The 72,089-nt window shown below is 40.0% G+C and overlaps 3 protein-coding genes across 3 annotated transcripts in view; 1 reads left to right on the forward strand and 2 right to left on the reverse strand.

The window, feature by feature from the left end:
• Nucleotides 1–11,223: 11,223 nt before the first annotated feature.
• Nucleotides 11,224–29,977, reverse strand: Bhmt (betaine--homocysteine S-methyltransferase). Its single transcript, XM_027927784.2, has 8 exons — nucleotides 29,945–29,977; nucleotides 25,625–25,757; nucleotides 20,296–20,414; nucleotides 18,680–18,871; nucleotides 18,187–18,334; nucleotides 13,801–13,983; nucleotides 13,269–13,497; nucleotides 11,224–11,410 (listed from the first exon to the last, which is right to left on the reverse strand). The coding sequence occupies exons 1-8, from the start codon at nucleotides 29,975–29,977 to the stop codon at nucleotides 11,224–11,226; spliced, it is 1,224 nt and encodes a 407-aa protein (XP_027783585.1).
• A 24,143-nt stretch (nucleotides 29,978–54,120) lies between these two features.
• Nucleotides 54,121–68,015, reverse strand: Bhmt2 (betaine--homocysteine S-methyltransferase 2). The gene is made up of 8 exons (XM_027927858.2): nucleotides 67,983–68,015; nucleotides 64,536–64,668; nucleotides 62,891–62,982; nucleotides 61,783–61,974; nucleotides 59,829–59,976; nucleotides 59,415–59,597; nucleotides 58,740–58,968; nucleotides 54,121–54,202 (listed from the first exon to the last, which is right to left on the reverse strand). The coding sequence occupies exons 1-8, from the start codon at nucleotides 68,013–68,015 to the stop codon at nucleotides 54,121–54,123; spliced, it is 1,092 nt and encodes a 363-aa protein (XP_027783659.2).
• Nucleotides 68,016–68,178: 163 nt separating this feature from the next.
• The window catches only part of Dmgdh (dimethylglycine dehydrogenase), a 60,307-nt gene continuing 56,396 nt past the window's right edge, over nucleotides 68,179–72,089 (forward strand). The window contains exons 1-2 of the mRNA XM_027927830.2: nucleotides 68,179–68,279; nucleotides 71,527–71,701. Coding sequence (XP_027783631.2) covers nucleotides 68,179–68,279; nucleotides 71,527–71,701 — 276 coding nt within the window. The remainder of the gene's footprint in view (nucleotides 68,280–71,526; nucleotides 71,702–72,089) is intronic.

Below are 72,089 nucleotides of genomic sequence, written 5' to 3' on the forward strand. Positions count from 1 at the left end.
GAACCTGTGGCATGTGAATTATTGTAGGCTCTTTTTAAATTATACAAAATAGTTCCTGGAAATCCAAAGGTTTCCTAGAAACAATGGATTTTGTAGGAAAACCATTTCACATCTTTGAGATTATCCAAGTGGAAATGGGAAACCATCGCCTGAGTGTCATGTTGAGATGAGAGCTTCAAGGACCACTGAGGATGTATTATCATCAGAGCAGTGTTCTTGCATCATCTTGCAGTGTGACAATTGAAGGTGGATACCACCTACAGAATGGGGCTGGGAGTGGTGGAAGTTAGAGAAGTGACATTTGAGTCTGTGTGACTTATTATAAAACATCATTATTGGAGTCCCACATCCTGTTCCCAGGTATTGCCGAAGCTCAGGTTATTTGAATACATGCTTTACACTGACCTGGATCCTATTCCTTGCTGTTAATCATTAAATAGAGTATTGGTCATTAAAATTTAGAAACTTAAACAAAGCCTAGGAACTGGAGAGCAGGCTTGTTAATCACTACCTGCTTACATTAATGCGATCTTGAGTATGCTTGAAGAAATAGTGTATATGCTTAAATTTCCTTCAAAATAAATGTCATTATTCTTAATTATATTTCCTTCCATATGCAAAAAATAAATAATAAAAATCAAACAAAACCCCCAAACATTCAAGCTATCCTTTATCATTAGTGCTTTATGTGATGTTGTTGCTGCCCATCTTTTATCCTGTTTGAAAACTCAAGCCCGTCTCCTGAATTGCACAAGCAGTGGAAGAGAAGAATTAGAAATTTGTTTTGTTCTTGTTGCTAGCTCTGTTTTTCATTCTCTGCACGCCCACTCCTGCCCACAAATCCAAGGCTACCGTGTCTCTCTACAACATATTTCTGCCTACAATGTACTCGCTCGTTAATTTACACAGCTCTGATTCATGTTGACAGTCATATGCTTACGACAGGTGAATACCTCTGGGCAGTCACCTGGAGACACTTTTCTGTAATAATACCTATGTTTCATGATGGTGCTATGTGTCACCTTTGTTTTCCAGGCATAAGATGTGACAGATATAATTCCAGTTTCTTGTCCTACACTTTTAAGATGTTGGTACGCCCCCCTCCCCATTTTTCTTCTTAGCAATTATTAGTTTTTCTAACCACCTCCGTGTTCCTGCAGCTATATTATTTTCCCTGTGTTGTTTACTCTTCTAGCTGGTAATCCAGTAATATGTTGCTCTGGTAATATATTAGTCAGAGATGATTTCTGGGGGGCCCTATAAACTGCAGACAAAAAAAATATTGTTAAAGTGATGAACCATGGGGTCCAGGGTGCAGGCCCCCCCCGCCGCTATACTTCAGAATCACCTGGAGGAGGCTTGAAAGTACTTGTGGCTGAGTCCCTCCCCCACCAGCCTCTTATGTAACTTAGGTTAGGATGGCCTAGTCATCCTGAGTTGCCATAGTGCCCCAGGGATTCTAATATTTAGCTAAGAGTGCAAACCAAAATGTAGATAAGGAAAAGAAGTGAAATTAGACCCACTGAAAAGGGAAGGGATGAACAAGGTATTAGAGACCCCAGATGTTTTAGGACTCACTGAGACCCAGATGCAGAAGGCAGGCAGCCTCTGTGAGTGGGTTATCAGAAGTGAAGGGAATCTTCAGTGAATTGGAGGGAGGTCAAGTGGCTGTTAAGCCTAGGCCTCAGCCTGAGTCCTCTTCATGGATGCTCTTAGCTCTCCTGGATGATGGTGAAACTCGTGCTGATGGTGGTAGAAGGACCTGGAGGTAGAAGATGGAAAGAACAAAGAGAGGAAGAAGGAGGGCCGTGGCAGGAAGTGAGCCTTGAAGGAGAGGGGTGGGGAGAGGAAGGTTGGCAGCTAAAGTGGGAGTTTGGAATTTTCCCTTGTGGTGAGTCTAGGAGAAGGCAGGAAAATGAGCAATCTGTCACAAAACAGAGCCGCTGCAGAGGTGGGGTTCAGGAAAAAGAAAGAGTCCTCACTGTTATTGAGATTTGGTTTCCAGAGGGCTGAGGATTTCTGTGTAAAAGTTGTTCAGAATGGAGTGCTTATTATTTGGGATCCATGATTTAGTCTGTGCTGTGCAGAGGTCACAGATTGGCTGAATTCAGGTTCATTTTGTTCATCTCACACTAGAGTTTGGAAAAAAAATTAAATCTGACCATTTCTGCATAGAGTCTACTGTCTCCAGTTTACCCTAGGTCCCACGTTTGAGCTTAAAACTGAGACATTTCATATATTTGTACTTCTTATGAGACCCCAAGATTTGTTCCCTTAATACTTCTATTATGAAAATTTTCAAAATATTAAAGTTGAGAAAATAATATAATAAATTCCCATCATTATACCATCACTTAGACCTGAAGACTTTTGACACTGGGACCCCTGGAGAGGTAGAAGAGTGGCCCAATCTATTTCTTTGCAGAAGATTTCCTCCTGTTGTGGAATGCCCTGCTCTCCCTCCCTCCCTGACTTACTACCTACCATTTTTTTATGTCTCTATAAAAGCATCATCATTTTATTAACTCTTCCAAATAAGTATTCAATTAATATTTATTGAGTCCCTTGTGTGCACTAGGCCTTCTTGTAAGTTCTGAAGCTAGAACATTGAACAAGATAAACAAGGTCCCTGTCCTCATAAGACTTAAGGTACAGGCCAGAAGAGACAGACAGCACACAATACTCAATAAGCAGATCATACGAAAGACAAAGACAAGGCTGTTTGGCAGAGTGATCAATCAAGGTATAAGGATTAGGGGGAAAGAGGTGGGTGGGCCATTTTAGATATTTGTGAGGGCCTCCCTGAATGGGTGACATTTGATCTGAGACATGAATGACAAGAAGTTACCACCATGTGAAAATCGGGGATGGGGTACCACAGTCCAGGCAGAGGGAGCAGCTAATACAAAGACCCTGAGGTAGAAGTGAGCTCAGGGGTGTTTGAAAGAGGTAAGCAGGTTGGAGATGTTTCTCTGGACTTCCTCAGGATACCCCGCCCTCCTTAAGGCTGGGTTACTCAGCTTTTCTCTGTGCCTCCACAGCATCATCTGAGATATCTATTAAAACACTTAATTACTTTAGTGAGAATTGGTCTGTCTCCCTGACAGGTCCAGGGACTGACTGAAGTCAGGGACAGTGCTTTTTTTCAACTTTGTCTCCCCCAGCCCTTGGCTCAGTGTCTGGCATATAGACGGTGCTCCACAACTATATGAAGCATACAAATGCACATAGAGGAATGAAAAGGATGGGCATGGGTTCATATTTGGAAGTTATAAGCAAATCACAAATATTCTCAGCTGTTAAAATTTTTTCTTTACATATATGAGAAAACATAATGAAGTATTTCTGTAGCTTTCAATTTTCCTTCTTTCTAACAGGGGTCTTCCCAAGTATGCATTCATTTTTTTTTCATTCATTAAGTATTTATTGAGCTTTTACTCTACCCAAGGCACAATTCTAGGCACTTGAATATAGAAGTGAGTGAAGCCAAGTTCCAACCTTTGAGGACATTATATTCTACTGTATATGTAGACAATGCTGGGTGTATGTATCTTTGAGTGAATGAATAGAAAAAATAATATATAGCAGGTAGTAGCAATGGAGAAGAATAATCAGGGGTGTGGTGGAGGGATATGCTGCTCTTTTACATGGGGTGGTGAGGGAAAATGAGTCATTCTTGGCTTCTCTGAGAATCAGAAGCTAAGGATTCAGAAGAACAAGATTTTGGAGAAGGGACACAGAAACACTAGTGAAAATTAAAGGGGAAAGGATGCAGTAGTAGGTAGAGACCCTTCAGACTACAATAGAGGTTTGACACCCAGAAAAGAGGGCGAGGAGATGGGATTGGGCTGAGTTTGAAGTTAACTGTGATGCATGTATCAAAATGCTTTGGCCAGGCTGGTAATGAATTCTGAAGAAAATATCATCTGTCAGAATTGTAGCTCATTGGGCCCAAATCCCAGGCTTTCATACCATTACTTTGCTCAGGGATCACATGCAGGCTGACCTGGGCAGGGTGTGACCTTGAAAAAAAAGAGGCTCTCTGCAACTTTGACCTTGAAGGAGCTGCCAGCTGGTGGCTGTAATCTCTTAACCCACAGCAGGGCAGCTTATTCTTCCCTGAAGGGTATCTGGACACATAACTCTCTATCTATCACAGAAAGCAACCAGAAGATTTTGAATTATGGAGTAATATGATCTGACTTAGTTTTCAAAAAAAAAAATTATTCAGGATCCTCAATGAAGATTAGATCCAGGGGAGGCTAGAGAGGAAACCAGGAGATTGGCTGAAAAACTTGTGCAGTATTTTAGGTGAGAGATGGTGGTGGAGAGATAATGGAGAGAAGGAACAGAAGACCAGTCAGATTTGGATGTATTTTGAAGGTAAATCTGACAGCCTTTGGGAAAAGATTGAATTTGGGTGTGAGAAAAAGAGGAGTCAAGGATGGCTCTAAGATTCTGGTTTGAGCAACTGGAAGGTTGGGGTTGCCAATTTCCAAAACAGAAGCTCCTGTGGGAAAAGCAAGTCTACACAGACCAAGGAAGGACAGGACTTTTTTTGTTTTTTTCAGAGTCAAGCTGGTCTGCTCGAAATATGTGGAGGATTCTGAGATTTTTTTTTTTTTTTTTTTTTTGTGATGCACTTGTTTGTATATATGTGCAGATGTCTGTGATTTTAAAGTGTGCTTCAGGCTTGGTGTGTAGCTGGGTGGTAGAGCATTTGCTGAACATGTGCAAGGCCCTGGGTTCAAGGAAGGAGGGAAAAGGAAGGAAAAGAAAAGAAGGAAGGAAGAAAGAGAGAGAAAGAAAGGTCCAAAGTGTACTTGATTTTAAAAATATGTTTTTAAATTCCTGGGCCTCTCCGAGGTGTAGTGACCTGTCAATGACGATTTAGAATAATGCATTGAGCAGAGGACTTTATATACTAGTTTGAAGCACAAAGAATAAAGAAATCTTTTTCTATGGAGCCTCTTCATAGCAGGCAGACACCATCTGTCTCTATTAAGGAACAGGAACCACCTCTTGTTATTTCTTATCAAATGCGCTACTTTTGTGTACCCCATTGTGAGAAAAGGTAGAAGTGCTAGCGTTATCCACAATGGCATGGTTCTTTGGAAGGTGTTTGTGTGGAAACAATATAGGATCTTGCTTCTGCAGCTCCCTGGTACCATCTGTTTAATGCTGGTTACATTATGACAATGATACCGCATCACCCACAGAGCCACTGCTGCCTGCTGGCATCTGGTGGCTCCATCACAGGTGGTTACTGTGCTTTGTTGATCGCGACCACAAGTGCACATCTTACCAGGATCCCATGGGTACAAGCCAGGAATTCATTTTACTATACATTTCTGTTAAATTTATTGTTAGGAATTTTATAGTATAAGTACAGAGGAACACGTTTTTCTAGGCTTCTCTTGGAGTTCTTCAGGCCATTACAGCAATGGGACCTCCTTGGATGTCCACCACGCCCCTGCCTGCCACTTACCTCCACTGGGAGAGAGGAGCCCTGGCTGGAGCTAGGGGAGGAGAGGTACCATTCACTCAAGGAACATTCATCCCTCATCTCCTGTGGTTTATTACCCATCTGGGAGACCACAGCGGCACCACATCCATAAGGGCCAGGGACATTGACAGGAGTAGTCTTTTGACATTGAAACCCCAAAGGATGAGGCGCAGCCCTCCACAGAGGATGGCCTGACATGTGAAGTGGAGCCTGTGAAGGGGTGTGATGACCACCCTGGGTGGCAGTGATGGTGGGAACAGGAAAGTAGTGGAGTGCCCAAAGGAAGAAGGCAGGCCACTCCCCTACCATACAATGCTCAGGCAAAACACAGCAAGGAACTTTTGTGTCCCAGACCCCTGAATTTGTCCGGTGTCTGATGTGAGTCACTCCAAAGAAGAGTGTCAGCACCACACAAGGCAGCCCATTCTCACCCCATCTTGGGACAGAAACACTGGCCTGTCAGTGGGAGTCATCCTGTTACCAGGAAGGGTCCTAGAACCAGGGTACACAGAAATCCCAGGGCTTCTTGGGGAACTAGGTTACTCCAGGAGTGAGGTGGAGGCGAGCCACATGAGAACAGGTTGTAGAGGGTCCCTGAACACCCAGAAGGAAGAAACCAGGACTTGGTCCCATGCTGTCCAGTCTAGGCTTGTGGTGCCCCTCCTGGATGGCACCGCTGACTGGACCAGGCCCAGACACAGGAGAGGGCTTAGACATTTTGAGGAAGGTGACTCTGACCACCAGAACTCACATGGGATCTGGTCCAGATTTGGGGCTCCCTGCAGGGCCCAGGGAAGGGACCACTGACTTGGGTCTATAGGCCAAGCCAACATCATGTGCCAATGTTCTTGGGAGTGGCTCAGGCTGAAGGTGCACATCTGGGAGTCATCAAGCTGCTGAGAATAGCTTTATGGGAAGAAAAGATTCTGAGGCTTCTCATTCCCAAACTCTTACCTTCTCAAAATGTGAGAAGTCAGTTCTCTCCATTTCTAGGCAAAGGACCAAGAATTACCCACTTGACAGTTTCTAGAACTTCTTTGTAGCTTATATAAACCTACAAAGAACTCCTCACCCTGAAAATAGAAACAGTTCATACTATGAAAAACCAGACCTAAATCTCCTTAGGGAACATACCTGGGGAGGCTGACATTTTCATTTTTCAATGCCAGGCTGAGCCTAACATTTCCCCTGCCCTCTGAACACTATTATTTGTGTTAGCCTGCAGTCTGTTTACCTAGGGGAATTATTAATGAACAATTAAGTCTGCTGAAAACATACCACCAAGTGGCACTCAGTAAACATTTCTTGACAATCATCAGGCCATTATTCATCTATGCCATCAAGGCAGAAACAAAATTGTGGAGTTTTTCAGCAAAGTATGAGAAGTTTGTCATCCTACAGATGAGAAAAGTGAGGGCCAGAGAAGCAAAGTTGATTTACCCAACCTATCAAAGTGAGGAAGGGGTCAAACCAAGACTTGGGCCCCAAATTCTTGATTTTAAATGTATTCATTGCTTTTTCTGCTACACTGCACTAGCGTTTTTGAGAAATGGCTGAATTCCACTAAGCCAGTTCAGATGTTTGAGACGTTAACCTTTCCAAAGAACAGTAAAATCTCATTAAGTCAAAGTAATTGGAAGAATAGCCAGGCTAACTTGGAGAAAAGTTTGAACTATTTTAAAAGATATTCAACTTTTTCCTTTCAAGGCCATGTAGTAAATTAGAACAAATAAGCACAGAATGGGGCCAAGTAGAGGTCTTACAGAACCTGCCTAAAGGGACAAACATTTGTACAATTTATAAATGGTACATTAACTATTGTTTGCGTGTAACTACGCAAACTTACGACTGCTAAAGTTATTTTAGGTATTCAAGAAAATGCATTTTTATTAAAAATAAACAAAATGTTTCCCTTGAAAATTCATTTTCATGTGAAAACACACATAGGAAATCCACAAATTTAAAACTAAACATCAGTACAACCACATTAAAATTATCATATGTTTGCCTGTGTACAGCCAGAAAATTGAAATGTTGCGCTCCATTTGTGTACGATGAATTGAAATGCATCCTGCTGTCATGGACAACTAAATAGAACAAATAATAATAACAATAATAATGATAATAAAATTGTCATGTGTTTGAACGGCACACAAATCAACTAAATTTAACAACACATCATAGAACTCAAATAAGAATCAAATATAACCAAGACAGTCTTATTGCTCTTCTTCTTTAATAGCTGAAAAAAATTTACAATTTCAATCAGAATAGCTCAACCAATTCAAGAACGTTTAGAAAGCAGCGTGTACTCTTTCCCCTTACAGTCAGGGCAGGGGTAGCCATGTTTGTCCTAGTCGTCTCGCATCTTCTGGGTGAGCTCTCACAGGAGAGCAGATTTTGACTTATCAGGCAAAAACATGATTCTCAGCCTGGGAGTCCTGGCTAGCGTTTGGAGAATCTTATTTTACAGTTTTGTTCTTCATGACTTGTTTGGCATTATTTCTGCAGCTCACAGCAGCACAAATGATGACATCTGTCTCTCTTGCTTTCCATCCCCTTGATTTTCCATCCCCTGGATTTTTTCATCTCTCTGACTCCAGCTGCTTGAACACGGGATGCATCTTCAGGCTGTTACTTGCTCTCAGCTCACTCCCACCAGATTCTCGCCCAATGATCCCGAGCTCCCAGCCACCTAGTGTGAGAAGTCTTTGCATTTGGCTGTCCTCGGTCATTTTGTTTTGTTGTTGTTGTTCACACACTAAACATTCATTGTGACGTTTACATACATTGGGCCTTATTATCTCTAGTTCTTTGTTTAACACACATCAAGCATATTCTGAAACAGTCCACGGGTTTCTCTATTTTTTTTCCTCTTCGAATTGACTTCCTCCTCCTTTGCTGGCTAAGACTTAGGGTTGTTGACGCAGCAAGTAGCATGTGGGGGGGTCCTGACTGGCCAAGGGATGCCCTTGACTAATGGGAGGCTTTTTGGGGAAGGAGTCTGTAAAGCTCTCAAAGGCATCAGTGTGGTCACTGCTGGGGGAGAAGATTTGGTTGGAGACATATAAGGCCTTCCTTGCTGGGTGAGTTGTCCTGGAAGTGATTCAAAGATCCACATATCTTAGGGGGTAAAAAAAACTCGACCAAAACAAAAAGGAGGCTGCAAATATTTCTGCCATGTAATGTTAGAATAGCCTGATGAAACAGCTCAAGTTCAAAGCAACAGCATGGCTCTCAGGCATTCCTGCTGGTGACATGCTGCCCCCCTCTGGAGACAGAGGGAACTGAAGCTCTTGATCCATTCTAGTCCAGTTCTCAAGTCCATTCTGGGTCTGCATTGGTTGGACTGTTTTATCCAAAAAGTTATTTTGCTACAGTGTGAAGAAATGTCAGCTCATAAACTGAAAACAGTTTATTCAGTGAGTTTATGTTGATTTTAAGTAATGCCAAGGACTTTTATTTCCTGGCTGAGGATGACTCCTTAGTTTGGTGAACCATGGGTCCTTGTTCCACCCTCCTCTTCAAGAGGCTAAACTAAAGCCATCTTTCTTGGCAGCCTTGGACTAGCAAGGAGTTCTTCCTGACCTGGCATCCTGCCTTAGTAATCTTATCCTTAAAAGGAAGAGTTGGACTTTTGATTTTTAAGGTCCCTCAGGCTCTGATTCCACAATAATAATAAAAACCCCACAAGACTTTGTGAGACGTATTTAGCATAAATAAACTCTTAGGTATTAAGTGAGCTTTGTTTTTTAATGAACAAGATTTCTGGAAATAAATGTGCTTGGGGGAGGGGCTGGATTTCAGCTTTTCAAAATATGAAAGCTACCACCAGAAGGCAGTGTTGACATATAGTTTGATTCAAGAAGAGCTTCAATAGAGTTCCTTCTGATGAAAGCATTTTTAAAATCAAAGGATATAAGAATGATTAAAGGTTACATTTTTTTGTGGTAATAAGTTCTGAAAAGAATATAAAGGAACAGGCACCTTACACAGTAATAGAATAGTAAGTCTAATGAAGTTTCTATCATCTATGAAGGATAGTTATTAATTATTGAACTTAGATTGAGAATATAAGAGAAACAGAAGATGGCAACTTCACAAAAAAAAAAGGTGGGAGGAGTTCATTCCTATTTCATCTCAGTCCTAGGCTACCACTGGCCGAAGACTTGCTTTGCCTCCTTCTGTGCACAGATAAAAGGTAGATTATTAATTCTCTTAGTAAGAAAGTTCTGGAAATTTCCTCTCCCTTTAAATACTACAGACTCCTTTAAAATTCCAATAGATAGTGTTAATATTTTTAATAGATGGAGAAATTGAGGTATAGAGATTTTATATAGGACTTAGCAAATTGTAGAACTAAAATAAGAACCAAATACAACCAAGAGAGTCTTCTTTTTTTAATGGCCCCAAATTTACAATTACAGAACAGTTCAATCAATCCAAGAAGGTTTACAAAGCAGCATGAACTCTTTCCTCGTAGGGTAAGGGTAGTGATTTTTATGTGAATTGTCCTGTGTCTTCAGACTTGTGACATCACAGTTCTCAACCTAGGAATCCTGGCTAGCATTTGGAAGATCTCTGTTTTCTTATTGTACTTTAAAAAAATTAACTAATTAGTTAATTATACTTTTTTTAAGCTATCAAAGTAACAAAAGTTCACTGCTCCTCAACCTGACCGGAGGCATTTGGGTAGGCAGTTTTAAGTGAGATAGAGGTAGCCTATGTGCCAACTCCTCTCCCTCTTCCCATCTGTCTTAATGGTAGACATGATCTGGGAAATAGAGAAAACCCTATAACTCTCAGGGAAGGATTGTGGGCTTTAGATACTAAATAATCAGCTCAATAGGATTGACTTATAAGAATAAACTTACTTTGGATGGTCTCCCATAATCAAAGAGTCCATAGCAATGTTTTTCAAACTGGGTCAAAACCCATTAGTGGGCCATAAAAATCAATTAGAATGGTCACAACCAGCATGTTTTATTAAGTAGGATGGAAAGGAAAAGAATATAAAGTATCAGAGTGGATCACACACATTTTACTCCCTGGTTTATTTTATATATTTTACTGGATCATTAAATAAATGGTGTTTCTTATGGGGTGTCACGTTCAGAGAGGTTGGAAGCCATTTTTCATAGCACTGTATCTGTCCCTGGCTGATTGCTGTGTCATATATGACAGTTCATATTTCATCCTCCTCGGAAGCCTATCATTTCTTAATTAAAGTTTGAATTACTTTTCCTGTTTTTTTTCCCCCCATGGTGCTGGGTTTTGAATTCCAGGGGCACTCTACCATTGAGTTACATCCCCAGGCCTTCTTGTTTTTTTTATTTTGAGATAGGGTCTCATGAAGGTGTTAAGGTTGGCCTCAAACTCGAAATCCTCCTGCCTCAGCCTCCTGAGTCAGGATCACAGGTGTGGGCAACCAAGCCTAACTGAATTACCTTTCTTCGCTGCAAAGATTTTCATAATACCTTAAACACAGTGGGTGCTTAGGAAACCTGTTTGAAATTTCTTTTTTGCTTCTAACTAAACTTCTAAAACATACTTTTAGAACTGTCAAGTGCTATTTGTAATTCTACTTTGTTTAGCTGATACCAATTATACGTGTAGGCTGGCGTTAACACAAGCATTGCCTTCTAACCATCTTTTCCTTATTCGTACGCACTGGGGCCCAAACATAGAAGAATTCACCAAAAATAATTGCATTGTGACTACTGTGCCGATTTGAATTTTTGTTTTTCAAAGAGCTCTCTCAGCTGCTGCTCCGTGGTGGCTTCCTTCTGCTGCATCAACTCGGCAGTTCCTTTGGTCACGCCCCAGGCATCCGGCTTTGACAAGGAAGGGTTGTAGGGCCTGCCGGAGGCTATCCGAAGATTCTGCCAGTATTCCTTCCTGGCCCTGCAAGAACAAAACACATATCAGACTCCTCCCCCAGCATGGGGCTCTAGGTCACCAGAGCCTGAAGCCATCTTTGACTCTGAGAGTATGTCCATTAAAGCCATTTATTAATTCAGACTAAGACCTTTAACCCTCCAAAGAATATATAGGTCTACATAGGGATCAAAAACTTAGAGTGGGGATATTTTCCTTCCAGTTGATGCAACCTCTCTGTCCCCACATTGTGACACTCTACCTCATGGACTGGCTCCGTCCACTGGTTTTGCTCATCTCCAAACCCAGGATGGCTTTGGCATCTATAACCTGTAGATTCATTTCAGTTCTTCTTTCAATTCCCATTTTCTCCTTCTATTTCAAACCTCACAATGTCTGGTAGCACTTCTAGAAGCCTTCTGCGCAAGAGTTCGACAGCTTGCTCATCTACCCCTACCCTGAGCTGTGTGAGACTCTACAGGCTCCTCATTACCTCTGGGATGAGGTCATGTGTCCTCATGGTCATGAATAATAAAAACACCTCTTCCTCCTGCTCCTCCTAGAGTGATGTCTTCTATCAAATTCTGTCTCTACTGTTCTTAGAATTCTAGTTTCTCCAGGCACCATCTTCTTTCCACCTCTCAGTACCTTCCTGCAGGCTGTTCCTTTGTCTGGCTGGGAATCCATCCCTCAAAATTCAGCTCAGGCATCAGCTTTCATAGACATCCTTCATTAATTCCCTTCTGTCTTTCGCTCGTGAAGGCCAACACTCAGCCCCTGTACTATACTGTGCAAGTCTCCATTGTTGAAATTGCTATCCATTTGAATGTCTGCCCACTAGGTTGCTCACTCACTGGGGTCAGGCCTGTGCCTTGGGCTAGCTTAGCATCCACAATGGTGCCTGACAGATTACTGTGTCCAATTAATGTCTGCTGAATGGAGCAGACCTGGTCCCTCTGCTTGGAGTGCCATTCTCTGCTCCCTTCCTTTTCTACCTAAGAATCTTACTTAGCCTTCAAAACTTGGCCCAAAATACCACTTCTAAAATATCTATTAGGTAGAGATACTTATTTTTTTCTCTTGTAACTTTTTTTTTTTTAATCCATGCCTCTACTGAAGCAGTTGCCACATTTTTCACCAGCAAACAAGTCTATAGACCAGAGATTACATATTTCTGTTTTTATAGTATCCCTAGTACCTAGCAAAGTCTGATGTTTTCTTTTGTTGTTGTTGTTTTAGTACCAGGGATTGAACTCAGGGGCGCTTAACCACTGAACCACATCCCCAGCCCTTTTTAAATTTTTATTTAGAGACAGGGTCTCCCTGAGTTGCCCACTAAGTTACTAAATTTGGCTTTGAACTTGCGATCCTCCAGCCTTAGTCTTCCCAGCCTCTGGGATTACAGGGGTGTACCATTATGTCTGGTGCAAAGTTTGATATGAAATTTATTTCCTTGTTTATTTATCTCCCCCACTGGAATGTAAACTCTGAGGGCAAAGACCTTGCCTATTTTAGTCACCATTGCATTCCCAGCTCTGAGTTTCTTGACACCGATAGACTTAATTAGTATTGTTACATTTCGGTTATATTTAACTCTTAAAAAAATCAATGTGATTCAATGTTAGTGTCCACCACATGGATGGTATTTTACTGGAGCACAAAATCACATTTCACTGCCACTTAGATTTTTCACATTTTATATTCTTAAGGCTTTCTCTAGAAATCACTCCATAAGGATGTTCTATAAACATCTCTCTGAGAAAATGTAAGGAAGATGACTAATTCTTCATCCTCACATGCAAATTAGTTGCACTCTTTTAGTGACCTCACGTGGACATAATCATAATCTAGATGTATTTGGGTTAGCAAATTGGGAGGTTCTTACCTTGCTCTAATCCAGGGTTTGGTGTGCATGTCCAAACCACTTCCCCAGCTGCCATGTTTTTCAGATGCTGGTGGCAAAAATCCCCTTTCTGGGGCCAGCTCCTCTGCAATTGCCCGGATGTGGTAGGGCTCAAATCCACAGCACCCACCGATGTACCTGACCCCCAGGTTGTAGGCCTCTCTGGCATATTTTTGAATATCCCATCTGGTTGCAACTCTGGGCTCCAATCCTGTAATAAATGACATTATGTCTGAATTCTTTTTATTAAAAAAATCAAGATAAATAGTCTTAAGTAAATTGTAAGTTTTTTAAAAAAGTTCAGAGTTTTGCTTTGGTTTTGATAGCTGGTTCCATTTTCCCTTCTTCTGCCATCTAAAATGAAGGGAGCTTTGGCAGTGGACAGAAACTTGGGGCAAGAGAAGAGGAGCTATGCAGCCATTTCTTTACTATGATAGAAGCTCTCTGACCATAGATTTCTTTGAAATTTACCAAGCAAAGCTATTGAGATAATTTAGAAAAATGTCTGTCTTACCAAACGGGAATTCTGGGAGATCAATAAATCCCTGTTTGCCGCAGTCGGGAGTGTGGTAGGCCAAGGGCTGGCTCATCAGGTAAGCTTTCAACCCTGCGGCCTCCAAGCCCTCTTTCATGAGCTTCACCGTCTGTAAACTAATTGTGGGGTCAAAGTGGCAGTTCACACCGACGATGGAGGCTCCTGCAAATGGGGAGAACATCTTAACTTTAGACTGTGCCGATACCAGTAGGCCCGATTCTCTCCTCTTCAGGAAGGTTGTATTTGGAATGATGGATTGGAAATGTAGCATTTGGTCCTCACTCCCCACAAACCTATCTCACCTGTGAGCAAGAATGATTACTAGCAGGCAGGAAGTGCTTTCTGCGAAAAGTGCTTTGAAGAGTCTGGTATAATTGAAGTGTCACTTATGCGCACTGGGCTGTCCATCTTTTTTTCCAAAAAAATCATTATTAGAGGTTTTTTTCTACTTCAAATTTTAGTAGTCAATTTTTCAATGTTTGACATTATGTTGCAAGCACAATAATTTTTCCACACTCCCAGCTGCTAGATTGCACCTGTGTTTACCATAGTGCTGCTCATTTGAGGCATAAATGAATGTTCCCTATCACCAGGCCCGTTTAATAATTTCACTAGGCTTTGTGGCACAGTAACAGAAAGTAATTTAGGAAAAAAGTTTTTCAGAAATCTGTTTTCTAGAAGAAATTTTCTGTCTAGGATTAGTGGTTTGGAAAAAAAAAATCTTAAAAATCTTTTGACTCGAGCTAATCAATACAGTTAACAGCCTATCAATCATTTTGACAAACTTTTCATTTACATTTTAGCCTTCCTAGATTCACAACAATATGGGGCTGTCTGCCTAAACCTTTCTTCTAAAATTTGTTGCTGTGAAGTTTGATTTAGTGAGATCAAAATGCTTTAGATACTCTTTTTTTTCCCCCCCAGAACTTTCCTTATAGTCATTATATACTTAATTGGATCTGGACCAAAGATGCTTTATCATGGCACTTGTAAGACATGATTCTGGAAATTTCCTCCACTAGCTGATTTGAAGAGGCAACATGACATTACTCTGTCCTATCAAAATGGGAGGAATTCCCAGCTAGAACTTTTTCTTTTGGAGTTTTAAAATTTTTGGTAAAATAGACAATCATAAAATTGTCCATCTTAGTCATTTTTTGAGTGAACAATTTAGTGGCATTAGTTATATTCTCAATATTGTGCAATCTTCATCACTATTTACAAAATTTTTCATCACCCCAAAGAGAAACCCCATGACCATTAAACAATTCCCAATTTTCCCCTCCTCTTACATGTCCCTCATAACCACTAATTATGTCTCCTATATTGCCCATTCTAGATATTTTGTATACCTGAAATTATATATTTGCCCTTTTGTAAATGGCTTATTTCATTTAGTCTGTTTCCAGGATTCATCCTGTTGTAACATCTCTCAGAGCCACATCCCATTTTATGGCCAAGTAATAAACCATTGCACATATATATTACATTTTGTTTATTCATTCATTTGTTGAAAGTCTCTTGGGCTGTATCCATTCCAAAAAGGACCTTCTTTTGGATGGGCTCATGTCCTAAGATTTTGTACCTTATCATAGAGATACCAAGAATAAGGGCAGGAGAGATTCTTTTTGGATAGTGACACCACATCCAGATACCAGGAGCAACACCACTGATGCCACAATCTTTGGCATCCAGTATTCAGGGGTAGGTGTCTCAGTGGTCCTGACTGAGCTGAGTCTGCTGTTTGTTCTTCATTCTTGGTCCACTTAGACTTCACTCCTGTCACTGACAGGTTGCCAATGACCTCAGTTGTGCCAAATCTAGCAGTGTATATCTCAGTAGCAAACAACCTCTACTGACCCTCCTCCTTTCTTAGCTCAGACCCCCACACTCTTGAGTGTTGCTTTCACTTCCTTTGCTGCTTTTTGGGGTGTTACATGCTAAATCCTTTTCAATTCTGGGTGCCCAGGATCCCACTGAGTCATCTTCTCTATTTACACTTTCTCTTTTTGGTCCAGGGTTTCAGTGCAATTTGTATCTGGATCTCTTCCTAGTTTCTTTCTCTTTTCACTGAGCACTGCACTTGAATACTCACCAGCTTACCTAACACCTTCACTTGGTTCTTGACTACATTTTAATTAATTTATTTTTTGGATGTTGCGCTGCCAGTGTTTCTCTTTCCTTGCTTAACTTTATTATGCTAACTAATTAATCATATGTTGGCTATTTATTGGATACCATTATTATTTATAGATAATAAATGTCCATATGTATGATTTATAATAATAGATATCCAATATATAACAATGGATATCCAGCTATTTATTGGATGCTGTTAGGTATAAGGTTCTTTGCAAGAGTTTGGAGAGAAAAATAAATACAGGACACAGTCCCTAACCCCAAGAATTTTATAATTAATCTCAGCACTTTCTAAGGTTTGGTCCATAAAAATAAGGTTTTATGATTAATTAAATTAGGCAGTGACTCTTTACTACATCTACTTCTTGAAGACTGACAATACATATGAATATATCAAAGGTTTTAATCAATTCTGTAGTAAAGAAATGTGCTTAACTTAGTTTAGCATAGCATTATATATTTGATCACAGAGTTCTATTAACATTTTTACAGATGGGAAAATGTCAACTGAGGATATTCCAAATGAGAGGAATAAATGAAAGGGTTGAGAGTAGGGAATGATCACTTGGGGCAGGAATGATCATGGAAGTAGAATACACAAAGCAGCTCAGTGATAGAGTGTTTGACCAGCAGGTGTAAGGGCTTGGTCTGGTCCCCAGGACCATTAAAAAGAAGGAGAAGAAAAAGGAAAAGAAGAAGGAAAGCAGGAGAAGGAGAAGGAGAAGAAGAATTTGAACTAAACATTGAAACATTGGAAAATGTACTAGATGTATTAGGTTTATTAATTACCTATGATGTGCTGTTCACTGTGCAAGGCACCAGGGTCTTCTGTGCTGAGCCAAGCAGACACAGTCTCTGCCTTTATGGATCTTATAGTGAGATATTAAATAGATAAATAGGAGAAAGAGGCAGGGTTGTGGAGGACATGCACAGTGTACAGCGATGTCAACAACAGCGGCCTCCGACTCTGAGCTAAAAGAGGAAGGATCAGATGTAGGCCAGGTACCTCTGCCAATGAACAGCGGCAATGACAAAGGTCTCTTCTGATCTTTTGAAAATAGTTCACTTGCTTCCCCCAACTCTGTTTTTATATGTCCCACAAAGAAATTGGGATTTTGTGATTTCATTAATAAATTTAAATATTTGTTATTGTTGAAGACAAGTATGAAAGAAAGTTTTATGAAAAATTGGGAGTTGGATAAGAATAAGAAAGGAAATAAATCACCAGTCAAAATTTCTCTGTTTCACAGAGTGAACAGGGCTCTTCCCCTGACAGTTATTCCTTATATTTCAAATGAGGCAGTTTTGAAAACAGTCAATGAGTTTATCTTAATTGAAATGAAATGCAATATTGGGCATACAAACTGAATAAAACGATAGATTAGGTGGTCAGTGTTTCATATCAAAGATTTTTTTTTGATTTATTATACCAATTACAAAAAGCAAAGTACACTAGCAATTTATGAGAATGGAAAAACTTTGGCAAAGAGGGCAACAAACTTCAAAGTTATTAATATTTAAAGACCTCTACTTGAGGCAACTTATTCTAATGTTTCTTTTCTTTTCCTTTTTTGGTACGGGGATGGAACCCAGAGGTGCTTTACAATACCGAGATATATCAGTAGCCCTTTATAATTTCTTATTTGGAGGCAGGGCCTTGCTAAGTTGCTGAGGCTGGCCTCAAACTTGCAATCCTCCTGTCTCAACCTCTTGAGTTGTTGGGATTATAGGTGTGCACCACTGCACCTGGCTAATGTTTGTTTTGACTTGCCAAAACATTCTTCTCACTTCTAGGTATTAAATCACCAGCATAGATCCAGTTGCTCCTTTCAAAAAGCTGGTGTACCTGTGTGTGTGTGTGTGTGTGTGTGTGTGTAAACTTTTTTTCATTTGGAACTCAATAGTGATATTATTAATTATTAGCAGAATCGTAAAAAAAAATTAAATTACTGGTTTTCCTGTTAACCAAAGGAGTCTGTGTATTTTTATGTTATTTAATATATTTTTTTGTTTCCATTTTGTTTGGTACTGGGAATTGAAACTGGGGTGCCTTACCACTGAGCTAGTCCCCCCACCCCTGCCCTTATTTTTTAAATTTTATTTTTAACTTGCAATCCTCCTGCTTCAGCCTCCTGAGTTGCTGAGGTTAGCCTGTACCACTGCACCTGGTTGTGTGTTATTTGAGAAGACTGTGTAATTGCAGACCAAAGGAAATCTCATCCTCACCTGCTTTCACCAGGCGCACTGCACACTCGCCAGGGGGCACGCCATGCAGATCTCCTTCCGGGCCAATGCACATGGTGGCTGCGACTGGTTTTCCAGATGTCTTTAAGGCTTCCACTGCCCACACAGCTTCTTCAACATGTTCGAAATACTGAAACAAGTTAAGGTTAGCATAATTTTAATCATGTTTTCCCACAAAACAACAAGAACATTCATTCTATAAAACATCTGGTGATAATTATGTTATCAAGCATTTTTAACACAGAATAGAATGGTATGGCGTTTTCTCAGTGTGAATTGCAGTCAGAAAGTTTGAAAAACACCATTTGCGTCAGCTGAATCAAATTTAGCAGAATCCTTAAGCTGGAAAAAGATTTCAAAAATGAAATATTACCGTTAACTTGTCATGATTGGCACCTAACCCCACACGAGAGCAAAAGGTAGAGAAAAATGCATCAAGTGTCCTTGTCTTATCTTTGATCACAGCTGTGTTTACCTCTGCAATAAGGAAGTCCACATTCTTCTTCATAAAGACTTCTAACTGCTGATGAAAGATTTTTTTAACTTCAGTTTCACTCTTGCAGCTGAGGTATGAAGGTGTCTGACTCACACCTCCTGCAACCAAAGCGTCTCCCTCATTAGCCACTTGCTGGGCGATGTCACAAGCTGCTTCATTGACTTTCTGCCCCTAAAATGGGTGAAAATAGGATACACATAATTTCATGTGAAAATGAAAAAAAATATTCAGACTGCACTTCTTGGTTTTATGTTTATGATAGTGATTTTGATTTCATCCCAGAAAAGGACGGCTATGGAGTGGGGCAATGCTTTACCAAGTTGAGTAGTTTCCAAAACAACACTAATAATAACGATAACAACAATAAATCTAATAGTGGTGTCTGAGATACAGCCTTAGGCCAAAGATCTGTGAGAGGGTCAAAGTTTTTACATGCAAGGATCTGATCTGGTATCTTCCAGTGCCTAAGCTGCATTGAGATGAGTGCAAATAAAGGTGGTGGTGGTAATAAGGACTGGCTAATTTATGATTAATAAGATTAAACTTAAATTAAAATCACAACAAATTCAGGACTTTTTGTTATGTATTTTCTTAAATGATTGGTAAATGTATAAATCTTTAATTTAAATAAATAAATAAATAAAGATCTTTTCAAATTATATAAACAGTAAAACCTGGCCCTAAGCTGTTTTTTTTTTTTTTTTTTTTTTTTTTTTTTGTACTAGGGATTGAACCCAGGGATGCTTTTCCACAGAACTGCAACCACAGACCTTTTTATTTTTTATTTTGAGACAGGGTTTTGTTAAATTTCCAAGGCTGACCTTCAACTTGAGATTCTCCTGCCTCAGCCTCCCGAGTCACTGGGATTACAGGTGTGTGCCACTGTGCTGGGTGGGTTTGTTTCTGTTTTTTAAAATGGGGACTGTAATGCGCAGACTGGCCTTAAAGTCCTGGGCTCAAGGGATCCTCTTGCTCCAACCTCCTTAGTAGCTGGGACTATAGGCACACCACTGAGCCATCTGGGACTTAAGTACTTGGCTAGCCCATGGGAGGCCCTGAATTCCAACTCATCACCCCCAAACAAAAAACAACAGGACCCCCACCCCTATCCTAAAAAACAAACAACAATAAAACCACCAAACCCCATAATTGTAGATCATATAAACTCAAGGAATTTTAGAACTCTCTGTTCATATTGGAGATGAACAGCCTTGGTGGGGTAAAGGGTTGCCCAACAACACAAAGCTGGTTGTAACTGAGTCAGGCCCTATTCCAGGTTTACTGACTCCTTGGGTTTATTGTCTTTCCTACACTCTGTAAGACAGTAAGGAAGTACGAATTTGTAAGGATGCCCTCTTTACTCAGCAATTTAACATGAGACTGGGACAATGATTATTAAATAACTCCTCTTTAATCTCATTCATTAGATGCCTTTCTGTCAATTTCAGAGATTCCAGCTAAAGCCCAAGAGTGTTATTCACAAGTGATTTTGTAGTAGTAGAAATAAAACAAAACTCTGATGAGGCTCCTATTTTTCTGAGTGATGTGGTGTATCTGTGATGCTTTTTACAGCATCTCAGGCTGGTTGTACTTACGGATATTTTCTCCAAGACATAGTTTCCCCTGTTCTCCAGCTTGTCTTCACTGGCATAGAAGGTGAAGGTCTGCATAACATTCGATCCAGCTCTAAGAAACTCTCGATGAAGCTGGCGAACTGGGAGATTGCACAAGGAAAGGTATAATTTCTGTTTTCAAAAGGCTCTAAATAAACGTGAAAACAACTACAACGACTTAGATTTCTAGTTGCTTGGTATTTGCACATCTTGGGGATTAGTAAAGAAGTAGATCTGTGGTCTCCTGGCAACTCCTACAAACCTGCTTTGGCTAGATGGATGGGTGCTTCTCTAAGTATGACTCCCCCTGAGACTCACCTGGGGCCAATTATAACTGCAAATTCCCCAAACTGCTCCAGACCCAGCCAACTTGAATTCATTGCCAAACTCAATGCTGCTTCCACTGGGTGCAAGAATCAGAGTTTTGAGCATAAATTTAAGCAGGAGAAATAAGCTGACAGTTTCTGGATATCCTTTCAACTTCCATTTCTTGTTTTCCTTTATCATAAGGTTCCCAGATCCATCCTCTAGCCAATAATAGGATGTGTCTGGTCCCCATGACACAATATCACTTATACTAATTACTTTTATTTTATGGTCTTCAATGCCTCATTATGGTAGTGTTATTTTAACATTATGGAAGCTAAATGAACAGTGTTACATGGTTATATACATACATGATTAGAAATTAACCTTGTCAATTTAGCATGAGAAATGCAAGTATTTGAAAATACAAAGCAAATCCTAAATGGTCAAGTAAAATTCTTCATTAGAATAATATGTCTGCAACAAAATAATTTGGGAGCAACATGTGACCCGAATGAACACGAAGGTTGAACTCAGTCAACTTAATAACAGTAGTAATACATATGTTGCTTATGATTCCCAGTTAATGTGGGTAGACATAGATGTCAATGTAAAAAAGTATTAATGTGGTGTAGAGCCCAATGGGAGTGTTATATAATATACACATACTCACTGTATTAACTTTCTAAAATCCCCAAATTTCTCTATTCCATCACACATTTGGTCCCAACATGGTTTGGATAAGGGATTTGCGGACCTGCAGCATATCCTTACCTTTCTTACCACCTAAAAACTTAGGTCCAGGCACCAGATATGTAAAATGTTTCAGATGAAGTCCAACTTGCAAGGAAATTTTGGGGAATCTATGTCAATTCTAGCTACCACTCAGTCTAAATTATCTTTGCACTTACAGATAAACAGCTTCATTTGCAGAAAACAGCATGAAAACAGATTACTCCTCTTCTTCAGAGTATGACTGTTATACACACCTTTCACCTAGCCCCCAAAGGCAAAATACAATCACCATCCTGTGGGGATGGTCCTATGAAGGTGCGTTACAGGAGACCTGTCTTTTCTGATGCATCCTGTGGTCCACTGTGCTTGACAGAATTTGAGCTGAATGTTGGCAGAATCTAATACCATATGGGATTTGGTCTGTGGCAGAAGGGATTAAATTGAAAGACTTGGTATCATGGATTTTCCATTAATTCTCAAAAATCATGTAACTTCCCAGAAGAAAACATAAAGCAAATGCTTGACACACCCAGACAAGCTCAAAATAACAAGGAGTCAGCTAGCCAAGAGATAAAATGTGCTATTTCTATACTAATAGTATCAAAGAAAATGCCAGAATAATTTCTTTTGAGCTCCCGTAGTATGAAATGTTTTTTTTTTTAAATTTTTAATTTTAGTTGGACACAATATCTTTATTTTATTTATTTTTATGTGGTGCTGAGGATCGAACCCAGATCCTTACATGTGCTAGGCGAGCGCTCTACTGCTGAGCCACACCCCCACTCAGCCGCTGAAAAGCTTTTTAAAAAATGTGACATAAAATTAGAACTTGTGGTTTATAATAATAGTTTTATTTGGTCTACATGGCATGGTCCAGGCAAGAGTTAAGTTCATCATAGTGGTTTTGCCCAAGAAATGTTTTATCTGGAACTTCACCTGGCAAGCAGACCATAGAAAGCAAACCATGGGGATGTGTGAAATCTTCATTCAAGGTTCTTAGCCACCATTACACTGTGCTCCTAAAAGCCCTTTAGTGCAAAGCTTCTTCAGGTGCAGTCATTTCACAATCACCTTGGGGTGATGATTGTAAATACAGGTTCCTGGACTACTTCACAGGCCTAATGAAGCTGAATTTTCATAAGTGGGGCCCAGGAATCTGTAATTTTTAACAAACTTCACTGGTGAAATGACATGGTGAGATTCTCAGTTCTATATTTCTTTTTTACAAGGATAGAACACAGTATTATTTCTACTTCTTTTTGGAAATATGAAAGTTGTGTACATTTTCTGGGTTGTACCTTGTGAATATAGATCTTTCAACTTTGGGTACTGTTTAGGGACTGTGTGGTTTATACTTCTGTTCTTCTTTGGAAGAAATAAGTTTTGTACTTTTCTAGCAGAAACAGGTTAATAAATGCAAGAATACTATCGAGAGGATACAACTCAGTCAACTTAATAACAGTAGGAATACATATGTTGTTTATGATTGCCAGGCGTTATTTTAAATACTTCCCATATAACTTAATTAACCTTCCTAACAACTTTGTGAGGTAGATGTTAACTGTTCATGTGCATTGTTAGTTTCCATCATTTATCACTGAGTTTGACAAAATAAATATATTTTTAATGATCATAAAAAAAGAACTGTTCCTCTTATATAAGTCACTGAAACTTTCTCTACTTTCATCTCAAAGACTCAACATCTGTACAAGTAATCTGAGCATACTCAAGTCCACGCTTTCGTCCTGCCTTCTTACCTCAGGAATATACAGAATCTACTTAAATCCCCTTCTTCCATATCTGTCCAAGGCTATCCTATGAAACAAAGCCATCAGCCTCTCTCACCTCCCTCTTTTCCAGACCAGGAAGATCTTCTAAAATCCTTCCTTCCAGTATACTATCCAAACTGGTCAGAGAAGTCCCATCTCTCTCCCCTTGCTCAGTCTAGCTCTGTAACTGGAATCCATCATTCACTCAATCGCATGTGCCAGACCTTGATTGTTCTAAGGACTAGGGATACTTCAGCGAACAATGAGTTTGCATTCCAATACAGGTAGACAAATAATGACTAATAATAAACAGATAATTCAGTGCCATCAAGAAAGTGAGACAGAATAATACAGAGGTAATAAAGATAATCAAGGATGACCATGGGGCTAATTTAGGTTAAGCACACAGGGAAGGCCTTTCTGAAATAATGCTGATGTTGAGACATGGGTTCTATAAACACAGAGGAAGAGTTGGGAGAAGGAACAGAACGAAGGTCTAAGTGGGATGATGTGAACATGCTCGAGAGGACAGAACAGAGGCCAGGTGGCTGATGCTGTAGGCTCTCAGATCCTTAGCCCATGTGCCTCTTTTCTGCAGTGGACCATAGCACTGGCTGCTGAAAGTCCCCAGGTAGAATATTCTCCAAATGTATCCAAAGTCAGAGGGGGCTTCCTTGCCCAGGGTTCAGTCTACTCATGCGGGGAGAACTGACAGCTTGCAGGTATGATTTCTATTGGTAGGCAAAGGACACCAACCATCTTACCTCAATATGGGACAACTCAAAAGGACTGTCTACCACTAGAGTTCCAGAAGGCAGGCTGAGACCTCTGATATAACTGTATCCCAGTATAATTCCTCCCCCTGTCCAACACTGTTTCTCTCACTCCTTTACAGGCATTGTTTCCTAAAAGCACTCCCCAATAAAATTCCTGCACATGAATCTCCAAACAAACAGAATTTGTTTCTGGATGGCCTGACCTGCAAGAGTTGGATTCAGGACAAGTCCTAGGAAACAACTAGAAACTGTCATTTTGGAGTTGGAGCTCCCTGAGGCCAGTAATAACTCTGATGAGAATGAGCATCCCCCATCACTGGAGGTAGGAGGCTTTTGACAACTCCTTGCATGCTCCAGGGATGCTACTATTAAAAACATTAAACTGTGGTGAACTGGAGTGGGCTGCTTCTAGGAAGGTGTGCACTAGCAGATTTATGAGAAAGTATGCATGTATTCAGATGTATGAGTGGTTTGGAGGAAGTAGTAATTATAAGGACTATGGAATCAAATGGCTACTGATGGGTACCATTGGTGCACTGGAGGAAAATAATGAAAGCCTAAGAGTAAATTATCCCCAACCTAAGTATCAGTATGAAAGTCTGAGAGCCTCCTGGGTGGCACATAAGGAGACCCATTTTGTGAAACTAGAGAGCAGAAAGAGCTGAAGATCTGGCTCTGGACTAAGGTATATAGGAGCAGAAGTCCAGCGAAGTTGAACTCTCAACCAGAAAGCCTGTAATATTAAAGTCAGTGCCTTGATTAGGAATATATGGGACCCCGAGGCTGGGGGTGAAGACATATAGGTGGACTCACCCAAGAACCTTAAAAACCCAGATCATTCCTAAACACTCTGAGCCTGCAGAAGTGGCCCATTTCTTCCTTTTAAAGAAGAACACTTACCTCTTGCTTGAGGACCATTCAAAGGCTTCTGTCTTGGAAGACAGCATTTATTACCCCAGGTTCCCTCCTACCTCCTCTCTCCTGGCCATCAGAGATTTTTGGTCAAAAATGTAAAGTGAGTCTAAGGCACATGGGTGTAGGTGTAGAAGAGGTGGATATTTGCATTTAAATAGGGTTGGGTTAGTACGACACAAATTGAACCTGTTGGCAAATAAACAATGGAGGCAGGACAGTGATTATGATATGGAACCTCAGACAGTAAAGTGGGTCATAAGAAAGGGGTGGTCATATGGGAAGAATGGATTGTACACTAAACTGATGTGGACAAAGGGCTGACCTTGATGAGGCAGAGGAATGGGAGAACCAGAGAGAGTGAGCAGAAGGTGGGAAATGGTGGGCAGCTCTTGGTGATGACAAAGTCTAGGAGTGGGTCTCTTTGGTGGTGGTGAAGAAAATGTTCACAGGAGATAGGAGGAGATTCAGGCACTACAGGAAAGTGCTGAAAAGATCATCTGTATGGAAACTGAAGTCATCCAAACTTGTGAGGGAAGAGGGACAGAGAGGAAGGTCGTGAGCCAGGTTCTAGGCTCATCTAGGTTCTAGACTCATCACTTCCTGGCAGGGCCCAGTAAGTGGACAGCTGATGCATCATGAAGGGCTGTTTTGCTATCCAACATGTGAATCTATAACACAGCTAGTAGTACCCAGGAGGCCATGACACGTAGCTGGAAAATATTGTACACGTGCCGTTCTTTGATAGTTTACTCTTGAGCTTAGATCAATATAGTGCTCATCATGAGAACTTAGAATAGATTCTGCACTAACCTGCCTCAGGGTGCTCCACAGCAGCTTCTGGGGTCCAGGGTCCTGCCTTTACGTAGCCCCTCTTCTCCAGGGCAAAGACAAACCCTCCATCTCCAATCACAACCTCTCCAGCGTTTAAACGTTCTAGGATGCCCTAAAATTCCAGACAAGGGGAAGAAAGTTACTTGAGTTTTTAAGACAATTTTCCATTTTAAAAACTATTCTTGAGAAGTATGATTTCTCCCAAAATATGCATATTTTATACATCAATTTATGGCAGAACACTCATATAATGGAAATTTGTGTATTCTTGTGTATATGATGGGCATGTGTGGGTATCTTTCAGAACACATTAAAGAGTATTTGGGCTGGGGGTGGTAGTTCAGTTAGAACAGTTGCTTGAAGCCTTGGGTTCAATCCCCAGCATGACAGAAAAAAAATGTATTTGAAGAGTATCACAGTGGGAGGATATTATGTTTGAAGAACCATCTGCTAAGCGATTAAACTAAATGATTTTGTTGTAAAGCCTCAAATCTATACTGTAGTACATATTCTTTTTTCATTCAAAATTAAAATTTAAAAATATGTACAATTAAAAAAATTGTACATATTTCTGGGGCACAGTGTGATAATTCAATCGTGTGTATAATGCATAATGATCAAATCAGGATGATTGATATTTCAATCTCCTTAAACATTTACCATTTCTTTGTGATGGGAACCTTTGAACTTCTCTCTTCTGGATCTTTATAAAATTAGAATAAATTGTTATAAACTGTACTCACTATACTTAAGCACACATTTTGTTGTTGTTGTGTTTTTTCTCCCTCTCAGTGCTAGAGATTGAACCCAGAGCTTCACGAATGCTAGGCAAATGCCTTTTATTAAGCTACAGCTCCACCCATTTAGCGCACATTCTTAAAATGGTGATTGTTAATCTTCTTACACTATCCATAAACTAAAACAAGCATTAAAATCGTTAAAGAGGTTGAAGTGGCATATAATACTATTAGGGCATTTAGAAGACTGAAAAGTTACAAGTCACTTAGTAAAGGCAGAAGGAAGAAGATTCCAGCACAAATGTGATCAAGTAATTTAAAAGATCCTTCTCTTTGCTATTAAAATTCATTTTCCACAACAGCAGCTATGTTATGCATCCAGAAAGTTGGGACTATGCACATTCTGTACTCCATGCCAGGAACAGGGAAGAGACAAATACAAGTATTTCCAGCTTGTTTGCCATACCTACTCCATCTACAATACTAGGCAAGAATCACCTAGTGTTAATGTTTAAGAGATACATTTTGAATGGAATATTTTAAAAGGGTTTTATAGACGAGACAATAATTTACTATTATAATTGTATTTTTTTAACTTCAAAGCCATAGACTTTAAGAATAAAAGGTATCCTTTTATTCTTAAAGTCACTTTAGGGTGCCTGCTCTGATTTTCCAAATGAGGAATGAAAGCCAAGAGTTCCTTAGAAATTTATACACTGTGTCCCAAACTAAAGGAATCTTCCTGACTCTTCTTAAGTGATATCTAGATTTGATTTTTAATAGGGTGGAGGAGGTTGGGAAAACCCTGAAGAAACTGTGAATGGTAAAGGAATAACTTGGAATTCACCTACTATGTTCCATTTACTAGCAATACCAGCGGCTAAAACAATTGCTGATATAACAAGGGCACATAAATCTGCTGGAGGCATCCATAGGGTTTTGCACCCAAATTCCTTTCTATATTCTTACAGCCTCCCTTATTTTAGCCCTCTTCCCTTTCACAGCCCCACCCCAGACCATTTGGACAGCAAGCACTCAGAGAGAAGAAGCAGCTGTCATTTTCACCTAAGAGGAGTAAGTCAATTATCTGCTCTCTAATACTCCTTTTGGATCAAAAAAAATTCCAAGTCTGGAAGTCTATAGTTAAAATACAACTACAAAAATATAGAATTGCTCACATGTAATTCTAAAATCCAAATGTCATTATTACAATGTGTCTGAATGCTACAATCTGGATGGGTGTAGTGGTGCACACCTGTAATTCCATTTGATTTGGGAAGCTGAGGCAAGAAGGATTTTAAGTTCAAGGCCAGACTCAGCAACTTAGTGAGGCCCTAAGCAACTTTAGAAAGGGCTGGAATGGCTCAGTGATAAAGCATCCTCAATCCCCAGTATTACTACTAGTAATACTACTAATAACAATAATAAAAATAAAATAGATGTCAAGATACTAAAACTAAAACTTTGATTATTTTGACCCAACTAACAAGATATACATATGTATGTATGTGTGTGTGTGTGTGTGTGTGTGTGTATATATATATATATATATATATATATATATATATATATATATATATATAAATTGTGTGTCTTTATATAATAATCATATAGACACACAGTCTATATCTGCATATATTCAGTTATATCAAAAACATGAACAAGGGTCACATAAATGAGATATGACTTTCTACTAACTTTCATTTGGGTGAAATAATTCATGAGATTTTGGCAGTTAATAACAACTCTCATTGAAAAAATGTTTCAAACGTTAGTACCATGACATTTTTAACACATAGCATAGCTAAGAATCTCATATCTGGTAGTGGTGGACTGGTGATTCCATTACTATGCTGATCATAAATCTGTCCAGCAACTATAGCTGCATATACTACCTCTTCAGAGTCTATTATATTTTTCAGTTACCTGGACTACAGATTTTAAAAGTGCAATGTGCTATGAAAAAAAGATGTTGTTTTGTGAAAAGGTATTACAGAACAGTATGTGCAATATCAGCCCATTTTTTTTTTTAAAAAAAGTACCCATTTGCCTAGAAAACAAACTAGTAGAATATATATGGAAAAGTCGTAGCCACTGTACTTTGTACTTCTAACCATTTGGTAATAATGAATATGCGTTATCTTTGAAACATACTTTAAACTCAAATATGTAGATGCATTGTGGTTCATGTTTTAAGCTGATATGGAAACAAGGTTACTAAGGAAACTTTTCTCCCCATTATGTCCATCTGTGGCTTAGATAATTCTTTAGAGATAATTCTTTAAAATGTTAATGTTTTGAGTTTTGAGTTTGGGGAATGGGTTAGAATCCATGGCTATGAAAATGGAGCCACACCAAGAAAAAATATTAATTAAATCTCCAGAGGACTCAATCTTTCCAGTGGATTTATGAATTGGCAGCAATTCTCAACCTACCTGAACTGGGTTCATTCAGCCCTAATCATTCGTCCTTTCAACACACTCCTCACACCTTCCATTAATAGGGTATGGTATTTAAAATACCTGATTATTCTTTTTCCCTGTGTGGAGTCTTTTTGATTTGGTGGTCATTCCTTAGAAACTGGGCACAACAGGGCGGGGTTGGGGTAGGGTGGATGGGTGGTGTTCCGGGTTCCGGTCCTCATGGTCCTCACAGCCAAGGGAGTAAGTGGATGTGGTCCCATTGCCTTCCAACAATTTTCCGAGGGCCTCTGTGGTGCAAGGTTTGGGACTGGGCCTGGGGGCACCAAGGGCTCAAGTATATGCCTTCCTCCCACCATTCTTCTCTATCTTCCCATCTGTCCATCCATCTTTCCCTGAACTAGATGAAGATAGACTATGTGGATTGAAAACACTCACCCCAGCAAGCCCCTGGGCTGCTTGTAACCAGGAGGAAGAACTGCTGAGGTTTACGTGTTTACAATCTTATCAACAGCCCTTCCTCAACATCTTACAGCCACTCTGCTCATTCTCCTGCGGTAGTTGAGACAAATCGCGAATGAAACCTACCATCGCCCCACCGACGCCTGAGCCTTGGGTAAGGCGCGCGCGCGCGCAGCGGGAACCGGGTGGGGAGGAGCGCGCGCTACCCGCAGGACCGTTTCCCGCCGGCGCCGCGCGGCACAGGCTCTGCTCCCTTCTTGCCTGGCGCGCGGGCCGCCAGCCTGTGCCCCGCCCTGGAAGCGGAAAATCGCACCTGTCGTGGGGAGTTCTCTGGTCTTGCGGGGCTGGACTCAGAGTCTTGAAGCTCTGGAGGAGCCCTCGAGTCGGGGATGCCTCAGTTGGGTAGAGAAGGATCACTTAGGTCCAGGGCGCCCTCTGGGCTGTGAGTGCCCGGAGAAAGGGACTTTCGGGGGCGCACTCTGGACAAGAGGCAGGAATGGGGGCGGACTCAGATGCCACAGGGTCACTCCGAAGTTTTGGAAACACCTTCTGGCCAGAACGCGGTGGGTAGGAGGACGCTGGGTCCAGCCGGGCTCTGAGGGTCCCCCTACGCTGCTGAGGGTGGGTGCCCTGCTGGTGAGTGGGATTGGAGAACGCCGTCGGGCTTTCTGGAGACTCACCTTCTTGGCCTTTTTGCCTCCGACGGGTGCCATCTCCGTGGTGCTCAGACCGGTGCTTGGCACAGTTGCGGGCAGATCAGAAGCGAGTTTCCCCCTTGCAAAGCTGGTGCAGCCCAGCGGCAGCAGCAGGCCTCTTTATACCTGCTACTCAGCGCAGGGTGGGTTTCCCCACCCTTGGCGCGGTCCAACGCGGGCCTCGGCCTTGGAACACGCCCACCAGGCTTTTATTCTGGCCACTGGGAAACTGCCCGGTGGAGGAGATGTCAAGATTGTTCTCTCAGATATGTGGAAACACCGAAAAGTAAAATAAATAAAGAGATTGCCACTTGCTCATCTGCACATAGTCCCTTGTGCACTCGCGGGTCTCCGACCTTGATCCACCCCTCTCTTGCCTGGGATTATGTACCATAACCCACTAAAACCATCAGGCAAGGCCCCTACGAATTCCATTCAAAGCCCAAATATTTGTCAAAGTCCAAAGATTTGAGGTTATTGAGTAAGGTGATGACCTGGAAGAACTTCAGCCTAAGACGTGGTCTCCTGTATGACACATTTGGTATAACAAATACAAATCTTAGCATTTACAGAAGAGTCCAGCTCTAACCCTGGGTATGTTTAAAATGCCGGTCTACCCTTACATCCAAATGTGCCTTACAGTTTCTAATGATACCGTAGTTTCTAATAAGAAAATCTTTACAATACTCAGCAAAGACAGACTTTAACATATTTGAAAGTGAAAATGTACTTTGGAGACTTCAAAATTCAGGATGAAAACAACGAATGCAGGGTTTGCAGATGTAGTTACATAGGCTACTAGTTTAAAATGTAACTTATAGAACAACATAAAGTCTGAGACAGGGTTCAGAATCTTTTACCCAAATAAAATCAAGTGAGAAAATTCTATATGTGAAGCAATAGCTTCCACTTCAACATTTGCAGAGAAAGAAATCATGGTAGCAAATGATGGATTAAAATTTAATTGCTAATATGATTTGTACTTGAGATGCAACTGAGGAGGTAAAATCCTTTTGCTACTGATAAGTATGTCAACTTAAAAATGGAAATAAATGAAAGGATATAATTTTTTAAAAAAAATCTAATATTGTGCCCACATGATCTGGGTCATCAAGAAAGATGCATGAGGGTGATGTTATCATTCACAGTACCTATTTTTTTTTTAAATTTTTTTTAGTTGTCAATGGACCTTTATTTTATTTATTTATATGTAGTGCTGAGAAACGAACCCAGTGCCTCACACATGTAGGGTTTCAAACGCTCTACCACTGAGCCACCACCCCAGCCCCAGTACCTATATTTTTAAATCTTAAAGCACTGGAGTATCTGAGAAGGTTACAATTTAGTTAGATAATGAAAAGCTAGTTATAGTATTAACCTCTGTGGCTGCAGGGAGCAGCGGCAGTGGTGGGTACCAGGCACTAGGGGGCGATATCAAGGCTCTGACAGTCAATAAAAGCTGAAAGTAGACATTTCCAATATCGGAGGTTGATCTAAATCCAGCAAAACTTTGGAGACATTTTAAACAAATAGCATTAAATTTAAAATGAGTGAGGGCTGGGGATGTGGCTTAAGCGGTAGCGCGCTCGCCTGGCATGCGTGCGCCCGGGTTTGATCCTCAGCACCACATACAAACAAAGATGTTGTGTCTGCCGAAAACTAAAAAATAAATATTAAAATTCTCTCTCTCTCTCTCACTCTCTCTTTAAAATAAATAAATAAAATGAATGATTAAGTTTAATAGGTAATGTGGACATATGGCAAAATATTTTAAAGTCCCTAGCTGCTGTTGCCAGGTAAAATACCTTCTCTGGAGGTGACCACTATTACCTGTTAACTATCTTTCCAGAGGAATTCCAAGCCTGAGTGTTTGCATGCATATAAAAAATTCTACTTGAACATAGGAAACTTTAGTTATTTAAACACTTATTCACCCTCACTTTTTCCAAGATGATTTATAGACAGCTATCAAAGTTCTTTTGTTTTTTCCTCAGTGTTATGGTTTGGATCTGGAATGTTCCCTACAAGCTCATGTGTTGAATGCAAAGCAGCGATTTCCAGAGATGGGTCTTTGAGGAGATGATTGGATCTCAAGGTCTCTAACCTCATCGGTGAATTAATGCAGTTGATGGATTAATACTTTGAATAGACTACTGGGTGGTAACTGTAGGCAGATGGGTCATGGTTGGAGGAAATAAGCCCTAGGGGATATGTTCTTGGGAACTGTATCTTGTCCCAGGTCCCTTCATTTTCCCCTCTCCCTCTATCCTACCCCCCCCCCCCACCCTGGTTTTCAGCTGCCATCAGCTGAGCAGATTTCCTCTATCACATCCTTTCTTCCACCATGATGTTCTGCTTCCCCTCAACACCAAAGCAATGCAGATGGCAGACTATGGACTAAAACCTCCGAAAGCAGAAGCCAAAATAACTTTATTTCCTTGAAGTTGTAATTGTCAGATATTTTGGTCATAGCAGCAAAAAGCTAACATACTTAGCTTCTCAGTTTGTTGTCCTAATTCCTAACTTTCTTCCCATTTCCAAAATTAGGCCAATTTTAAAAAAAACATTCATCTACTGTTTCTATGATAGATAATAATAGCCATAGTATCGGAGTGCTTACTATGTGCCAGGCACTGATTATGCCTTTTCCATACACAGTATCATTTACTCCTTACAACTCTGTGAGGCTGGTGCCCCTCTCTGTGCTCAAGAATCATGGAGGCAGGTGGTTAGAAGGGTTATCAGCCTGAGTTCTGAAGTTCCTTTGCTCAGATCCCAGAGAACCAAGTCCGCTTGGATACAACCTAGGATGCAGATTCCATAATAAGCTGTTCTTGGGAGGCTGCCCATGCTCTTTGGTCTCTGCTCAAGCAACAAGATGAGGGAGGTCCTACCACTGAAGTCTTTGGCTTTGTACAAAAAGATACCCACAAGGTTAAAAATAAATCCTGAAGGGAGGAGGGGAGGATTAGAGCTAGAGATCCACCCCCTTAGTTTTATAACCTCAAAAGAGAGGTATTGTTCTAGCTCCAGTTAGTGCTTTGCTCTGCTTATAACCCCATATATTCATTCCACAAATATTTATTAAGCACCATTAACACAGTGTTGGTGCTTGAGGTGAAGGACGTCTCTCTTGTTTTTATTTTCAATGGGAAAGACAGACACCATCTCATATAAATATGAAAATATCCCTTTTATCAATATGTAGATGGAAAAAAATCTCAGGATTCTGCGTTTTCATTCAGCTGGGATCCCCTTTAAAATGAAACTGTCCTTTCACAGGTCTCTTTAGACTAAAACTCTTTCATTGAAGCTATTTTACACTTTAACACTGTGGAGAACTGTGTTTGCAAATCGGTGACATGGCAGTGAGGCTGAGATCTGTGTTTCCTTTGGCAAAGTCAGTGTTTTTAAAAAAACTGAGTGTGAATTCCTGTACCTGGAGCAGTCACCCTTCCCGTTTGCAGGGCTGGACTGCACCCAGTTACCCTACGCTCCTGTTTACCTCATCTTTAGCTTTCAGCTTCTGTTGTATGTAGAAGACACATTTGATGGGATCAGATACATGATCCCCACATATTCCCCGAATGGAAGGTTTTACTTGCCTCCTATTTTCCTACTGTCATTAACCTCGGTTTCTTTTTGTTGCCACTTTTGGGTTCATCATTAAGAGATGGTGGGGGTGGCTTTTTCTCTGAAAACTCTCTTCCCTGGGTGCACTTCACCCCCCACCCACCCCAGTCTGTTGCAATGGCCACACTCACACATTTATGCCAACACTCCAGGCATATCATACCCCATCACACAACTACCCACTACTTCTGGGAAGGGCTTTGATTTCCTCGTATGTAAACCTAGAAGTTGAAGTGAGGTCAGTTTTCAGACTCATTTTTGAATTGGTTTGGCATAAACTTAGAGCACAAAACATCTCTTTTCCCAGGGTGTTTTTGTGCTTTCTTTGCCTATCCCTTGTGATAGTAAGCACTTTTTTTTTTTTTCCTTCAAGACAGGCCTTGCTGAGGGTAACCTTGAACTCAGGGCTCAAGTGATCCTCATCACGGTGCCTGGCCAGCAAGCACTTCCCCAGCCTGCCTCTGAGAGTGTGCCTGGCTTCTGCGGAAAAAGCCTCTAACTTCTGCCCATGGTTGAGCCTTCATTTTTGATTCCCTGATTTCTGGAGAATAACAGAGATTTTTTGTTTTTGCTGGACTGTTCGGGACTTCTTTCTGCCACAGGTAAAAGTGCTTCCCTCAGCACTCACATATTGGCCGGCCTCTCCTGGCTCTCCACAGAGGAGTCCTCTGACCAGTGTTCCTGTTAATTCCACACACCCCTAGTTCCCAGAACTGTTCTTTGAGCATGGAACTTGTGCCCCAGATTCCCTTTCTAGCTCTGAATTTCCCCTCTTCAGTCTTTCCTCTAACTTTGTTTTTAAAGTATTGGTGCTTTGTAAGTATATATAATAGTGGGATTTATTGTTACCCATTCATATGTATAATGCCTTTGAATAAGATATCAGCCTGTCACATAGCCTTTTGCTGCTTTTATTTTTAAAAAGGAAACAGACAACTATAACTTCATGAGTACTTACTATGTAGAGTAAGCCATACTAAATTCTTCTTTGGTGTTATGTAACCTCCACAAACACTCCATGAGGAGGAACTTGGCCATCCTGACTTTACTGATGACAATACTGAGGCACACAGAGGTCAAATGAACACTTTCCCAAGATCATGTCAACAGTCAGCCTAAAGCTACCAGGACTTCAGCCCAGGTCTAATGAAGCCAGAGATCACATTCTTTGGAGCTACTCTATCCTTTCTTTTCATAAACAGTTTTCCTAATGAAAAATCTCCTCAAACTTTTATTTTTTTCTTTCTTTTTTTGGAGGGGTAGGGAGTGGTGGTAGGTACAGGAGACTGAACCCAGGGGCATTTTACCACTGAGCCACATCCCCAGCCCTTTATACCTTTTTTAAAATTTTAAGACAGAGTCTCACTATGATGCTCAGGCTACCTTGGAACCTGCAACCCTCCTTGCCTCAGCCTCCGGAGTCTCTGGGGTTATAGGCATGTGCTAGTGCACACAGCTTCCTCATCCATCTCATGGCCACTCCCACTCACCTGGCCTAACATGGAAGTCCCTTCTCCTGGTCAGCAGAAAATCAGATTAACTGAATGTACCATCAGTTATTTTTAGAAGACAGTATGCCCTGTCCAGCCCATACCCGCCAAGATACACCATGACTTTTGGATGTAGAACCCCTGGGTTGTGCAGCATTCTCAAACTATTGTTGTTATAGCTGGGTATTAGAAAACAAAAGCAACAAGTTCCTGGAATAGTCACTCAACTCTTGGTACCCCCATCCTTATGGGTTGCTGAAAGATGAACAAAGACATCTATTATATCTTTCTTGTTTGTTTGAGGAGGGGTCTAAATATATTGTCCAGACTGGTCTCAAATTCCTGGGCTCAAGTGATCCTCCCACCTCAATCTATTACCTCTTTGAAGGGGAAAATGTTGAAGTAGAGATTAAAGATCTCCTTTTTCACTGTGCCAGCAGCATGCCTGTCACTCCAACTACTTGGGAGGCCAAGGCAGGAGGATCACAAGTTTGAGGCCAGCCTGGACAACTTAGTGAGAGCTTATCTCAAAATAAAAAATAAAAGAGGTAGAAATGTAGCTCAGTGATAGAGTGCCACTCTGTTCAATTCCCCAATACCATGGGGAGCAGGTGAGCTCGTTTTTCCAAGAGCCAGAGCACAATGTCGTGCGGGTTCATCAGCTCCACCACATAACTCCTGATTTGGAAAGTCATACGCCCCCCCCCCCCCGCCCAGCAACACCCCCATAATTTGGTCTAGATCCTGCAGGGAAAAGCACATCAGGCTGGTTTGTGGTATAAGAAGGGAGAAATGGAAACAAATGACCATCAGCAGCTCCTGGGAAATCTGGTGAAAGCAGGATGAGAATGTGTTTTCTCAATCAGGGAAACTTAGATGCCAGCAGCAAACACAGGAGCTTGCATTTCCTAAGAAACCCACTACAAGGCTGAAATCAAAGACCCCCACCCCACCCAACACAAATGCTTCTTGCTTCCATTTCCTGTTGACTGTACATGAATGTTTTACTAGTCCAGTACTTCTAAAGAGGATTTAGGAGGCTTTTAGCTTAGTGCTGAAAATAGAAAGTTTTGTGCAGTAAAGTATTTCCAGAGGTCTGTTACATAACTTCAGTCTACATTAAGATTATTACCAGCAACACAACCCTCTGTTGACTGCGAAAACTAATAACACATTTTTTTTTGAGTAGCAAAACTCTTTCCACCCACTACCTTCTGAACCTCAAGAATATAGGAAAATATATTTTTTTTGCAATTTAATACGTGCACATAATAAGAACCCCAAATAGTACAAAAAGATATATGTAAAAACCAATGTGCTCTTTAATTTCCACTTCCCTAGTTTCAGCTTTTTGGTATTTGAAGTCTACCCAACTTTAAAAAATTCCGAAAGAAGTTGGTACTTCTAAAAACAAGCTTCTGGTGTGATTTCGTACATCTACCAGAAAAACTAACATGAACAATATAAAATGCTGGGGAGGACGGCGAGCAAGTAGAATTCTCATTACTGCTGCTGGGAGTGTATGTTGTCTAGAAAAATTAGCAGCCTCTGTTAGAGCTGCACATATCTGTGTCAAGCAAGTTAATACGTTAATTCTACTCCTGGGTGGAAAAGGGTACAAATGTCCCCCTAAAAGATATGTTTAAGAGTGTTCATAGTGACCTGTCTATGAGCTCTAAAATACCAACTACCCAAATGCCCCTCAATGATAGGATAAATAAATAAACAGTGGCAAAGTTAAGCAGTAGAACGCTCTGCACAGTGAGAGTGAACAACTTGTAACTATGTGCAACAACGTGGATGAATCACAGTATTGAGTAAAAGAAATCAGATATGAAAAGGTGTATCGTGAGAGTACTTTTTTATCATGCACAAAAAAACTACACTGTCAGGAGTCAAACTGATTATCCTAGGGGAGGGGAGAGTGAGTGACAAGAAAGAAATAGGGTGCTTTTGGGGTGCCCATAATAATCACAGTAATGTGTACATGAGGGTCTTCAGCTCATGAATATTCATCAAATTGTACATTTACTGCTTGTATACTTTTTATGTCTATCTTATACCCCAGTAAAAATATAAATAAATAAAAATAGCAACAACAAAATGCCATAAAACAGCTTCTTGGCCTTTTGTGGATTCTAGGAAAGGCTCAAAAACAAAACAAAACCCAAACAAACCAAGTCTATATTATTATTTATGTTTAATTAAGTTATTCATTCTTGTGGGGTTGGGGATGGAATATGGGGCTTTGCACATGCTAGGCAAGGGCTCTACCACTGAGCTCTACCCCCAGCCCCAGTATAGATTCTGAATACAGTCATTTCATGGGTGGTAAGTGATGAACCAAGGAAATGGTGTTTATTCTAATAATTTTCTTTTTATAAAAATATTCTATTTTGTGGATGGAGTTGGAGAATATCATTCTAAGCGAAATAAGCCAATCTCAAAAAACCGGGGGCCCAATGTTTTCTCTGATAAGTGGATGCTAATCCATAGGGGGAGCATGGGATAAGTGGAGGAACTTTGGATGGGGCAAAAGGGAGCGGGGGAGGGTGCAAAGGGATAGGAAAGATGGTGGAATGAGATAGACATCATTACCCTAGGTACATGTATGACTGTACAAATGGTGTGACTCCATGCACAACCAGAGAAGTGAAAAATTCTGCTCCATTTGTGAGAGCTTTCTACTGTCATGTGTAACTGATTAGAACTAATAAATAAGTATTCCATTTTGAAAAATAATTTAAATATATATATATACAATATCCAAAATTTAAAAAGTCACTAATTGTTAAGGAGATTAACTATGCAGTCATAATCTCAAATAAGAAATGAAAAAGAAAAATTAAATCAGGTCAGGTGACCCACACTTGTAATACCAGCGACTCAGGAGGCTGAGGCCGAGAAAGGATCACGAGTTCAAGGACAACCTGGGACATTTAGTGAGACCCTGTCTCAAAATAAAACAAAAAAAGTTGGTAACATAGCTCAGAGGTAGAGTGCTTGCCTGGCATGCACGAGACCCTGGAATCAATTCCCATTATTGCAAAAAAGAAAAAAAGAAAAAATTAAAATACTTTTTCAGGGTTTCAGTTTCATTTCATTTTTAAGTAGCTGTTAAAGGAACCACTGCATAATGTGTAGAAGATCCATTTAAAAAAATTTTTTTTAGTTGTAGATATTTTTATTTTATTTACTGATTTTTATGTGGTGCTGAGGATCGAACCCAGTGCCTCACGTGTGCTAGGCGAGCTGTCTTCCACTGAGCCACAACCTCAGCCCAAGATCCATTTTTTAAAGGTTAATGAATTTAATTAACTAGTTTTTATTTTAATTAACTAGTTAATTAAAATAAGTAAGATATTTATACAGTTAAAAATTAAAAAAATTTAAAAAACATTCCAATTTCCTTCTTTTTTTAATGGCTTAATAATTTTCCTTTGGATTGATATGCCAGGATTGATTTAACTCATTCCTACTGATCAACAGTAGCATTATTCCTATACTTTGTCATTGCAGACAAAGCTGGGATGTATAACTTCCAGACAATTTCACAGAGTTATATATATATATATATCTGCTGATGAATCTGGAAAAAAACGTTAACCCTGTGTTAATCAGTCATTCATTTGCTCTCTCCACTTGGTCATTTTAGTTTAGAACTTACCACAGTCAAAAGTGATTTTCAGATTTACAAGTTATAAGGATTTCAGGAAGAAAAGGTTGATTGGTCCATTAATTCATTTTTTTTTCTTTCAACAATATTTGCCGAGCTATCACCAGCTGGCCGGGCTGGCGATATAAACTGGGTTCCCAGGGGCTGTCTGTATCAATAATTAAGGAAATGGTAAAGAAACTGTGCAGCACACAAACATAAGTTTCTAAGGCAGGACAGCTCGGCTCAATTTGGCTCTGTGACCCTAAGGGTCAGCTCCAGCACTGGAAGGAGCAAGAGAGCAAGCACACTCTGAACCCCTGTTTTTATTTAGGGGAAAGACATTTGAGGAAGTTCCACCCAAATAATTCGGGGGGGTTGAGTCTTGCTTGGTGATGTTTTGTGGTCAGCATATTGACTGACATCTTGGAAAGCCACACCCATTTCAGGTGCTGTGTGGGAATACAGGCAGAGCTAGAGGAAAGAGCACACGTGTTACTCAGCCAAAAGAGCAAGCAAAGGCAGGCTAGTCCTCTCATATGCTCAAATGCACATAGCTCACACACACAGCCCCCGGATGGCTCGAGACACTGAGCCCTACTTTATCTTAGATCCTGTTCTTTATAGAGAGGAGAAGAGACAAGATTTCACGCTGTCTAGAGATTACTTTGTGGTATGGGGTGGAGTGGGACCAGAAGACAGATAATACACAAGTAAATAAATAACTTATGTATGTGTTAGGTGAGAAATGAAGTGGAGAAGAGGGATGGTTTGGGTCGTGAAGGCTGCAACTTTAAACAGGGTTGAAGGCCACTGTGAGGACTTTGCTATTTATCCTGCAAGAGCTCAGGGTTATTGGAGGAGTTATCTCTCTTTTATATGTATTTAAAATAACCTTTAAATTTTGGAATAGTTGGAAAGATAGCACAGGTAGTTGAACTTTTCACCTGCTATGCAGGGCCTCATAGGACCCCGCATCAGTTTACAGCTTAACTATAGAGATTTCTAACAGTGGGCTGCCCTATCCAGGTTGTTTCTCCTATTGTTATTGTCTTACATTACTGTGGTACAGTCTCTAAATTAAAAAATCAAAATTGGCATATTTCTATTAATACACTCCAGACTTACCTAAAAAAATTTTTTTTGCCAGTTTTTACATTTATGTCCTTTATCTGTTCTAAAATTGGGTCCAAGATATGACCTTGCAGTTAGTCCTTGTGTCTCTCTGATCTGTGAGTTTTTCAGTCTCTCTTTGGTTTTCATTACCTTGACAGTGTTGAGGAGTATTGATCGGGTATTTTTCAGTGTTCCTCAGCTTAGATTTGTTTGATATTTTCCCTATGTGGATTTCTGGTTAGAATCCCCAGTAGTGAAGTGCCCTTCTCATCACATCACAACAGGACCACATGACATCCACCTTTCAAAGTGATGTTAACTTGAATCATGTGATTATAATGGGGTCTGTTGGTTTTCTCTACTGTAAAGGTCACCCGCCCTCCCAAATTCAGCACTGGAGTTTAGGCCAAGGAACCCTCTACAATGGATCCATGTACCCAGTTCTTTTTTTCTTTTTTGAGATAAAGTCTCACTAAGTCTCCCCAGCTGACCTCAAACTTGTGATCCTCCTGCCTCAGTCTCCCAGCTAACTGGAATCACACGAGCGCACCTAGCTTAGAGTAAATATTTCCCCCTTTCCATGCTCTTATTCTTCGGAAGCTAGTCAATTGAGTCCACTACACATTTAGCTCACATTTTAAAAGCGCCATTCTGGTTGATGAGGTGAGATTGCATTGTAGGAGACAAGGGAAGAAGCAGGACTCCAGATGAGCCAGGGGGGCCACGGTGGGGCAGGAAGAAGTGTCTGGCTATCATTTTTATACTCTCTAGCAGGGAAGCCCAGAGCAGTTCTTTAGCAATGTGAGGATAAATATGGATGTAGCAGTAGATTACCCTGCAATCACTTCATTCTTGCCCCTTGGGGCTGTTTGGGGCATTTTATTTCCTGCTCTTTGCATCTTACTTAAGAAAGATTCTGGATGGAGATGAGAGAAGGGGAAGTTAGTTTACTAACTAAACTTAGATAATTAAGGTAAAACATCAGCGATATTGAACTTCTGCTACTTTTATACTTAATTGTTTTAAATTTATTGTTCAACAATTACTAATCAACAGTCTAAAGGCTGGGGATATAGCTCCGTTGATAAAATGCTTGCCTCGCATGTACAAGGCCCTGGGTTCAATCCCCAGTGCCACAAAAAAAGAGTCTATTATCTGTTCCTAGAGATCAGTAAATAATAATTATTAGGTAAAAACACAGCTCAGTGTCTGATTCTCAGTAAATACTTGTTTGAATGATCCAGATGAAGTGAGGCAACAAGAGATTTCCAAAGGAATGGCCACTCACCTGGCAGGACCACAGAAGCTCCTCTCTGCCCCATTGAGCTGCCGCTTGGCATTTCCTCTCTTCCTTCTCTTTCTCCTTGAAATAACTGCTTTCAAGGATCAACTCTTCCCCTCATCTTGACCCCAAGCCTGGTAATTTCCTTGTAAAGTTCTTTTAAGCCATAGAAAGAGAAAATCCCTAGAGAAATTAAATCTGCCGACAGCCTCATCCACCCAGCCTTATTTCCTTCTGAAACAAGATGAATGCTATTTATTTTGCTTTTCTACTTTGAGTGTCTGGCAACCTGCCTTTAGCACCTCGGGGAGTGATGGAAGAGTTACTCTTTTGATCCCGACCTGCTTTTAGAAGTCCCTGTAGTTAAATTATAATAGGTGCTGTGTGCTCATCTTAGATCCTATACAGTTGGGGTGAGAAGCTGAAATGATTCTGCAGTTCTTCCAATTGCAATGTGTGTCTTTCCTTGTCTCCCTTTTTGTCCCTTAGAATGCATGTCAAAGTCCTCCCTGGTAAATCTTTTCTTGACCACTCCTTTCTTACTTCATCTCAGAATAGGAATTCTGGGCTGCTTGGGGACTCCAATCCCCTTCTGATAAGGTCTGAATGTTTATGTCTCTCCCTGCCAAATTTATATGTTGAAATTCTAACTTCCAAGGTGATCATATTAGGACACAGTGACTTTGGAGGTGATCAGGTTATGAGGGTGGAGCCATCATGAATGGGATTAGTGCCTGTTATGGCTTGGGTGTGGTCTGAGTGTCCCCAAGAGTCCATTGTGATTACTGCTTGCTGACCAGGGTGGCACTCTTACCAGGTGTGGCGGAGACTTTGGGACGTGGTGCCCAGTAAGTCCTTGGGTCACTGGGGTGTGTCCTTGGGAGGGATGATGGGATGCCAGTCCCTCTCTCTGATTTTCCATTGGGCCCTGTGAGCTCTGCCGCACACACAGAGGAAAAAACAGCAGTGTTTTCTACATTGTGGACCCTATGGAAATTGGTTTTATTTCTCTTATTCTTCATGCCTGAGGCTTCATCATACCCAGAGGAGGCAGAAATAAATCTTTCCAGAACATAGCAAGCTGAAGTAGCCCTTCTGGCTGGATATTCAAGGGAGCAAACACTTAGACCCTTCTGACCAAATTATTCCGCCTAGTGACTATATTGTGGGAGAGGATTCTTGGGAAAACAACGAAACTATTAGGACTTTCAACATGATTGGTTTTTCAACGATGACCTTGAGTAAATCTTTCTGAGTCTCTGTTTTCTTACATCAATATTAATGGAGTTGAACTAGCAAATATATTCTTGGGATTTTAAATGCTATATATCTATTTTGGTATCCAATCTGAAAGAAAATCTGTAAAAACTAAATTGAGTAGGTCTAATAGTTAAATATAAATACTCTATATTAAGCCAGATCCTTGTAGTCATTAAAATTTCTGAAAAAAATTAATGGATTTTTTCCTCTCTATTTTTTATTTCAGTCATTATCTCTAACTTGTATTCTCATCTTGGGACCTCAAATGTATATGAAATATGATATATATCTCATGTGTGATGCGATTCTAAAGTAATTACATCTTAAGGATCTTTTCAGTCAATTTAGTATTTGATGTTATCTGCTGCTTAACAACATTTGAACGTTCTTCTGGAGTCTTGAAGAATTTCCCATTTTAAGAGTTCTATCATTCTAAGGTAGATACCCTCAAGCTTACTTTCCCACTTTTCCTAATTGTTGGGAGGTGGCAGGCCTGTGACTTAGGTTCCACTAATGAGACACACAAACTTGGGATTGAGTGAGAAGCAAACAGTGTGTGAAGCCAAGAGGAACCAGTAAAGACTTCTTTTCTGGCAGGGGCTGTGTCGCAGGCACAGTTTGGAGAGAAGTGCTCATGTCTAGTGTCAGCAGGGTGTCAGAACCCAGCAGTGGGGTCACCCATTGGCTGATTTGTTGTTCATTCACATCAGCTTGACTCTGGCCGCCCTGGGGGTTCTATGAACTTTCAAATAAATTTTAATAAGTCCTTTACCCACTTAAACTAGATTAAGTTCTGTTGCTGGCATATAAGAACATTGACTAATAAGAGTTCATTTCCCAAATAATCTGTTATGCATTTAGGAGCTAAAAATGTACTTGTTCAAAGCAAAATTTCATCCTCCATTTGTCTCTTCTTAACTCAAACTTTTTTGGAATCCATAAAATACTATAACTGGTGCCTTAGTAACACTCAGTTATTTATTTAACAAATCATGTGCTCAGAGCTGAAAAGGATCCAGTGAGGCACAAGCTGGTTCTAAAGTCCACATCTGCTTTAAGACTAAGCATCTAATTCTAGATGACTTAGTAGTAATGCCAAACATTAATGAGGACTCACCCTGCTTTAAATACAAGTATTAGCTCATTGAATCCTCCCTACAACCCTGTTGTTTCTACAGAGGAAGAAAGCAAGGAGCTTGCCCAAGCTTGGGCACTAGACCAAGGCACCTGGCTACCAAGCATTAGAGCTGAGATTCAAACCCAGGCAGTCTGGCCCCAGACCCACACCCTTAATACCTCTCTACCGCAGTGCATTCATGTCACTGTGACCATGTTGATTCAGTTGAGGTCATTTATGTTCTTCATGCTTGAACTGCTTCCCTCTCACTGTAAAGCTGAAAGCCAACAGCCACAAGTGAACCAGAAAGAGTTAAGACTCCTCCCCTCATTTTAAAGATAAAACTGAGCCCTGGCTGAAAGGGACTAGAGCTTTTGAAAGAATTACTTTAAATGCTTAACCTCTTTGTTCCTGTCCCTAACCTTTTGTTGGTTTATTCCGAACACAATAGTCAAATTGATCTTGTCCCTTCCCTGTTTAAAACTGCCAGAGTCAGGCTGGGGACTTAGCTCAGTGGCAGAGTACTCGCCTTGCATGCACAAAACCCTGGGTTTGCTTCCCAGCACCACAAAACAAAACAAGAACATCACAAAATCTAGTATCCTCTCATGTTGCTGAGAATAAAAGCCAAAGTCCTTGCTAAGACATAAGCCCATGATCATCTGATTCCCCTTATTTCTGGATGTCATCTTCTCTTATTCCCTTCCCGCCTCCTTGTGTATGTCCCTTGCAACCTTGGCTTCTTGGCTGGTCCTTGAATTGGCCAAAGAAACCCCTGCCTCAAGTTTTGGACTCTCTGAGATGCTTTTCTCCAGGATATCCACATGGCTATTGTCCTTACCAACTCTAGGTCCTTTCATGAAAGTAACCTTTTTTTTTTTTTACAATCTGGCACTCTTTTAATTGTGTTTATTCCAAACACTTTCCATATCAAAATGGATGTTTAAAACAAATAAATTTGATATAGTGAAGTAGTCCATCTTTGGTCCTGATGTTTATTAAATAGAAAGACTCAAAAATCATCCAATTATTCTTGGAAAATGTGCATGAATGTGTGGTATTTGGAACTCTATTTTAGAACCCAAATGTCATAGACACCTTGACACAAAAATTATGCAAGAGAGACCTTTAGAAATGTGTTACTAATTATTATTTTCGGGGGGGCATATTTGATTTTAATTTCTCACTTTGCAAAATGTCTATAGATTGAGTTTTATTTTATTTTTTTTATTGGTTGCTCAAAACATTACAATGATCTTGACATATCATATTTCATACATTTGGTTCAAGTGGGTTATGAATTCTTGGTAAGTGTTTCCTGGGGTCTGGCTACCTATTGTCAACCTCATTTCACTGATACAGGTTCTAAGATGAACAAGGACATTCTGGGATGGAGGATGTAGCAGGACACATGACTTTCACTGCAGAAACTGGGTTAGTCCTGGAGCAACTGGGATAGTTAATGCCAGCACCTGCGATGGTGCCCTTCTCTTAATAGCCTTAAACATTTGTTGAAAAGAATGAATGAAGGAGTAGGTAAGAGAAAGACTCTGGCAAGTAGGTAAGAGAAAGACTCTGGCAAGTAGGTAAGAGAAACATTTTTAGACAGGGACAGGTGGTTTATTGCCCTTAAAATCAGAACATGTAGATAGGTGTACCTGTTCACTATAGCAGCTTATAAGGCTTCCTCGGGATGGAAAGAGGCCCAACTTCCATGAAAGCAGAATTAATCTTTCTTTTTTTTTTTTAATTATCAATGCATCATAATTTTACATAATAGTGGGTTTCATTGTGATACATTCCTACATGCACATGAGGATTAATTTTTCTTAATCTCCTGCTCAGTATGATTTACCAACTTTGCTGTTATTGAAAATGATTAAGGATCATGTGTCTGCACAATCTTAAGTGAACAGATAGAATGACTGTATCAGCTTTGCTTTTTTTAGACTTAAAAATAGTTCTCAGATTTTAAATGGTGATGATGCATTTTTAAAGGTGCATCTTTTTCCATTGCTCATGATCCTCAGTCCCAACTCTCTCCTCTATCCTCAATGCTTCCTCCCTCCATTCCAGTGTGGATCTTCCCCGGGCTGCCCCTGAGCCATTCTGCTTGCACAGCTGCCATTCCCAATGCCCCCCTCTTCCTCCTACCAGACACCTAACTTCAGCTTCTTTGATAAGGCGAAATCTGATACTGGTCTGTCACACATCATGCTCTCACCTACCTTCTTCTCTGCACCAACCAAATAAGGAGGCTATACGTGAAACCTGACTGCGAGAGTGCCAGCGATTCCATGATCAACGTGCCCCATCTGTTTCTCTAAGACCCTTTAATAAAACAACCCGAAGTTAGGCAGATTGGCACCTTTCTAAAACTCTTCAGCATTTTCATTATTGATTAAATAAAGTATGTGCCTGTCTTTAAGATAGCTGACTGTACAGCCAAGACGGGTTGCTTAACTTTGTGGTTTTGTGGAAGGTGTCAAATTCATGGCTGTGATCATTGCGAAGTAGTAATTGTTTTTCTGATCAAACTTCACCTTTCATTTCCCTGATCAACCTTCACCTTTAGCCTCCCTGCTCCTGTTCAATCTCTTACAGGTGGTTTTCGTGCCAGCTATTTACTGATCTGCACTGCTGATTCTACCCACAGCAGGGTTTATCTGAGGCCATCTGCTATTCTTGATAACTCTCTAGTACAGCAAACAGCTACTGTGCAACTGGAAAGAACTAGTTCAAACCAGCTTTTCTTAGTTTCACTGGTAACTTTTATTTATTTATTTATTGTTTTGCAATTACCTTCTTGATTTCTTCCTACCTAATGGAACCTATGGAAATTTTGCCATTAAAAAAACAAGCAGAACAAAACACTCATTTTTATAAGCTAACCTATTTTAAGTAAATTATAAATAGTATTTTAACATTTAGTAAGCATTTTTTAAAATTATATTTTTCCTCCAAAAATTAAGAACATGTTCCTATATAGCTAAAATTAATTCTGATTTTGAACATTAGTTTATGTTCAAATTTCCCCAGTTGATCCCACAAGATGTTTGATAGCCAATTTTCTTCAAACAAAATTCAATTCAGGACCATACATTGAATTGGTTTGTTATACAGTCATCTCTTGGTATCCACAGGGAAGTGATTCTAGGACTCCATGTATATTAAAATCTGCAGATGCTCAACTCCCTTGTATGAAGTGGCATAATATTTGCACATTAACCTACACACACCCTTCCATATACTCTAAATCATTTTTAGATTCCTTATAATACTTAATACAATGTATATGCTGTGTAAATAAGGACTATAATGTATTATTTAGGGAATAATGACAAGAAAAATAATCTATACATGCTCATTATATATGCAATTTTTCCCAAATAGTTTTTAAAAATATTTTTTTTAGTGTAGGTGGACATAATATCTTTTTTTTTTTTTTTTTTTACTGTGGTGCTGGGCAAGCCCTCTACCACTGAGACACAACCCCAGTCCTTCCCAAATATTTTTGATCTGAGGTTAGTTGACTGTATGGATGAAAACCCATGGATAGGAGGGACTGACTATATAGAGATGAGCAGTTCCAAGACACTGACTTGTGGAAGAAACCAGGTAGCTGTCCTATAGAATAAATTATTGTTTTTTGTGATGGTGTTAATCTTGTTCCTATACCCTGTGCTCCGATTTGGATGTCCCCTCCAAACTTATTCTGAAAATTCCTAAAGTTGTAACTAATGGCATTTGGAGGTAGGGCCTTTGAGGTCATGAGGTTGGGGACCCAAAAATGCCATTAGTGGCTTTGTTAGGAGAAGAGAGACATTAGCTAGTGCACTTGCTCTATCTCACCATGTGATGTCCTCTATGACGCAACAAGGAGACCCTTACCAGAGGCCAGTTAAATACTCTTCAACTTCCCAGCCTCCAGAACCAAGAGCTAAATAAACCTTTATGATTTTTAAATTGCCTGCTTTGTGGTGTTCAGTTACAGCAATAGAAAAATGGACTAAGATACCTTATATTTCCTCTAAATTGGCAGTGAAATGCAAAGGCTTAATTATATTTCACTCAGGTTCATTTCTCAATTTATATCACAACAGGAAACTCATGATATCTGTTTTCTCCCCTTGCAATAAAAATTCTAAACATAAAATTTCAAGCTGGTTTATTTACTCCAAGGGAAAAGTAATGGTTACCCATGTAAACAAATACAGACACTAGAAAAGAGTATTAAAGAAAAGAAATTTCTTTTCCTATATTACAATCACTAATCTTTCTTCCACAGAAGGGAAGTATTCCTTCCAGGAAAATTCTGTGCACATACAAAGGGAACAAACATACTTTCACTTAACAACACACCTAGTGGATCCTTCCATTTCACAACTTATTGATCTAATGCATCCTTTTAAATAACTCTGTGCTTAAACATTCTGTAGATACTTGATAATTCACTTAGATGTCATTGTTGGATATTTAGATGGTTTCCAGACACACCCCTTTGTTCACATATGAAAATAACTCTTATTTACATGCCTAGAAGTGAAATGGCTCATCCAAGGCTGTGTGAATTCTTAATTTTCACAGATAGAGCCAAATTGTTTTCCAAATAATTTGTACCAGTTTGCATTTGTACAAAAAGTGTATGTATGAGAGTATATTTCCCCTGTACCCTCATCAATAGCACAAAGTATTTTTTGTGGGGGGCCATCTGCTCATAAGCTGAGCATGCTCTCTCATCCTTGAGTAAGTGGGGTGTTTGACCTGGCACCACAAGCGGCCTTCACCTTCCCTCTGCAAAGAAGTTTGCTTCAGCTCTGGACCTCAGCGTTACTCAATGGGATTGGACAACCCCACTTTGAAACATTATCCCCTGCTTTATTTGGAGAAGAATTTTCCATCCAAACCCCTTTGTGTGTCCCCCCTATAAAAATAAAGAGATTCCAGGTGCATGCTCTCTTGCCTTCCAATGGAAGAGGACCCTTGAGGTCGCAGAGGAGTCCCGCCCTCCACCTGAGAAACTCATGTCCATGTGTTGCATGATTACTTTGCTTAATGTAGCAGCCAGCTCCTTTGAACCCAGTTCATCTCGTCAGCACAGGTCGCTGGCGAGACTCCTAGGTCTTTGTCAATGGTGGATGAAGAAAGCAATCTCACCATTTTGCTGTGCATTTATCTAATTTTGAATATATTGCTTATCTTTTTCTGTATTTAAAGATTTGGGGAATCTATTTCCTAATTTCTAGATTAAGGAAAGTTTCCTTTAGCTTATAAAATGTATGCAATATTTGTGACAGGATATTAGTATTCAGATTGCTTCAATCTGTAAATTTATTTTTCTGCCCCTCCTTTTCCCCTGGCACTGGAAAGATATAAAGCAAATATTTTCCTAATATCCATACAGATATGTTTGAGGGAAAGAGAGTTTCATTTTTCCATTGCTTTTGGTTTGATGTCTATTGTAACAGCAGGTCAAGAGGAAAGGAGGGTTTTCCAGAAAATCTTAAATGGATGTGAGCCTTGAGGGAGGGAGGTGGGGCAGAAGAAGTATGAGGCCCATGTGGGAGGCACAGGGCTGAGAGCTCTTTCCCAGCAGTTGCTTGAGAAGGGAGAGGACCTCCTGCCTGGGAAAGAACAAGTCAAGTTGGGCTTGGCAGGTTCCAGGTTTATTATCTCAGTAATGTGTGACTGACTTCTCAGAAGCTGCCTGGACACTGTATCTGTGCCTGAAGACCCAATTACCCAGCCTCTCACCTGATTCACAGCATTGCACCCTAAACCATGACATCAGGCAGAGGTGCTGACTCAGGGCTTTGTCTGATCCCCAGATGCTTATATCTCCCTCACATAACACCTGTAAGCCCAAGAAAATGAAGCGAAATGGTGTTCTGAATGTTGTTGAGCCCCCTTTGTAATATCTTCATGAGCTGGGGATGGTTGGGCTAGCTAAGACCCCCTTCCTGGAAGAGTGCTAACTGGCTCCCATTACAAGCTTTTCCCTTTGACTTCACCTTAGAGTATTTCATGCATTTAAATCTTTTATGTGATTGATTTTGCTGGGGTTGGGGAGGGGACTGGGGTTTGACTACAGGACAATGGGCTTGCTAGGCGAGAGCTCTATCACTGAGCTTTTTATTTTGGGACAGAGTCTCACTAAATAGCTGTGGCTTCACACCTTGTTTTTTTTTTTTTTTTTTGAAGGTGGTACTGGGAATTGACCACTGAGCCACATACATTTTGTATGTTATTTAGAGACAGGATCTCACTGAGTTGCTTAGTACCTTGTTTTTGCTGAGTCTGGCTTTGAACTCGCAATCCTCTACCTCAGCCTCCTGAGCTGCTGGGATTATAGGCACATGCCACTGTGCACGGCAGCCTCAAACTTTTAATCATTTTACCTCAAACTCCCAAGCAGCGGGATTACTGTGTCCAGCTATATGATAGAATTTATTAGTTTTTTTCTTTTATACCTTTTTTTTTTTTTGTATCTGTGATCAGAATTCTGACTGACTCTGAGCTTAAGAGATCCACCTTTCCTTTCCCAGGGATTGACTGATTGTCCATCATTATTAAATAATTCAGCTTTTACTCAATGACCTGAAATGCATGATAGAGGTATCATGCATTAACTTTGTGTGTATTGTATTTATATTACTCTGTTCCACTGATTTTTTAAATATCAAAACTCAGTGGTTTTAAGTACTCTATTACATTTAGTGGTCATCTGGCAGGGACATGCCTTCCTTACTTTCCCTCTCAATTTTTTTCATAATTTCTATACACCTCCCATATGAACTTGAGAGTTTGCATGTCTCTTTCCCCTCAGTCTTGATGGTGCTTTGCATTAGGGTTATATTATACTTGTCAATCAATTTAAAGTAATGTGATATCTTAAAATATTGGGTCTTTCTATGACCATGTGCATATTTTTGCCATATTCTATATTCTATAGTAGCATCTCCAAATTTCCTTCAATAGCTCTTACACATTTCTTGTTAATTTTGTTCCTAGATATTTAATCATTTTGTTTAAAATATGAAATGTATCTTTTTATCATTATACTTTCAAAATAGTTTTCAAAACTACATAGAAAAGCAATGAATTTTGTATATAAAATTTTCGATTATCACATTATTGAATTCTTCCATTGTCTGTGATAGCCTTTGGGGTGATCTTGAGATTTCTAACTGTATAACCACTTCATATACACCAAATAATGATTTCTCCCTCTCCCCCCTCTCTTTTGTCTGTTGCTATACTGGGGATTGAACACAGGGCCTTAAGCATGCTAGACGAATACTATACCACTAAGCTGCATTCCTAGCTCTTAAATAATAATTATATATTTGCTTTTTCAACATTTTAAATTATCTAAATGTGTTGCCTAGTATTGCCAGAACAAGATAAATCAGAGAAAAAGAGAAGAGATACTATGTATACTTTCCAGGCTTTATTTTGGGGGGGGGGCATAATTATTAAATTATAGTTAAAATATTTTTTCCTAATGTTTTTATTATTATTTAGAATGTGATCCAATCACTATATAAAATTTGGACTCTTTCAATGTAAGAAATCTGTCTTTAAAATTTTTGTACTTGGTGGCTGGGTAGAGAGAGCACACTTAGCACATGTAAGGCTCTGACCCCAACACCAAAACAAAACAACAGCAGCAACAACGAAAACTTTATTGTTTTATCTGTTTATCTCTGGGAAACTTGAAGCTTTATCAACTTTAGTCTCATCAACATTCTATTCAAGGCCATCATACTTACCACACCTTAAGTGAAACCTTCATGTTTAACAAACTAGAATGACTTTTGTCCTGTCAATAATGCTCCAACCATAAGTCATCAAAGCAAAGCAGCACACACAATGGAGTTATTAAATATTGCTCCTGAACACAGTTTTCAGTGGCTGCACACTCTTTCATCAAGTGGATGTAACATACATTATTGCTGTGGCCAATCTTTATGCCACCTCTCATCTTAACTTCTTACTTGGGGTCTGCAATCTTATTCAAATTCATTTTTCCTTGTTATTATCCTTATTCACATCTTTCAGTCCATGTCACTCCTGAGACTGTCACATTCTGAAGAATATATTTTAATTATGTTTTTGCATATATTACAACTATCCATCTGGAAAGCTGATGAAGGCCTTTACTCTTTCTAGAAGTCTAAATGAGCTGCTTTTTGTTAATAGGAGCCTCAACTGATTTTCATTTTTCATGGGCCAATGGATTTAGATTTAAAAACACTTCCTTACCACCTACCATATATAATTCATTTTTATTTATTGCACCACTTTCAGACCGTACGAAACTGGATGCAAATCTTAGTTTGTGCTGGTGCAGACCCAACAAAGGGACTCTGGGGAGGACAACCCCCTCCCAAAGCAGCCTCTCCACTCTTCTGTTCTCGAAATGCCAGGTACTGCCCTCTTCACATGATTTTAATGTGCTAAGCAGGTGACTGTTGGGTAGAAGTCCACTCTAGAGTGTAATGTGCAGGTTCAGGCAAACAAAACCAGAGGCTTTCTTACAAAGTGTGCCTAGTAGAGAGCCGCCATGAGGATGGGGGGATTGGAAACCAACTCACATAACTACATTGCACTGTATGATGTGCAATAAGTATCTACCATATTCCCAGTGTTGTTTTTTAAAAATATTTTTATTTGTATATGGACACAATATATTTATTTCATTTATTTATTTTTATGTGGTACTGAAGATCAGACCCAGTGCCTCATATGTACAAGGCAAGTGCTCCACCTCTGAGCCCCAGCCACAGCCCCCCAGTGCTGTTTTTAAGCATTTTGTTGTCTCAGTTAATTTGCAAAGCCCCCCCAATGAAGACGTTTCTTTTGTTACCCTTATTTCACAGAGGAGGAAATTAAGACAGAAAAGGTTAAGTTACTATCTAATGTCATGCAAATGGTGTATGGCAAAGTACATTTTAAAAGCCTCAGTCTTTCAGTTTGGAGGAAATGAGGAAGAGTGGTTATAGGAAAGTTATTATAGCTACCTTAAAAGATTTGAAGATCTGGGTCTGGGGATATAGCTCAGTTGGTAGAGTACTAGCCTAGCCTTCATAAGGCCCTGGGTTCAATCCCCAGCACCACCAAAAAATAAAAAACAAATATTTTTAAGAGTTAACATATGGAAGAAACCTTAAGTTTGCTTTGGGTACTCAGATTTCAATATCTGAATCCACAGGTGGAGGATTTTGATAAGTGGATTGCTGGTTAATATATGGGATAACTGTCCATGAAAGAGCTGTATCTTAAAAAGAAATAAGTGATCTTGAAAGAGTGAGTCACTATTGAGCTACATCCCCAGTTCTTTTATTTAATACTTTGAGACAGGGGTCTCAGTAAGTTGCTGAGGGTCTTGCTAAATTAAGGAGCCTGGTCTAGAACTTACAATCTTCCTACCTCAGCCTGCTGAGTCACTGAAATTACAGGTGTGAGCCCATGCCTGGTACTCTCTCAGTTTTAATCTCTGTGTGTGAGGAAATACACACACACACACACACACACAAAATGTATATTATACATACTATATATATATATATATATATATATATTCATATATATATATATATTCATACATATATATGTGATACATGAGAGAGTCTGTACCATAATAAATAATAAATATTTGTTATGATTCCAAATCATGTCCATCTAATTTTATATATTCCAACTGTATAAAAGGCAAATTATTTTAAATTTTATTCACTGTCTCAAATTGATACAAAATTGTAAAGAAAGAGAAACAGATACACAGTAAATAATGTAAACATAAGTTAAGAAAAGATTAGAACAAGATGAATTCGAACCTTGTCTTTAAAAAAAATGTTCTAAAACCTTTTATCTCTTTTTACTTTTTTTTAGAAAATCAGCAATAAGTAATTCATCGAGTATCTATGATTATTATGCCTAACATGATGTTAAATAAGAACACATATAGGAAGTGCATTTCATGATTCTTTTCTTATATAGTTTATAATCTAGCCATATATAATTACAAACACACATTTTAAAAATTCTTGGAAACTAATACCTTTCAGTAAAGATTATCTTTGAAAGTAATCACTTTGGAAGGTTATACACTTATTTTAGTAATCCTGTTATTGTGCAAAACATTTTTTGTATCTTTTATTCTGTGATTGCCTTTGAAACCATCATACAAATCAATAAAGAAAAGCAGAATTTTGCTGTAGAGAGTTCCTCTGCCTTCCTCAAGCACCTAGTTCAGGCACATGAATTATTCACTAGGCTTGCTTCTCAGTGACTTCTGGTTATTTTAAATGTCAAATTCACCCTCAAAGAAAATTTGTCTGTTTTTGATGATGTTCCAAAGAATGCACCACAGCATTACTGGACTGCAGGTACTTGAGGACACGGGATCTTCTTACTCCGCATTTCCTGCAGCACCCTGCTCAAGACATCCATTGAACAGAAGCTCCATTGTCGCAGTAACCTGAACTGAAAGGACTGCGGTGCTGTGGCTGCTGGGCAGCTGGGATGGCAGGGCAGGCTGAGGTCCAGGGGGCTTGAGGCCATTTCCATCTGTTCTGTTATTTCAGTGTTTTCTTTCTCTTCTCTTTAAATGTCTGGCTTTGATAGTGAAGGACAGAAAGGTCGACCTGAAGCTGGCAGTAGATTCTCCCAATACTCCCTCCTAGCCCTGCATTTTAAAATATATATTATTAATTAAGAGATCCATACTTATTTATAAGTCCAGTATGTCCTATATATAAATGCATATAGATGTACATTTGGGCACATATATGCACATATACATACATGTATGTATTTTTAAAACTTTAAATTTGGCTGTGATCAGGCTAAAGTAGAACTTTTGTTTCTACAGACAGAAAAATGATGTCCATTAATGCCAGGGCCCTTTCCCACATGTCCATCCTCATAAAAATCATTAGGTTTTGTACCACCTTTCAGAAAAAGGCAATGTATTTTAACTTTACATGTTTTGATGAATTACATTCATTCAAAATTTCTAAAAGAGGTCTTCTAAATCAACTTAATATTTTAATGCAATGAGAAGTGAGACAGTTTTTAATGTAATGAGCAAAGTCGGATTCTTCAAAAAAGTAACTAGGAACAGAATTCACACCACTTTGTCAGTGTTTGTTCCTTGCTCTTAGACAAAGAAAGAAGAGTACAAGGTTCCTGGTCACAGACCTTGGTGTTAAATATATTTTTAGTGTGTTTTTTTTTCCACTTCACTTGCAAAACAATGAAAAAATCAATATTTTCAGATGGTGAAATTTCAGAAATCAGGGGTTTATATGGCTTTCTGTGAAATCATAAACTTCTACAAATATCATCAGTAGGTTTGGAGTTCATGGTGCAGGAATGTCTTGCTTTAGTTTACAGAATAATGTTTTAATTTTCAAGGTTAACTAATTTTAAGGGTCCCTAGGGGCTGATAAAGTAAACTGTTCTACACTTATTTAAACTATTTTAATAACTACCAAAGTATGCTTTTCACCTTTAACTATATTTACATTTTGTATATTTTTCTAAACATGATACCTATAGAAAATATGTTCTCTGATAAATATCTATATCTCACAGAAAAAAGATTCAGCTAAGCGATGTCTTGCCCATTTTTATACTCTAAATAATTTACATTAGGAAAATTGTTCCGGTTCAAAAATGGATACCATTTCAAATCTCACTGAAATGAATAAAGAAGTACAAAATGGATTAAATTTTTAACAGCACTGAGTAGAGAGAAGACAGCAGAAGCTATGACTGGTTTCTAGAAAATGGAAAAGAGATGGTATTACAATGACAATCTTCATATATTTTGTGCATTTTATGTGATATATATGTAATATTTATGGGAGAGAAAGAGAGAAAGTACATACATGAGAGAAAGCAAGAATGAGTTAGACAGACAAAACAGAACAGTAATTTAGGGGCACCCCAAGAAAAATGTCTTTAATAATAAAACTATTGACTATAACAAATATTATAATTTAGAAACTGGAAGACCTCAGAGAAAGTGAAGGCCTGTAATTTTTCCTTCAGCAATGAAAAAGAAAGATTATTAGAAATTCCTAGAAAACCAAATGTACAAGTACAAAGAAAGTCAACTATGAAGCAAATTGAAGTATGATATGATCTGGACAACAGATGAAAGAGAAGAGGATCCATTTGACTTTGATGCTTGGAACATTCTCCAAGTAGCTCAAGTTTTATAAAACAGGATTATTCCTCTTTCTCTGTGGTCTCATGCATATCTCTTAGTTCTGCAGTGAATGTAAAATCACCCCTGTAACAGGGTATTAGATTGGAAGTCTTAAGATATGATAGATAACTGGTATTGAAGGTAGTTGCAAAATAGACACTCCATAGATGCATCAAGGTAAGTGGCCATGAACCTGTCTGACAACTCACCTACACTGGGAAATCTAGATCACAAAAGAACAGCGGGCTAGCTATTTTGCTTGTGAGCAAAGAGGGTGCTGGGGTTGTTAAATTGGCATCAGACCATATTTTCAGAGCTTGTCTGTTTAAAGGAAGGTGGGAGCCATTTGAACCTGATGAAAGTGAGAGAGTCAGTCTAGACCTAGCTAAAATCTAGTTCAAGAGAATCACCAGGAAGGACAATGGGATCCCAAAAGGAGTATATCTGGAGTGACTTGCTGGACAGCCAGTCTGAGGAGGAAGTAGCAGTTGGAGGCAAATGCCTATGGCATGAGAATACAGACCTCAGTTTCTAGTGAAAAGTTCTAAAGAACCACAAAAGCATTCAAGGAGATGGGCCAGACTCTAAGAATGCAGTCTCTATTAGGGTGCCAATCAAATGATGACAGGGTTAACCCCTTTACATCCTTCTTCCTTTTACTCCAAATCTGAAGAAGTCAGAAATGACGGTTAGCAGATGGAAAGGGAGGTTTGGAAGCATAAGGCAGAAAATGAGAAGGACCCACCTTGGCCTTTCTTGTCTTCCTGCCTGTCAAGGCTTCTGACAGACAGTGTTTGCCACCACTCCCCCACCCTGCCTTGCTGGGGATTGAACCCAGAGCCCCCGTGCTCTACCACTGAGCAAGACCCCCAGGCCCCAAAGAAGTTTTAAGTTTGAAAGCTGATTCCTAGTTTTGATTCCACATGGAACTGAATGAACACTCTCTAATTACCAAGTTGAGGCGATGTCTGCTAAATAATGTGATGATGGGGATTTCTTTTTTTTTTAAATTTTTTTATTGTTGGTTGTTCAAAACATTACAAATTTCTTGATATATCATATTTCACACTTTGATTCAAGTGGGTTATGAACTCCCATTTTTACCCCATATACAGATTGCAGAATCACATCAGTTACACATCCATTGATTTACATATTGCCATACTAGTGTCTGTTGTGTTCTGCTGCCTTTCCTATCCTCTACTATCCCCCCTCCCCTCCCCTCCCCTCCCCTCTTCTCTCTCTACCCCCTCTACTGTCATTCATTTCTCCCCCTTGTATTATTTTTCCCTTTCCCCTCACTTCCTCTTGTATGTACTTTTGTATAACCCTGAGGGTCTCCTTCCATTTCCATGCAATTTCCCTTCTCTCTCCCTTTCCCTCCCACCTCTCATCCCTATTTAATGTTAATCTTCTTCTCCTGTTCTTTGTCCCTACTCTGTTCTTAGTTACTCTCCTTATATCAAAGAAGACATTTGGCATTTGTTTTTTAGGGATTGGCTAGCTTCACTTGGCATAATCTGCTCTAATGCCATCCATTTCCCTGCAAATTCTATGATTTTGTCATTTTTTAATGCAGAGTAATACTCCATTGTGTATAAATGCCTCATTTTTTTAATCCATCCGTCTATTGAAGGGCATCTAGGTTGGTTCCACAGTCTTGCTATTGTGAATTGTGCTGCTATGAACATCGATGTAGCAGTGTCCCTGTAGCATGCTCTTTTTAGGTCTTTAGGGAATAGACCGAGAAGGGGAATAGCTGGGTCAAATGGTGGCTCCATTCCCAGCTTTCCAAGAAATCTCCATACTGCTTTCCAAATTGGCTGCACCAATTTGCAGTCCCACCAGCAATGTAATGATGGGGATTTCTATTGCCTAGAAATACTCAGAGAATTCCTGGGGCATGTCAGTATTTTCCAGTGTGTGTGACAAAGGAAAGAGTTCACCTGTTGATCAAGTTTAAAGAAAAAGGGGAGATAAAAATAAATTTCAGTCCTGCTATTTAGCATGACAAGTATGGTAATATTGTAAATGTTATTCACTGGCTTTACATTTTAGAGTCAACCTACAGACAAGCCTTGGAAGACTTTATATAATTACAGAACAGAACAGAATGGTTATAAGCCTTGATGATGTAAAAGTACTGGCACAACTTAAAGGAGCTAAAATATAGATGGGGAAACTAGAGAGAAGTAGAAGGGAATCAATTCTTATTTTATAGAGTGGAGTGAAGAGAGCCTGCCTTATAATGATGGATTAAAAATAGGTGGCTAATATATAATTTTAATTTAAAAACACAATCAACAGAAGAAATAAAAACATAATGAATCAAAATTAGAAGGAGAGAATGGGGGAAGGGTTGGATTATGTGACTTAGATTTTTCAGCTTTCATAGAGGGTTATCAAGAATTACTACTTAAAATTGATAAAACAAGAAAACAGAGGTACAAGACTTCAGAAAACAGAAGACAAGCAGGTTACCTCTGTGCTTACAGCTCTGAATGTTTGTGTCCCCTCTGCTCCAAATTCACATATTGAAATCTAATCATCGATGTGATCACATCAGAAGGTGCAGTCTTTGGGAATTGATCAGGTTATGAGAATTGAGTTCCCACAAATGGGATTAGTACTTTTATGAAAGAGACCCCATACTTGCCTTTCCCTCCCTACTATGTAAGGACCCAACAAGAAGGCACAATCTATGGAAAAGCAGGCCCTCACCAAACACTGGATATTCTGAGACCTTCATTTTGTATTTCTCAGCCTCTGGAACTGTGAAATAAAATTCTGTTGTTTATAAGCCACACAGTCTATGGTATTTTGTTAGGCAACAGAGTAGGACACCTCTGGAAAAGGTAATGGCATCAGGATGGAGGATATCTTCTTTTTAATTTTATACATTTATATATTTTTTGAATTTTCATTACTATGTGTATATACAACCTTAACAGCAATAAATAAAATGAGATTTAAAAACAATAATAAGGTTAATTTAAAAGAATCCTACCTTGCTCTAATCCAGGGTTTGGTGTGCATATTGAGACCACTCCCCCAGCTGCCATGTTTTTCTGATGCTGGTGGCAGAAATCCCCTTTCTGGGGCCAGCTCCTCTGCAATTGCCCTGATGTGGTAGGGCTCAAATCCACAGCACCCACCGATGTACCTGACCCCCAGGTTGTAGGCCTCTCTGGCATATTTTTGAATATCCCATCTGGTTGCAACTCTGGGCTCCAGGGCTGTAATACAATAGTTATAGTATTTCTGTTACTCTCCCCATTTTTAAATGATAGATGCTCTGTTGGGCATTTTTTTTTTCAAATTAAAAAGCTACAAGCTTTAGCTGGACGCAGTGGCGCACACCTGTAATCCCAGCATCTCTGAAGGCTGAGGCAGGAGGATAGAGAGTTTGAAGCCAGTCTCAGCAAAAGTGAGTTGCTAAGCAACTCAGAAAGACCCTGTCTCTAAATAAAATACAAAATAGGGCTGGGGATGTGGCTCAGTGGTTGAGTGCCCCTGAGTTCAATTCCCAGAACTCCACTTCTCCCAGAAAAAAACTCATATTTGATTAACATCAAATATTTTTGCCTTATGCAGTCTTATAAAGCTATAGCATAGTTTTTATTCTATTAATTTGAATTTTATCACAAGAAATACAAGGACCTCTATACGTGCTTGGGCTTACCAAAAGGGTATTCTGGGAGATCCACAAACCCTCCTTTGCCACAGTCGGGTGTGTGGAACCCCAGGGACTGTATCATCAAGTGTGCTTTCAGCCCTTCAGCCCCAAGGCCCTTCTTCATGAGCTTTATCGTCCGCAAGCTGGTCCAGGGCCCAAATCGGCAGTTCACACCAATGATGTTAGCCCCTGTGTGATGAAATAGAAGAACTTTTACATTTTAGTATTTATTGTCTTTTTTTTTTTAATAGTTAGAAGCTACCTTAGAGATCAGCTGTCCCAAGACAGCTAAAGAAACTGATTCCAGCTAATCCTTTTATTTCCTTTTTAGTCTTTTATTACTCTCACTATAATAAGCAAACACTGTTAAATTTCATAAATAACAGCTGAGTTGCCTATCACATCATAGGTCCAAGTTACCTGCCTTCCCCAGCTTCACGGCACATTCTCCAGGTGTCACATCATGCATGTCTCCCTCTGGGCCTATGCACATGGTAACTGCCACAGGTTTCCCCAATTCTTTTAAGACTTCCACAGCCCACACAGCTTCTTCGACATGCTCAAAATACTAAGAGAAATGTCACTTTTTCTATTAGTTAAAACTAAAGCAGATTTTGAATAGTAGAACACAGATGTTGCAAATGGTTACAAAAATGATCAAATATGTGCAATAAAACTTGCTAAGAAATGTGTTTACAGCACACTAGCTAAAGAAAATCTTTCTAAGTATTTTAATTCCTTCAATAATGATATATAGATTTTCATTCAGGGATAATTATTCAGTGAAATGATGACCATAAGTAAAATACGCACATGAGCCAGGTGTGGGGGCTCATGGTTGTAATCCCAGTGACTTGGGAAGCTGAGACAGGACGATTGCAAGCTTGAGGCCAACTTTGGCAATTTAGCAAGGGCCTAAGCAACTTAGTGAGACCCTGTCACAAAATAAATAAATAAAGTAAAGGTATTGTGTCCAATTACTTTATTTATTTATTTATTAAAGGGGCTGGGGATGTGGCTCAGTGATTAAGTATCTCTGGTACCAATTGCTAGTACCAAAACAAACAAACAAACAAACAAACAGAAAACCAAAACAACCCACACAATCATAAGGTTTTTTTAAAAAAATAATGATTTTGAAGAAAAAAAAATTTACTTAAAAATTTTGGGCTTGTCTTTATGGAACTGGAATAATCTCTGAAAAATAAATAGCTTATCATATATTATAATTAAAATACTTTCAGATTCACTTCTAGTTTATATATTCATAAGTGTTCAGAAAGTAGGAAAGGAATTATTGTCTGCAGATGAGAAGATCAAGCTTGGAGTGGAAAGAGAGAGCTACTCTATTTCCTTGCCATTGGTGGCCACGCCATTTCTGGTAAACCCATATGGGTTGTAGGAACCCCCTTCAGTGTCACAATCCCCAAAATGAGCTTTAGGTAACTGGAGAAAAGCTAATTGAAAACCTCTTGTTCCTTCCCTATTGGCTTAGAAACACAGTCTGCAGAAGTATCGTATGAGGAATGATAGAATCAAAAGACAGGTTCTTAAATCAGCAAGTTGTTTTCCCACCCATCTGGAGAACCTCTAGGGCAGTTTGCGAGTCTCTGCAGATTCCAGGTGGCTCAGGCTTGGGTGATGCTGGGCTTAGGGAGGTTGATGAGGCAGGGTTTGCCCTAGAGTGAGTGGAGTTATGGGGGAAGTAATTGCTGGGTTGCTATTTTCTTGTTTGGGGTAAAGAACTAGGTTGAGGGCTTGACTCCAGGCAGTAGTAGTTGTGTGGGGAAATGGGGAATGAGGTGAAAGGAAGAGAAGGTTCTGGACCTTCATGTCCAATCCATGACCAATGCCTACTGATTCTGTCTTCAAAGTGTCACTCACATCTTATAGGTTGAAGGGAATCAGAGAGGCAGAGAGAGCAAGGCATGGATGGAGGGGGCGAAGGAAGCTTCTCAGTGTTGAGAACTATTGGTGGGGCCTGGATAACCCCGAGCAGCCAAATGCCTCTGAAGCTTTTCTCCCTTGCTGTCTTTAGTCCCCCACAAGTCACCTTTCAGCCTGGCCTTGTCCTTGGGAGTCACTGTCCTCTTCCTCTTTTCCCAGACTGTAGAGTGCCTTAAATTAACCACTGCAACCACTTATACTTTAGAGAACCAAAGGCTATGGTCAGAGGATATAGCCTTGGCCTCACAGAGGACCTGGCATACAAGTCAGAGAATGTTGGCTTGGGCCAGTGAATTTCAACAGACCTTTGACCATCCACATGGAGGAAATGAGACCATAAGGTTGTCCAATTCCCTCAGGAAAGTTAAAGGTTACATAGTTACACACACGACAAAACAGGTTTAATCTTCTTCCAACACTAGATTACCTCTGCAATCAAGAAGTCCACATTTTTCCTGGCAAAAACCTCTAGCTGTTGTCTAAAAAGCTTCTTAATTCTACCTTCGTCCTTGTGGTATTTGTACACTGATGTTTGGCAGATCCCCCCTGCCACCAGAGTGTCACCTTTGTCAGCCACTTCCCTGGCGAGGTCACAGGCGGCAGCGTTTACAGCTTCCCACTGGTGTTAGACAGCATTTGAAATGTAAAATATAATGAACAATAAAGGTTGAGTACAAGCTTATCAACTAATTATTTAAACTGGAATATGAGAAGATGAGCAGAGTGGGGTGCAATCTCCTCTGTAATTGGTGCCCTTATATTTCCATTATTGTACATACTACACTGAATTTGAAGAACTGTTTATTTGTTCATCTCCCACACTTGATCACAAGCCTCTCTAGAATATGGTCCATGCTTTTGTATCATCTTTGTAACTAGCATAGAGACTGGACCATAACATAACTTGGACTACAACCATCGGCTATAACTCTTATTGGTAGCCAATAAGTGTTGGTTTGTTAAATGAATGAGGGAATGTTAACATTTGCAACTATTAACAGTTTACATTTGCAGACTGATTCACTGTACTTCCACACCCTTCATCCCATCTACTCTTCCCCACAGGTGTATGAACATAAGCTCTATTTTTATACCCATTGTGCAGAGAGAAAGTCAACGATCACAAAAAGTCACACAGCCAATAGGTACAAAGTTGGACATCAAACTCAATTTTTCTCATTCCTAGGCCAGTGCAGTATTCTTCAGGAGGCCTGTCTCCAGACAGACATAGCAGAAACGAACATCATTGAAATGAGGTGGATGACTCATCTACAAAATGTTCTTTCTCCAAAAAAGACAGGACCAGGACGGCTCTGATCTTCCAATGGCCTGTTCTGTCTGGTCCTGTTCCCTCCTTCACCAAAAAGGGCCGAAAAAACTTCTTTATTTCATATAAATGTGTATAAAATAATGAATTGCTAGATCTTGCCTGTGGATTTTGTAATGGAGTGTGGTAATACATCAGGTCAATTCCCATGGAGAGGTTGTGCTTATTGGAGAAGCTCCCTCCCCTCTGTACCCCAGTTAGAATTTACCTTGCTTTCCATATTGTCCTCACTGGCAGAAAAGGTGAACGTCTGCATGACATTCGAGCCTGCTCTCAAGAATTCCATGTGAAGCTGACGAACTATAAAGTAATTTTTTTAATTGAAATGAAAATTACAAAAGCTCTCATTTTTAGCAGCTGCTGCAGTGCACTCACCCCCATCTCTTTCAACCAGACCCAGTATCAAAGCCAGAACTGATAAAAAGCTGAAGATTAAGTTAGTGAATTCTAGGACTGGATCTGTCATATGAAGAAGCCCTATACTCTCCAGTTGATCGACCTCAAGGCCTGGTGCAGTCACTTGTAGAGATGAAGCCCTGGTTGGCCCATGGTCCCTGGTCCTTTGGTCTCTTGGTCTCGAGGGGTTTATTGGGACACCATTGTTGTGAAGGCTGCTGCTGTTCTATTGCATTCAGCGCTGATGACCCAAAGTACAAGGAGGAAACTCAGAGAGAGCCGAATGGGTATGTTGCACCTACCACAGGCGAGCACTGGGGGGACCCCTGAAAGCCTGAATAATTTCCTGGGCTTCCCAGAAAATCATCCCTTTCTTTATCTTTCCTGTCTTTGCCCCCTCTCCATATCCTTATCCTGGCTATTTCAATACTTTCTTCCTGATTTAGCAAAAAGACCTTCCAAAATTAAGAACAAGTTCTTGGGTCAGACAACTTCACTTTCTGGAAACATCTGTTAAATAATGGGAATGGAAGATACACTGGGCATTTCATATGGGTTAACTCCTTAGTCCTCATCACTAGTCCATGTCCTGTACCCATGTGACAGAGGAAGAAACAGATCCTTGGAGAGGTCAAGGGACTTGTCTAAGTATATGACCTTAGACAAGTCCCTTGACTTGTGGGTGGTCAGTGAAAGAACCAACACAGGACCCTAGGTTTTTCTGCATATATGCATTAAATCAGAGCAACTCACAAATTTCATTCCCAGCTTTTATTCTTTTTTTCCCCATGTTTCATTCTTTGCCCTAATTTTCCAACCTTAATTTAGGAGAACAAAAAACAAAACAACAACAGCAACATCAAAACACACACAAGTTCTAATTTGGCATAATCAACCAATCCCACACAGTTTCTACCTCTATCTCTTTTTTTTCATTTTCTTTAGCTAGGAAAATAATGTAAAACTTTGCCCTTTCATCTCTAGAACCTGGTTGTCTGTCCTCTGTTAAGCTGGTTAACTACCATTAACCATTCTTACTATATATACTGTTAAAGTATGCAAGTCAGTTGGGAGGATGAATCTGAAGCAGAAACAACTTTTGCTATTTAAGAAAGCTCTTAAGTATCTACAAGGTAAATATCATAGGACAACTACTAAAATATATATTTAAGCACTGCCTGTACAATAAGATGTAAATGAGTGAGTGTGGGCATGCATGTATGCATGAGAAAGGGGAGGGAGAGAGAGAGGGAACAATTGAGGGATAGAGGGAGAGACAGGCCATTTTCTTCTATGTGCTTTAGACAACATACTACCAATGTCTCTATATCTTGGAGATAATTTTGCAACAGAAACAGTCCTCAGAAACACTGGTTATTGGTTCTTAATTTTTCCTTCAATCAGATTTAAACAAAATGTCACTCAGATAAACATTCTTGGGTGATGTGTGCACTGACCTGCGTCTGGATGTTCTACCACTGCTTCTGGAGTCCAGAGCCCAACCTTCACGTAGCCTCTCTTCTCCAAAGTTATGAGAAAGCTGCCATCCCCAATCACAACCTCCCCATCATCCAGACGTTCTAAAATACCCTGTGGAAGAGATCCAGAAATCACCTAAAGCTCTCCCTGTCCCACCCCCCACTTGAAAAAAAGAGGCAATTTCTAATTTTAGAAAAGGTGGTATTGTGTCCTTTGAGCTCTAGTTATACTAAAATGATATCTCATGGTGCTTCAAAAAGATTGAGTATACTATCCAGATAATTATTTTGTGCAAAGGACTGTGAATGTTTTTTTCTCAGTATGTATTCTGGTTCAAATTATCCTGAAGTGCCAATTCCTTGATAGTTATTTTGGTTTTTTCAGTATGTTTGTGGTGACATTGGTTGTTTCCTAATTAATGTACATTCTCTCTCTTTCTTGCTAATGTATTTTGTGGGGGGGGAGACAATGTCCTCAACTGAAAAAAAAAAAAAAAATCCCAGCTCCCTTGATGTTGGGCGTGGCCTGGTGATACAGAAATGGCCAATGAGACATAGGTAGAAAACAGATAAGGATTTCTGGGAAATTTCTGCTTTCCTGATATGGATGCCTACTCTCTTCCATCTAGACTCTTTCCTGACAGACTATCAATATAATGCCTGGGGCTACAGCTATCTTGAACCCTTGCTGCTGAAAGCTACATGCTAAGGCTGGTGGATCCAACGGGTGGCGCGCGCGAGCCTGGCTTTTTAACAATATCCTTGAGTAGCTGCAGCAGCCATGGATTTCCCATCTTTAGACCTCTTCTGGCGGTGGGGTGAGAAAAATAAACCTCGGGTTAACCAAGTTACGAATTAAATTTATTATTGCAACCAAACACTTCTAGAGGGGAAGAACATTATTTTGATGTCACAGGTTAGTCTCCCACAGGGTTAAAACAAGTATATCTATAAAGCATTTCTATACCCATCATGTCAGCCATTTGATTACTGAAATGGTCTCTCATGCAATCCACTCCACCTGGAAAAGTCTTCCCTTGCTGCCTGAGCAGAGCCTCACCGGACCACTCCTGTTTGTGATTGCCCTTCCCTGTGTCCTACTTAACTTTGGTATCTTCCATCCCTGAATCCTCCTGAGCTGAAACATCTGGTTACCTGCCTGTTTCCTACTTTGTTTGTGTGATGCATGAAGACAGGTGGCATATCTTTTTTGTCTATGTCCTTACTACCTCTTTCTAGCACTTAACAAAGAGGAGATCCTTAATCAGTGGTGCTGACTATTTACTAGAGAAACAGGGCTATTTTGAAAATGTCAGCTGTTTCACATATGCCAGAATTTTGGCCCCAAAGACAAAAAGACAGATACACTTTAACAGAAAATTAGTTAGGGCTTTAAGAAAATTATAATATATATTTTTACTGTCTTTAGGATACTGAGTCAAGGAAAAACATTTTCATCTGTTATCTAGGTATGTTTGTCCAACACTTTAAATTTGCTATTTTTTTTCTATAGAGCCATAGCAAAATAACTAAATCATCAAGATTTGAATCTAGAACATTTTAGCCTTCCTTTCTTTGTTATCCTTACCACCTCAATTTATTAGTATACCAGCAGAGTCTAGAGACAGCTTTAAGAATGACAAGAACAGAACTATGTAAAATTAAGAGCACTGTCAATTTTGCAGTGCATTTCTGTTTTCAATTCATCCTTCAGTTTGGCAGTGAGCCCACTTTGGATCTGAGAGTGAGCTCTGGGGTGCATTTATGTGTGTCTTTTGCAGATATCAATACCTATGATTTAAGATCTGCTTCAAGGTTATTCATATTCAGAGGAGGAAACCAACTTCACCCTGTGGTAGAGGGTGGCCAGAAGACCCAATCTGCCTACAATATCAGCCCCATCTGCTTGGAATCACCAGCAGGACTGCTCTTTTTGTTTTAAGAATTACAAGAATTCTCTGTGGCAATTAAATGGATTCTCCTCACTCATTAGCTGAGCAGAGCGCAGATATAAGTCCCTTCCCAGGTATACATTAATGTAGATTAGCAAGTGATAATCTTTGTTGTTGCAGGAACAGAGAGCTTGAAGGAATTGAATAGGGACCATTTTAAGAAAATGAACTGCAAAAATGAACAAGGAATTAGGAAAGAGAAAAAAAATCAGCACGATGTTCTTGGCTTCTTTGTCTTTTCATTAACATTATTTCCCTCGATGCCCATATTTTAATTCTTATAATCAGAACACATCAGTTTCTACATCTTGCATAACTGTTATCATTGTTGTGTCCTCCCTGACAGCAGGTATATAAATGCTTTTACATAGTTGAGACTGGTCTGTGATATACCTTCCTAACAACATTGTCAAAGCATTCTTCCTGTCTCATACTTGCTTGTTTCATTGGCTGTCTGGTATTTTGTTAAGTGACTGAACTTCAGTTTACTTGGAGTCCCCTATTGCAGGGCATGTTGGCCTATTTTTTTTTGCGGGGGGGGGGAGGGGTACGGGAGATTGAACTCAGGGGCACTCCACCACTGAGCCACATCCTGAGCCATATTTTGTATTTTATTTAGAGATAGGGTCTCACTGAATTGCTTAGTGCCTCACTTTTGCTGAGGCTGGCTTTGGACAAGGAATCCTCCTGCCTCAGGCTTTAGAGCTGCTGGGATTACAGGCGTGCGCCACCACACACGGCCCTATTTTTTTTTTAATATTAGTAAGCCAGTGGTGCATATTCCCAGGGCTATGTAATCCTCCTGCGTTCTGAATTACTCTGCTCAGGTGGGTTGCTTTGAAGGATCCTGGGCATGCCCTTCCTCCAAGTTAATACCCTTTCTAATTTTGTTTAGTCGTCCTCTCCCTCCCCACACATTCCCAACATTGTGGGGGAATAAAGTCAACATCCGCCACATCCTGAAAGGGGCCAGGAGCTGGGGACCCCACACAGCCCACCTGCTACTACTAGCATGGTGTCCTTCAACAGGACTGGTTTCAGGACAGCGAGTGACTGGCAGGGCCTTTGCCAAAATGTAAGGGAAACTCCAAGGAGGTCTGGGACGGGTGACCCCAGAAGGGTTAGTGAGTGGGTGCAGGTCCCTTGAGGGAGGAAAACGTGCACCTTCTCAGTTAGACTTCAAATCCCCCTCCAACATCAGTGACCTTGAGCTAGTTGCCCGAGTCCCTGCGTCTGTTTCCTCATCAGTAAAATAGGGATAATTGGGAAGACGCAGAGACACTCTGTGTAAAGCACTCTCCGCAGCGCCCGAAACCCAGAAAAATCTCCGTTAGTGTTAATCGCCTGGCGATCGGGTAAACTGAGGCTCGGAGCCGTCCAGACTGGCGCTTGGCCGGGGACGGGGAGGGGTTTGTATTGAGTTACTCCGAGTCAGCAGCCAGGGGCTCCGCGAGGAAGAAGTAGGGACACTTACCTTCTTGGCCCGGGGAACTCCGGCTGGTGCCATCCTGCCAGGACTCTGCGGTGCCGGGTCTCCCTGTGCGCGGCAGTCAGGAGCCCGCCCCTTCCCCGGGGGAGGGTCCGACCGCCGCCGCCTGCCCTAGCGGAGCTTGGTGGCTTCGCAGCAGGTGCCCTGCACCCTCAGCCTCGGTCTCTGCCTGGGCCTCATCATGTTCCGCCCCAGCGCGCAGCGGCTTCGGGGCCTCCAGCTGTTGAGCTGCGGGTTGCGGGACTCCCCCGGGCGCCCGCGCTGGGTCTCCCGCCGGGAAGGGTGAGTGGGGCTCCGCCTGCACCCAAGCCGGTGGCTGGGAGGCTGCTGGGGTGGGAGCCAGAGGCCGAGGCAGTGTCTGAAGTTTAGAGGGTTTTGACTTCCAAGAAATGGTTTTGGGATTTCTCCTTGAATTATCTATTCGTTACAAAGTGAAACAGTATCAAAAAGTATCTGTGCAAAGTCTTTCCTGCCTTAGTTGCTCGACCCAGCCAAAGCAGTTAACGTTATCCAGAGATGGTCTCTGTGTAAGCAAAAGTCAGCGCGTGTGTATTCTTTGGTTTACTCATACCCTTTTACAATTATCACTATGTCTTGGGAATTGTTCTAGATCAGTTCATAGTGGTTTCCATATTCTTTTTTAATGGCTGCATAGTTTTCCATTCTGTTGATATTCTGTAATATGATTAAGTAATCTGTTTGCTAATAGACTGTTTCCAGTTTTATTACTGCAAAATAAAATGCATGTGAAACTTCTTAATTTTGGACACTTGTGAGAATCCATCTGTAGAACTGATTTTTTAAAGTGAAATTGTTAGGGAAAGGGTTATGTACATTTGAAAGATGGAAAGATAGCAACAGATTCTCCAAATGGGTGACAAGAATGTACCTACCCTCTACCATTGTGTGTTTGTTCACTACATCTTCCTTGGTTCTTATAGTAGCATTTTTTTTTGTCCTCGCTAAATCTGGTACATACATAACAATGATATTTTCTTATTTTAATTGATCTGTATTTAAACAGAGTGATGCTGCGCATCTTTTGACTTCCTTATGTTGACAGATTGTTCATGGCTTCAAGGTGGTTCTGCTCACTAGTATCACTTAAAAGTTGATGAAACTTTTATTTTACATCCCATGATCTGAAATTCTGGAATCAAAAGACTTGCTTTTGAGTTTCATTCCTCCATCTTTTCATTCAACAAGAATTCCCTGGGTATCTGTGACGTGCTAGGCTTGTCCCTGATGCTTGGAATTCAATAGCCACCAAGTCACATTTCCTTCTCCTCCAGTGACACACACAGCATGTGATCTCACTCTTTGAGTTTCAGTTTCCTCATCTATAAAGTGGGATAACATTTGCCCTGCCTAACTCAGAGAACTGCTGCAAATTTTAAATAATTTGCAAGTGAAAGTGCCTTGTAAACTGTAAAACATCACAAAAGTACTTAGAACAATGATGATACTTTATCTAGTGCAAAAGAAAATAGAAATTTAACAAGTTGATCTGTTTAAAACCGATTAGATGAAATGTATTATTCAAGACTATCCAAAATGTATTTTGCTGTGTCTATTAGCAACATATAGTTTTATATGCAACAAATCAAAATTTAGATGATTTTATTTCTATTGCATGTTCTTAATACCCAGTCCCAAACTATTAAGAAGATGGTTGATTTTAGAAAGTACTTGGTCCAACAGATGATTTAAATTTTCCCATTTCTAATATAGAAGATTGGTGACCTGGGTTGCCGTTTTTTTGTTTGTTTGTTTTTTGTCTGGTTTCCACTTTATTGTTTGATTTTGAGTTTATTTGTAACCATCTCTAACTATTTCAGAAGAAAATTAAGATTTAATTAAGCTATAATTTAAAAACACTCTACGTAGTCTGACCCCATTATGGAATGCTGGGCAGAAGGAATATTGTAAATCCTATAACACTTTGATGTATATTGCCAAACTGAACTTTCACAGTCTCATTTTGCAGATGAAGGAATGTTGAGATCCTTATCTAAATTTTTCTCAAATAGCTAGGATTTGGGAGCTCAAACCCAGGTTTCCTGATCTTAAGTTCTTTATTCTTTTTGTTTTAAATGGCTACTGTCCTAAAAGAAATCATATTCTTTCTTTTGAACACACAAAAAAGAACCTTTGAAATTATTATTGTTTGTCACTACTATAATGGCTTCAACTCAACTACAAGATATCTCCAGGCTATTTAAAAATGGACTCATATGCAAAGTAGTCAGGTCATATGTGCATAATTTTTATTTTTACACAAAAAAATATAAATCATTTAAAAACCACCTAAACAAAAGTATTGGGACATATTTTGGAACCAGAAAATAAGGAAGTACTCCAGGAATAATGCAGTCATGTCAAAAGGACCTGAGAACTTTTTTTTTTTTTTTTTTTTTTTTTTTTTTATGAAATCTGGGACAATTGATATTAAAATAAATGGTAAATAGCAATAGATTAAAGCCCACTGAATGCAATGAATATTCATAAATTCACATTAATATAAACAACAAAGAAACAGGGGCCCAAGGAAAGCACTTCCTTGCAGTTGAAGGCCCATGGAGTTAGGAAATAATCAGGAAATGCTAAAACCACTCTCTCTCCCACTATATTGTGAACTTTAGAGCACAGAGGCAATGCCCGATCTGGCTCATCATTGCTATGTAGCAGAGTGCCCTGTTCATGCAGGAACTTAGGAAGTACTAGATGAATGAATACGAGACAAACAAATGGAAAAAATGTATGTAACAAAATCATAAATGGTGGCAACAATGAATAAATCCTTTTATGCTAATGAGGACTACCTTTACTAGAATTGCACTCTTTTGGGCACTTATATGGGAACAGCATGGTCAATAGAAGATTCAGACTCCACCACCACAGTTATTGTATATATTCATTCCACACACATATTAGATGTGGGTGCTGTGCAGGGGCTGGCATCAATGAGGAACATGACATCATTCCTTCCTTCAAGAAACTCATGGTCCAGCTAGGAAGACAGATATGCAAATACATATATATGTTAAACCTGAGCAATAAAGACACAGGGGCTCATGCATGGTGAGAGGACATCTAATGATGCAGATCGCTTTTCTCCATCTGGCTCTTTTCAGCCTGGGAGGGAGGAGGTAATCCAAGATTTATAGGTGTAAACTTCAGGGTGATTATAGTTTTTCATATAATAAAATGTGTGTTTTTTTTTAAATAAGAAAATTTATTCTCTAGATTCTTTGGTGGAGAGAAGCTACCTGTTCATTTCTTTGGTTATATTATATACCTACAGTGCTCTAGAATTATTATATGGAATGGGACCCAAATGTCCCCTTCTCCCTCACCCAATTAGGTTGCTTACTCCAGGTTTAGATGTTCCAGATTGTTAAATGAGAACATTCACTAGGTGTTCATGAGGTGAATCATAGTACTGGGGAAATAGGTGAGTGAAAGCCTAGACCCAAACTACAGCTATAGGCTGAGTAAAGTTACTATTTTTTAAACAATTGTTTTTCAGAGAGGAAAACCCACCTTTGCCTACCGAAACAAAATGGAAAGACAGAGCAGAAACAGTGATAATTGGAGGTGGCTGTGTTGGTGTGAGTCTGGCTTATCACCTGGCCAAAGCAGGGATGAAAGATGTGGTCCTGCTAGAGAAATCGGAGCTCACAGCTGGATCTACCTGGCATGCAGTAAGAAAAGCACCCTGAAATTGTCCTGTGTTTTGAATGGTGTACCCATCAGTCCACATGCTTCCCAGTCACAACTCCCCACTGTGAACTCTCAAGAGTGAGTTCCCTGATGGGAACAGTGGTGCATGCCTATAATCCCAGCAGCTCAGGAGGCTGAGGCAGGAGGACCTCGAGTTCAAAGCCAGCCTTAGCAAAAGTGAGGTACTAAGCAACTCAGTGGGACCCTATCTCTAAATAAAATACAAAATAGGGCTGGGAGTGTGGCTCAGTGGTTGAGTGCCCGGGTTCAATCTCTGGAAAGCCCTCCCCGCAAAGAGTTCCTTCTCCATAGAGCTGGAAAGTGCAACCGCAGCTTAGCTGGTGTATGCACATCAGCATTTATTTAGAT

Source organism: Marmota flaviventris, chromosome 5 (assembly GCF_047511675.1).
Source record: "Marmota flaviventris isolate mMarFla1 chromosome 5, mMarFla1.hap1, whole genome shotgun sequence".
NCBI classification, from domain to species: domain Eukaryota; kingdom Metazoa; phylum Chordata; class Mammalia; order Rodentia; family Sciuridae; genus Marmota; species Marmota flaviventris.

Excerpts from the sequence above, each read along its gene's own strand:
- Bhmt (XM_027927784.2), bottom strand. The coding sequence starts at position 29,977 with ATGGCACCCGTCGGAGGCAAAAAGGCCAAGAAG. Across the intron at positions 18,335-18,679 it reads TGGACTTCCTTATTGCAGAG|TATTTCGAACATGTTGAAGA; the intron begins GTAAACACAGCT and ends AACTTGTTTCAG. Across the intron at positions 13,984-18,186 it reads AGTGCGCCTGGTGAAAGCAG|GAGCCTCCATCGTCGGTGTG; the intron begins GTGAGGATGAGA and ends CCCCATTTGCAG.
- Bhmt2 (XM_027927858.2), bottom strand. The coding sequence starts at position 68,015 with ATGGCACCAGCCGGAGTTCCCCGGGCCAAGAAG. Across the intron at positions 64,669-67,982 it reads GAGTTCCCCGGGCCAAGAAG|GGTATTTTAGAACGTCTGGA; the intron begins GTAAGTGTCCCT and ends TCTCTTCCACAG. Across the intron at positions 54,203-58,739 it reads AAACCCTGGATTAGAGCAAG|GGCTAGGAGGGAGTATTGGG; the intron begins GTAGGATTCTTT and ends TTTAAAATGCAG.